This window comes from Malus sylvestris, chromosome 7, assembly GCF_916048215.2.
Source record: "Malus sylvestris chromosome 7, drMalSylv7.2, whole genome shotgun sequence".
Lineage (NCBI taxonomy): Eukaryota > Viridiplantae > Streptophyta > Magnoliopsida > Rosales > Rosaceae > Malus > Malus sylvestris.
The window spans coordinates 25,724,893-25,794,255 of NC_062266.1; the positions used below are offsets into that span (position 1 = coordinate 25,724,893).

Here is a 69,363-nt window from a genome sequence, read left to right on the forward strand (position 1 = left end):
TGTAAATAGTAGGTATGTATGCCCACATGCATTCAGTAAAATTTTCATATGCTTAATAGTGTAATTTGTTTGTTTTCAAGGTAGTTGCTCTATAAATAGAGCATTATGAGTGTTCAAAAGACACAGCAAGAAAAGAAAGAGAAAAACAACTAATAGCAATAATATCCATCACTTCTTCTACAATATTTTGTTAGTGTAATAATTTGCAACAACCTCGCTCCTGTCCCTAGTAAATGTTAACTCTCTAAACTTTTGCCTATTTATAACAGAGACTACATTTTGATAGATTATACCGTACATCTCTCTTAATAATAGTGGTACAATGTAGATTATACTGTACACCTCTATTTGAAAGGTGGTACAATGTAGTTTATCAAAATACGGTAAATATTCTTACTAGATAGCATGAAATGTATAAAAATAATTATTGAGTCAGACCAACCAAGTTGTCTAAACTACTTATTATTATAATTTTTTTTATCAATTAAAAGAGGATGAAAAAATTATTTAATCTTCTATCATTAAAAAAATTATGGACAATAATGTAACTTTACAAAACCAAATTTTGTTTTTTTATAGAAGCCTCACGTACATGTGGTTTTAGCATATATCCAATATTAAAAAATAAAAAATAAAAAACGAAAACCTTTCTTCCTACTCCCACCTTCTCTCTGTAGCTCTCCCATTTTCACTTAAAAAACAAATAAAAAAATATTCGCACACATAAAGTATGTAGGCATATACTAGTTTAATTATATGTTTTCACTCAATAACGTGAATTAATAATAATACGTATATATCTTACTTTTATGTATAAGTGACTATCAAATGAGCGGACAAAAATTACGTTATTATTGATTTGTATAGTTGATAAATAGCGAGAAATTAAGTGTCATTTTTTTTTAATTTATTTATATTTTCAAATTTGTTAAAAAATTTGTCAAGCTTTTTTTTTTTTTTTTGGTCGAAACAAAAAATTTGTCAAGCTATCAATCGACCTTCATCTCCCCCATAAACTACCACAAACTACGAGATTCAAATCCAAAATTTTAACCACTTTTTTTGGTTGTTTATTAAAATTTAGACATATAAATGGATAAAAAATTCGGTGGGTTTTTGAGGATTAAAAAAATTGTGAATTACCTTTCTCAAAAAAGAGAAAAAGAAAAAAGATACCCGAACCAATAAGTGGCAAAACCAGAAGAACCCACGAGCTCAATGCAGTCCTGACGTCACCTTTTATCCACTCAGCATTCGTTATCCGATAAATAAGATGACTACAAAAAAACAAATAAATAATTAAATAAACAAAAAAACAAATTAAAAATAAAGAATAAAAAATTGCAAAAATAGATAGGCCTGGTCTTTAGCTCCCTCTTGTTCTTCACTTCTGGTTTGTGTTTGTTCATCTTCTTCTTCCTCCTCCTCTATCCGCATCCAATTCCTCTCGCTCCCAAATGAAACACAGATTCTGTCCAAGCCCATCAAAATCTGCAGTCTTTATATGAATCTGGGCACCCCTTTTTCTGTTTTGGGCACCTGCTTACCGTTTCATATGGCTTTCAATCCGTTTCTGCCATGCAAAAGTTGGCTCTCTGCACTCTGAAGGGTCAACGAGAAGCGAAAAGTGGAGGCATTTGAAGCTGATTGGAGAAAAATGGAGCAACCCATAATGCGCGCGTAGGGTTCCGGCGATTCGGATTCAACTGCCGGTGCACCGCTTCGTATTCGGATCTCACCCGGTTGGTCCACAGTTCTGTATGGTGTAGTTCTTTTACTCTATGCTGTTTTATTGAAGAATTTAATCGGTGTTTGCTAAATTTGGAAGAAAATTTGTGTTTTTTTTTTGTATGCTTGTGTATGTAACGGTGGTTTGGTGGTTATATATATCGGACTGAGAATTTTGAAGTGGTGTTAGTAATGGTGTCTGCGAATGACCCGATCGAATCGTTTTTCAATTCGATTCAGCTGGTTAAGGAAGCGTTTTCGCCGCTCGAATTGGGCGTTCGAAAAGCGGCCAAGGACTTTGAGTGTTGCTGGGCAGGCCATAAGAATAAAGTAAATGCTGCTGAATTTGTTACCCAATTCAGTGGTGGTGATAACAATGGTAAAGTTAAGATCTTTGGGGGAACGAAGAAAGCTGGTGACTGTGTGATGGTTGGCGAGGAGAGAAAGAAAGGAATGTTGGTTAAGGTTCCGATAAAGGCGTTATTTGGGAAGTTTTCGCCAAATTCGGGGAATGGAAATCGACCTGAGTTGTCGAATAGTGAATTGAGAGAGAAGGATTGTGATAAGGAGGATGGGTCTTGTGTGAATTGCATGCAGTTTGCTGTCACTTGGTCTGTGTTAGTTAATAGCTTTGTTCAGGCATTTCCTGGTCCATTCAAATTGGGTAAGAAGCGGGTCCAGAAAATGAGCGATGACGACAAAGCGTGTTCTTGTAAAAAGCCAAAGGTTTTAGGTAACTTGAAACGGAGGGAGTCTAAGGGACAGAATGTTAAAATGATTCAGAATGAAGCCGTGTCACATGAAGAAGGAAAACATGTATCACTAGAATGCCTTATTGGTTTTGTTTTTGATCAACTTACTCAGAATCTTCAGAGGTTTGATCAGGGTGTTCAAGAGAGTGATTGTAAACCTTGTGATACTTCCAGTGAGCCGCCTTCTTCCTCTCAGAATGATCATTTCAGGTTGATCGCGGGTTTGTTTGAAGGTCGAAAAGCAGATGTAAATGGGTTTTTGGGAAACTTGACGTTTGCTAGAGTGGGAGGAGTGCCATCAGGCGTTGTTGGAGTATCATCCTCAGTTGATGAAGAGGGTGATGAGGATGTTACTGCAAATAACCCCGCAGAATCAGCTGGCAATTCACCACAGAAGCTTGCTAGCGATATACTTAATATTCCTCTATCAAATGTAGAGCGTTTGAGATCAACGCTATCCACCGTTTCATTCACCGAACTAATTGAACTTGTACCTCAGCTGGGGAGAACTTCTAAAGACTATCCTGACAAGAAGAAGCTAATCTCTGTCCAAGATTTCTTTAGATACACAGAGTCTGAAGGTATGTTGTCTCTGCTAACTTTGGCACTTGCTACTAATTGTGGAAATGCATGTTGTTTTGCCTAGAAATTGATACTTGTTTTCGTAAAAGAAAAAAAATTTCAAAAGGGAAATTTATTCATGCTGATTTTTACTCTTTCTATGAATTGAATTTGTAATATAAAAGCTATACGATGACGTTAACTTTTTCATTTCCATTTCTGTCCTTATTGTTGAAGGAGCCTTTATTTTGTCCACTGCATTTATGTACCTGATGCTTTTGTGATGACTGGATCAGCTTAGCTTACAATTGGATAGGATCATCAGTAAACAAAGAAAGATATTGCCCTGTTGTTTATTGTTGAATTCTCGTAATATATACTCATATTGACTTAAATACTACATACACAAATACATGCATAAATAATATCTTAGTGAGGCCGTTTCTTACTGAATCCTGTTTAAGAATTTATTTATTTTCCACTCATAGTATGTACGCATACACGTGTTTCTATATTGGTGTGTGAAAAATTTAGCTATAAGAATACTTTAACCATGGTTTCTTTAGTGAAACACGTGTTTTAAAGTTACAAGTTGATTGATTCAATATGTTCCTGGATTGCAAATACCATCCTTAATCAGCGTGCCTGTTCTGCGATTGTTTATCAGTGATGTTCCCTTTCTCTTAGCTTTAAACACACGCACACAAAAAAAAAAAAAAAAAAAAACTCTTTACTGGCTTACCATGTAATAATTAGTGGAGGATACTAGTAAGTTTAAGATAATTTGTTTAAGGATTATCTTGTCAATGCATGCTAGTCATAAAAGAAAAAAAGGTAGTAAGAGACCAACCTAATACAAATCTAAGAGAAATCATCTATTTTCAACTTTCTCGAATTCATATGAGCTTTGCATTGGACGAAATAAATTAGCACATTACATGAACTCCATAAATGAAGGCCCTCATAACTATCCTGAAAGTACGTAGAGCATTGATGGACCAAGATATAGCAGTATGATAATTAAGGATGTGTCAATATTTGTCTGAATTTCTGAGAATGCCAACAAAATGCTTACACTTTTCAAGTGATACAAAGCATTGTTTTGGCATCCATAAACTTTCCATTGATACCTTTGAGTGGGAGAGCTAAAGTAATTGTCATCCATCTTTACCTAATTGCTATATTTGATAGAGTGATGAAGCTCTTAAATAGTTTGTTTGTTTGGCCTCATCAAATTCGTCCTTTTTCTTGTAAGTTATTTCATTAACACCTTTTACATCATGAACGTGTCTAGGAAGGAGATTCTTTGAAGAACTGGATAGAGATAGTGATGGGCAAGTCACCCTCGAAGATCTCGAAATTGCAATAAGAAAGAGAAAATTGCCACGGAGATATGCTCATGAGTTTATGCGCCGTACTAGACGTCACATATTTTCAAAATCATTTGGTTGGAAACAGTTTTTATCCTTGATGGAACAGAAGGAACCAACCATTCTACGAGCATATACTTCTTTATGCCTGAGCAAGTCTGGAACACTGCAGAAAAGCGAGGTATTGGCCTCACTTAAAAATGCAGGACTTCCAGCTAATGAAGACAATGCTGTTGCTATGATGCGGTTTCTCAATGGTGATACAGAAGGTTCTATATCTTATGGACATTTCAGGAATTTTATGCTCTTACTCCCTTCTGATCGACTTCAAGATGATCCTCGGTAAGATGGATTTTTCATTCAGTTAGTTTCCCTTTTAAGTTATGCTGATGTCAGACTGGTTTTTCTGTTGAAACCTTCCATGGTTGGTTCCTGGATATAGTGTTGTTATAGCATGGGGTTGGATTCAAGTATTGATCATTTGTTTTCTTTCATTCTGGGTCTGAAACGCTAACTGTTCCATTCTTGGTAATTGATACATTTATGCGGAGAATGAATTTTCAATGAATTAGTAAAGCAGAATAAATTGAAATTCAGAAATAATATCCATGTATATTTAAGAAATTCCCAGTTGGCTAGTGTTCACAAGTTAGTAGGATAATCCTAGCTGACAGTAATTTCTTTCAAAATACATACAGGAGTATCTGGTTTGAAGCTGCAACAGTTGTTGCTGTTGCACCACCAATGGAAATACCTGCTGGAAGCGTACTAAGATCTGCATTAGCAGGGGGGCTTGCTTGTGCTCTATCTACTTCTTTAATGCACCCAGTTGATACTATTAAGGCAAATTTTTTGTCCTAGGAACTTGAACTCATGTACTCGGAGTTAAAAATTTCTGTAATCAGTGATGCTTCTCTTTGGTCTTCTATCCTAAAATGCATCATTTCCTTACGTTTGGCAGACTCGAGTACAAGCATCAACATTAACGTTCCCTGAAATTATTTCCAAGCTTCCACAGCTTGGAGTGCGGGGATTATACAGGGGCTCAATTCCTGCAATTCTTGGACAGTTTTCAAGGTTTTTTTCTGCCCCCTTCCCAACCATAATATTATAAAGATGAATTAGCTATTTTAGCTAAATTTTGTGTAATTCTCCACCTTCTGTCTGATTTGTTATCGTCACATTACAGTCATGGCTTGCGAACTGGGATTTTTGAGGCAAGTAAACTTGTGTTGATAAATGTTTCTCCAACACTCCCGGATATACAGGTACTGATTGGTATTTTACTATATGTTTTGTTTTTTTTTTCCTCTCTTGTTGGGGACTAGCATCATACTTCCATTATGCCTCTAAAAATCAAAATACATTGATATCTATTTAAGCGAATGCAGGCTCATTTTGTCTGTTCATTCTTTCCATTCGTTCTAAATATATTAAATTATAGTTTATTTCTACCTCTCCACAATTCTCAAGAAGACTTCATCTACTTAAAATTACTGCTTTTCCATCTTAAGTAAGTACTAAGAACAGCTTCTTAAAGAAGTAATTAACTATCCTACTTTGTAGTCTGAAAAAAAAGTTAAGTGTCATGTCTTTTACTTTTTTTCTTCTTCGTATGATTACAACTATATCAGATAGTATGGTGTTTGCTACCCGAAGTAAAAAAGTAATAAGTATGGCTCTGTTAGAGCAACTTCAACCGGTAGTTTCTCTATCCTTATGCAAACATTAGTACCCTTTGAAAATGGTTCTCTTGCTGTTGCTGGCTTGCTCCCCCCTCCCTCCCCTTCATTCTCTCTTTCGAGCATGTGCTATGCCCAATCAAAACAACTGAATTTAAAGTCTGTTGTAGTTCTAAGAAGGGAAATATGAATTTGACGTGGGTGGCAACGGGTCTGTCTGATGCATCTGCCACTCTTTTTTATTAATTCTGTTTTGAAACGGTATAAAATTTATGTTTTGGCATCTTAATAGGTTCAATCTATAGCATCATTCTGTAGCACATTTTTGGGAACAGCAGTGCGAATTCCTTGTGAGGTGTTAAAGCAGCGGTGTCAGGCTGGCCTTTTTGACAATGTTGGGGAGGCTCTTGTGGGCACTTGGAACCAAGATGGTCTTAAGGGTTTCTTTCGTGGGACTGGTGCCACTCTTTGCCGTGAAGTTCCGTTTTATGTCGCTGGCATGGGGCTGTATGCTGAATCCAAAAAGGTAAAGTATTTTCATATGCAACCTTCCTTTCTAGGCACAAAATTTATCTTCCTCTCTTATTTACCTTTTGAATGTGCAACTCTAAGATCAGGGTTCTTTAACCTAAACATGAAGCCTGCTGCTCAAATTGCCTAAGTTGCATCCCTAAGATACGAACTAAAAAAGTTACAATTTTCATTTTGGGAGAAGGCAAGGTTTGGCTACAATACGTTCATCTTTATTATAGAACTACCTAGCAAAACCGGAAAAAGGAAGATTTTGAAATTTAATATGACTCGACACAACTCATGCCCAAATACAAGTTACCACGGCATTTTGTGGCGATGATGATAGCTAACAGCTGTGCGTTAATGCCATGCGTTCTGGGATTTGGCTTTCGTCTTCTAAAGTGTTGTTCCACTGCTAAATCCTGTTCTTCATATCAACAATTAATTATTTATTTATAATGCGCTTATCTTGTTTTGAGTGTAATTAATATGTAAGATATATAACAGTAATTAGTGTGATAATAGCTTGATATGTTTTCATTAGTTTGACTGTTTTTCTGTTTTAGGCTGCCCAGCAATTTTTAGGGCGGGATCTAGAACCTTGGGAAACAATTGCAGTTGGGGCATTATCTGGCGGGTTAGCAGCTGTTGTCACCACACCCTTTGATGTGATGAAAACAAGAATGATGACCGCTCCACTGGGTCGACCTGTATCAATGTCAGCAGTGGCCTTCTCTATACTACGGCACGAGGGACCGCTTGGCTTATTCAAAGGAGCGCTACCCAGGTTTTTTTGGATTGCTCCGTTGGGTGCCATGAACTTTGCAGGCTACGAGCTTGCTAGGAAGGCCATGGACAAAAATGAGGAGCTAAACAGCGAGCAGCTCCAACAAAAGAAGGTGGCCGGTAGCGGATAAGTTCCTTTTTCTTTGAAGTAATGAGATTACTATCAACCGCACCATCTCCCAGTTGTTTTGAAATTAAAGCAACTATATGCTGCCGGAAATTTTCGACATTTTTTTCCCAATTTTACCGGCAGCATTTGCTTGAAATTTCCATCCGACGTTTTTGCTTTGTGGGTCAGAAATTGTACTTGCCCAATTCCATAGGTTTTGTTTTGAACTTTTTTGGTCTGCCGGCGATGACAGTGGAAATACCGTCGACGTTATTTTGTACTTGATGAATTATACACAGTTTTGTACGCTCTGTGCAGTTTGTACCGTCATTCTCTCTCCGTTTTACATTTAACCAGAATGTCTAAATGTACATGCCATTTTCCATAAATGATGGTTTTCTTTCGTCGCCCTGTTTCCTTTCGTACGGACTAGTATATACTCATGACGAGTGTGTTCGAAAATTCAAGATTACATCAATGTGTGATGTACATTGCAGATTGAATGTTTGCTAAAGAATCCACAGTAAAATAGTGGGTGGAGTATACAATACAATGTGTTGGTGCACAAAATCAGGTCGATCTTGGACCAACGTAAATCCGACCGTAAATTACACATACGCACAAGAACACGAAGATATATTATGGTTCACCCCAAGTAGGGGTCATGTCCATATTGGTGTCGATCCGGTTTCACCGTGTAAATTGAGGGTTATAATGCATATGGAGGCTATAGAAGCTAGGATTTGCTTTCCTTGCCCTCCGTCTAAAGTGAGGGTGAACTGTGAAGGAACCTTTTATAGTATCAGGATTTCTTGTCTCTTTCATGAATAATGTGCTAAGTAGCGAGGTCCAAATAATGAGGCTCAATATATGGTACAACACAATGTAAACTATGTATTTGTACGCCTGGACGCGAACTCCTGGGATAAGGTGAATGTATACTATACATTGATGTGTAGTCTATGCAACAATGCAGAGAATTAAGAACGTCAAATGTAAAGAGTAAGGATCAACTAGCTCTTAATTTAATACTTTTTTGTCAAAGTTAGAAGTTGAAGGGGTACCTTCGGGAACATGGACACAGTAGTGAACACTTGTTGTAAGCTCATTAGAGCATCTCCAATGAAAATGTCAAAAGATCAATGTTAAATATTAATTTGATAGCTGACGTCACAATGTCTGATTTTATTTTTTTCCAATCGATATGTTTTTTAGGAAAACTAATAAAAAGTAAAAAAAAAAAACTTTAGTTTTAATGAAAAAAGATAAATAAAGATGTAGTGAATAATACCAGGAAAATGTAAAAATATAGTTTTTCATTAAAAGTAAATAGTACTGAAAGTGTTTCGTTAAAACTCCTATGTTTTTTTGATATAATTGATATTTGTAGGACCAAATTTAAAAAGAAATCAATTAAAATATATTTTCAAGATCTATAATTAATGCATTAATGAGATCCACACAATAAAGTAATTAAAAATTATTTGACATCACATTTTCTCATATGAAAACTCTTGTCTATTCACATAAGATTGACATGTCGGTTGAAGCTTGCTACTACATTCAAATTTAATTACATGACATTTCACTTAGATTTGACATCTCATTTAAAGATGGTTTAAGGATTTGACATCCCATTTGAAGATTTTAAAAGGTGTCGGGATAACTCCCAGTTTAGTTACCAACGTTGAGTTTGGATCCCTCAGCAGACAGCCGGTGACCCAAATTAGAATCTCCTCTTTTTAATGCAAGAAAAGCGATCAAGTATTGCTCGGCCACAAACAACCAAATGAAAAGCAATACGGTTGAACCTACAATGCTGTCTCGTCTTCATGAGATTACAGGCATGGAAAGCGCTGGAAGGTTTCAGGCATAAAATTGAACCAGAATCAGGCCCTACAACAAGAGCCTCCCCTTCACAAATCCAATGGAATACAAAGTAATCGATACGAAAACTACATTCGACTCATTTGTAAATGGAGAAACATTGAATATATAAACAAAGCTCTGGATGTAACAGAAAGCATTCCACAAATCCGGATACTGCCATTATGCAAATGTAACGAGATGTATTCGCCTGCTGGAAAACAAGCCCTCTGGACAGGGTTCTACTGAAGCTCAAATTCTTCAAACCGAAAGTAACCAGATTACAAAGAAAATCAATTTGGTTATCCTTATTATTAAACAGAAGGGGGAAACATGACACAACCGTTCCAGAAATATTGCCAAATAGTGAAACCTGATGTCATCAATAGCCCCAGTAGTCATTTCTGATTTCATCGTCGAATTTCTTCTTCAGCTCTGGATGCTTCTCAAAGTACTCATCTGCGGTCATGGTGCTTATCTTTTTCTGTTCACATAAAAACAATTGCTGTGAGAAACTGAATATTCTACAAGTATGAAGTCAGCATAGGGACTATTTCTTTCCATTACCTTCAACTCTTGCACTTCAACTATCTCTTTCTCCAAACGCTCCGACTCCTTCAAAGATTTCTCCTCGGCTTCCTTTAGTTCCACCAACTGTACTCCACAGAAACATAACACCTCAGAAAGTTAAGACTGAAGGACAGATGAAGATAGAGATAAACAGAGAGACAAGAAAGAGATAACTAACCAATTGATCAAACTTAGGCTTGTACTGAGGTGTGACTGTGTCTACATACTTTGGGATTTCAACGCCTGCAACAATTTTGTTGTTTTACTTTTAGATAAAGAAATATGCATACGAAAATGACAATATAAATAAGCAAACTAAACAAGGCTATTGCTAATACTCGGCTATTGCTAATACTCCGGCATCTCTCTCTCTCTCTCTCTCTCTCTCTCTCTCTCTCTCTCTCTCTCTCTCTCTGGTATACACTATACACCCCTCATTCTTATCAACTCAGCTAACTACAGAAGTTTAATAAACACCAACTCATCAAGAAAGAGTGTCTGATTTTATATCGTTAACCAAGCACAGAAAGTATCGTGGTTGCTAAATATATGTGAATAGAACCACAAATTCAAATTTAAACAATAGCACTACAACGTCTTATTTATTGGGCACAAGGTATTTCTCAAAAGACTGCAAGAGAACAAATCGTTATCAAATACCACGTGCCAAGTTTTCAGCCCAAAGCAACGTGCAATTGCATGAAACAAAACAAAAACTACCACACCACTAGGGCCTCAGTATCAGTAACTAAGTTTGACAACAACTAATGTAACACAAGATAAATTAACACAGGCATTACACTTCGTTGAATGCATCCATTGGTCAAGTCAGAAAACATACTGTCATAAGCCTCTTTGTACATATCCACCAAGCGAGACCCAATTCCTTTCCTGTAGTACTCCCAGTCTATGGGTTCAGGCTCCTGCACAAAATGAGAAGTGGGAATCAGATAATATATTGAAAATCATTACAGTAATGTCAAAAAGGTGAAATAAATGCAACTATAGGCGCAATAGAAATCTTCACAAAAACACAATTGTGTAAAAGCCCATACATAATTTACCATTTCGACACGATTTCCCATATAATTAGTTGCTATATACAAAATTTCCAATCCCAATTATCCGAGGCCATCGATTCAAATCAAATTTGACAGCTTAAAAGGCTTACACCAAAAATTCAAATCAGTATTCGGCATAAAAGTAATGAAATCTGACAAATTCGAACCAGCCCATTTTACAAATCAATCAAATAATACCTAACAAACAAACAAAATCCCTAATTTAACAAAACACAATCAAATCAGAGTACACCCCAGATGAACAAACTAAGAAATGAAGCAAAAAACAGCTAGAAATCACAGAGATCTTTGAAAAAACGATGAGAGAGATTGAGAGATGGGTTCTTATGGACCTGGCTGAACTTCGTCTGGAGGGTAGTGTTGACCTCGTCGAAGGCGCGACGAAGAGAGGCGAACTCTTTGCGAGCCTCGTCGGAGACGAGTAGCTTGGCCATGCCCTCCCAGTCGATGTTCCTCGAGGCCTTGAAAGCCACATCGGCCACTTTCTTCCCGGCGCCGCTCATTTTCTCTCTCGCTTTCTCGCTGGCCAAACAAATGTGGAATCAGATGATCGGATGCCCCTTTTGCTGCTGTTGCTGTTGCTGCTGCTTCGGCCGAAGGGAAATGCGTTACACTCTCTATAGTTCTGGTGGCTTTTGGGTTTGGAGTTATAGGTCATGGGCTTTGCTTCTTGTTATTTGGGCCTAGCGGCTTAGTTATGGCTGTGGTTGGACGGCGATTAATTGGGCTTCTAAAGCCCAAATATTTTTACCAAAATGTTTGACCCAAAAAAGTAGATGGGACCTACTATCCCCCATAAACATGATCGTCTATATTCTTATATGAAGAGAATATTTTTGCTCATCACCATAACTATAGTATATACTCACTACACACTTAACAATTTGTCACGTGTCAAATTGGTTAGAGCATATATGCTTTTTGATATAAGATGAACAATCACTTGCAAAACGATATGTTTTGATATTGTGATTGTAGACAAATTGGTTAGAGCTTTGTCTTTCTACAGTCTAAAGGTAGAATACATGAAAAACAAAGAACATAAGTTGAGTTTTTACATGGAAGTCAGTCATTTTTATCTTCAAATCGTAGTTAGATACGTATACAGAAATACAAAAGCAACTTATTAATCATAGAAGTCGGTATTAATATGATTTAGTGTTATTACTCTATAGTTGTAAGCTCTTAGCTTCGAATCTCTCTTGTATAATTAGTTTGATACCGAATTATTATAAACTTACTGTGTTGCTTAGCCCAAATTCTTTTACCACCACCAAGTATTTTCCTATCAGAATTGGTGAGTCTAAGTCATGATATTGGTTTTGGTCTTGATCTTTGGTTCACCTGATGCACGAGGCAAGTAAACTAGTCAAGACTCAAAATTCAGTCCAATAAAACGGTGGCAGTCATCTGGTGACTATTTGACCAATGCATCCCAGCTCACCAAGTCATTAGTTCCTTCGACATCAAGCATGTGTGCAGTTTGTTCTAATAAGTAAACACCTGTAATAATAGTGTCTCAATCTTTCAGTCTCATCAGCCACAGCAGAGGGACGTGGGGAAGAAGGTAGGTGGAAGTTACTATGATTTCACAACAGAGGGACGTGGGGTAAAGCGTTTGTAAATGGGTTTTCTAGTCTGAACTCAAGGCTCGTAAACTTATAAACGATAAAAGAAGAAAAATTTATTACATAACTAAAGGTACTCTAACATAAGAACAAATCAAATTGTTAACTTAAATTTTTTTCATGACGGCATTGTTTAAGGATAGAGACGGTTGTACTCGATCGACCAAGGCCTTTAGTTTCTTAATTTGTTTGGCCTTTGGCCGCCATGTAACACTAGAAAAAATAAAAATAAAAAAAAATCTTACAAAAGAAATGCATGATAAAAAATTCAGAGTAATTAAGAAGCGGAAACTTTTGGAGACAAAATGTTAATTACGCGAGTCTAGCTCATTAGACTTAGTTAACTTATTTTAAATTAGGGTTTCTTGTAATCATATAACTTAGATTGTATAGCCTACCATGTAATTAACGTAAACTTATATATATGCTTCTTCATGAAGAAAGAGAAACACAATTCAATAATTCTCACAAACTTTAGCACGCAATTTCGTAAGTGATCGTTCATCCTATTCCTATGTTGAAGTCAACCCCAAAGAATTTGAGCAAAAGAACTGCAGTTGCTTAAAACCTTTTCATCATGATTCGAGGTACGAAAAATATGTGCTAGTGATAGTGAAACATGTGTCTAAATAACGATGGGCCAAAAGGATCTTCGTGAACAACGTTGGCATGGTATATAGCCGGCAATTAAGGTACAAGACTTTGAATAATGAAGGTTGGTGTTCCTTAGTTCCCGTCCTATAGCTACCTTTCTAGTCTGTTCTCCCTTGTCATCAACTGATGAATGATTAAGTTCTCATTAGTACGTAGCGACCGTCGCTTGGTGCACTTGGAGTACAATGTGTTACATTGACACAGGACACCTAGCTTAACTTTTGTTCAACTAAGACCAATCATGAGAAAGATCGTATTTTTCTACTAAACATTGATTATCCGAGGCTCCGAGAAATTCTTGTGTAATTTGTTTCAGTTCTCTCACAAGACATGAGGAGAGGATGTGTATGTGTGTTCTTTACCTAACCCTATTGCTTCCCCTTCCCTTAGTGTAAAAATATTGATGTATTAAAAAAAAAATGTTTACAATGAGTGGGACAATGACTAGAAAATAGGTTTTATTGTGTTTCCTCGTGAAATTCATTAAGTGATTAAATACGATGACCTATCCATTTGCACCTACAATATTCATCATGTCACATGACGATTATTAATGTTCCCTTTTTTATATACAAGCAATATTTTTCAGCAAATTTGTCTAAATAATGGGGAGGAATATTTGAATTTTGGTGAAAATGAGGGAACACGGAGGAGCACACTACATTATACAGAGTCCATTCTCCGAAATCCCTAGGTTCAAAGAAATTGCAGTCACTCATTGTTCGATCTTAACCAAATAATGGAAGAAAGTATAACAACAAAAATTAAACGACCACCTACCATCGGATTAAATCAAAAGGTGAGTGACCACAATTTTTTTGAACCATGAGGTTTAAGAATGCGACTCGCATTATACAATTGTTGAATTCACAATATGATGATAGCCCGAGGTACACGAGAGAAACGCTGCATGCGGCAGTGCCGGCCCTACACAAGAGTATCTCCCTAGTGACATACTTAGAATTAGTAAGCGTTAGTTAAATTCCACATTATTGCGTTCTTGTATATGTATAATGGAATTGTAACCATTATTATATTAATCATTCAGTACGTATATAGAAGAAATTTAGAGATGGTTTGCTCTTTATTGCTTGACTTTCAGCAAAAACCTCACCATCAAGGTCTTTTTGGTCTGCTCGAGTGCATTGAAATGGAGGCATGCATATCTAAGCTTCTTCTTCTTCTTTGTTGGACCTCTGGTCCTCATGTGTACTACTACCCCAAAATACAATGGTGGCCATCTTCTTTTTTCCTTGCATTAAGATACTGGGATACGTGTTGATGCATATAAATGGATCAAAGAAGATAAACAGACAAGAAGTAAATTGATTACGCAAAAGCAATTGGCGGACTGAATAACTCATACAAACACAAGATGTATGTGGTTCACTTCTAAAGACCACTTCACACGGTTAGAGTATGTTTTCATTATAATAATCAGTGTAATGTTCAGTTTTATTCAACCAAGTTTTAAATTTGGTAAGAGTAAATTGTACAAATGGTCCCTCAACTTTAATCAAATTGGAGCAATGGTCCCTCAACTAAAAATCCATTACCATTGGTCCCTCAACTTATCAAAATGTGTAGCTATAGTCATTTTCATCAATTTTGTCAAAATTTTGTCAAAATAAGCTATGTTGGAATGACCATTTATATAATTAGGGTCCCTCAACTCATCAAAGTGTATAATTATGGTTCTTTTCGTCAACTATGTCAAAAAATTTGTCAAAACGAGTTATATTGTAAGGACCATTGCTACAATTGGATTAAAGTTAAAGGACCATTTCTCCACTTGAATTAAAGTTCAGGGACCAATGGTAATGAATTTTTAGTTGAGGGACCATAGCTGCACGTTTTGATAAGTTGAGGGACCAAAGGTAATGGATTTTTAGTTGAGGGACCATTGCTCCAATTGAGTTAAAGTTAAGGGACCATAGCTACAATTTACTCATTTGGTAATGGAATGGTTAACCATAATAGTCATTGTGTCCCGGGTTCAAATTATCTCTTCTACTTTTATTGTAGCTTAGAGTAGTATTATCGCTTGTAATAAGAAATAATTATGACATTGTGAGTCCGTGACATGAGATCTGGATAGCTGAAACTTAGAAGAAGCTGAAGGTCAAGAGAAAGTTTGACAATGCAAATACATCACCACATGTATATAAAATTAGGTTACCAAATCATTGCTTTGAATTTGATACAAGAATTATTTAGCACAGACTAAGAATAATAAGACAGCCCTCCTGTCTCCTCATCCCCCTCCCTTTATCTAATTCCCAATATTACAACTAGAGGAATCTAAAGTTTAACAATAATCCTATTTAAAAAAGCACCATAACCCCTATATATATAATTTCTATATGCCTTAATTAATTAAGAGATGGACACTTAATCTTTTAGACATTTTCTTCAAAGTGTCTTTTCCGAAACTTATTCAAAGTGTCTTTTTCCAATGTGAAATGATCGACATCCAAATTACTGTTTATGTCCAGAGAGGATCCCAAGCCGTGCCCGAATTGTTTTCATCCAGAAAACAGCTTGTGTCAATGTAATTAGACTGTTGCTGCTGCGAAATGGCTTCTTCTTTAGATTGTGTCATGTCCATGCAAATTAGGGCAATCATGTTGCCTTGCTGGCATTGCAGGTTAGCGAGCTCGGCTTGTGCCTTGGCCAGTTGGGCTTGGAGCTCACCGATTTGTTTCTGGAGCTGGAAAATTGCACCCGCGCAGCCATAAATCGGGTTTCGAATTCTGGCATTGGCTTCGTAAACCATGCTGCTGACTGCATCTGCTCTGTGAGACTCTGGAAGTTCCTGCAAAATTTTCATACATACAACTGTTAAATGTGCATGACCAAATACACAAATAGAGTACTTAAATATGGTCAAGGGTAAATTTCAAGCAAGTCTGCTTTGTTGCCGAATTGTGAATCTGAACCATTGATTATGTTGGTTTTTGAGGAAAAATATGGTTTAGATTCATAGCTTCATACCGCAAGTGTGAAAACGGAATAACTCTTTTAAGCAAAACCCAATTTCAAAACAGCAATCTTACAACGCGTTTACTTTCACAATCATTGTAGAATTTAATAAAAGCCAACAAATTCTACTTTTACAAGTGAAAGTTGAAAAAGTGTTCCTCATGACTTTCTTGATATTTTGACAAAATCCCATGATTAATATGTGTATTAGTTAGTGCATTAAACAGAAATAATTACAACCTACTGAACTAATTACCTGCAAGAGCTTGATGATGTTGCTAGCTCCAAAGATTCTGTGGGCAATAGTGAACTTGAGGGGCTCATTAGGAGGGAAGTATGGAGCTAAAACGCACTTCTCTGCACACCGGCGGCGGAGAATCTTGCAGGCGGCGCATGGGCTGAGGACAACAGGTGGCGGTGGCGGTGGCGGTGGTGGTGGTGAGAGAGAGGTGGGAAGCGGATTAGTACTAATATCATTATTGGCAGCATGAGGAGAAGATAAATTAGATAAGTGATGAGAGTTAGGGGAGGGAAATGATGAAGTAATGGGAGAAGAAGGAGAGGAAGATGGAGAGTAGGAGAATGGAGGTGAACTCATAGTGGTGGTAGTTTTGGCATTGAATTCCATTTTTGTTGTTTTTGAGTGAGCTTTTGCTTTAGTTATGAGTTGCTTTGAGTTATGGAGTAAAAGAGGCAATGTCTAGTGCACATATATATAGAGGGAGGAGAGCAGTGCACCAAGCAGTCAGGACTGGAAACAACAAAGAGGAAAGGAGGGGGTGGCTTAATATGTCAAAGGTGGAGTCGGCATTTGCGACGTTGAGGTAGTGAGATGACGTCATCGGTTTGGAATCACTTGCCCCATTTTAATTAATATAATCTCTATTTTTTGTTCTGTTTTTTTTTTTATCCTCTTTTTTTTTGGTAGAGATAAGCATGTTTTAGTACAAATTAATATGTCGTAAGCCTATTATCTGCATATATGGATCCTGCATACATTAATTCATAACAAGTGAATTATTTCTTCGTATGTGACATGGTAAGTAATTTTTCAAAAGACTTTTTCATATTTGAAATATCAATATACACTCGTTTTGAAGAATATCTCGTGCTAAGTACATGCAACTTTTGAAATGTGATAAAACGACACACTGCAACAAAATTTCAACTGAGGTAGCTCCCCAACAAAACCTAAAATTCAAGTAAGATTGAAAAATCAAATTTGTAAATAAACTCTATCAAGAAGAAGAAAGCCTTGTTCATCAGCATCCAGCGTACGTACATCGTTTTTGGACTGAAATCATAATACTCGTTCGTGCATGGGGACATAGAAATACCTACTCTGGAAAAATCTGCGCATCCACACCGTCGCTGCAAATGACATCAGATGGAGCACCAGGTAGCGAAGACAACGCGACTACATAGTAGGGAACTTGTGATCGTATGTTTCATGCATGTGGTTTAAACAGCAAACACCATAAAAAAAAAGTCAAAAAAAAAAAAAGCAAACATAGATTTATATAAAACTATGATAAGGAAATTAACGCCACTGTCATATATTCTTGTATTAGCGGCTAAAACTATGATGGTTGGCTGTAGGAATTAACATGCTTATTTCTTATTAGTGACACATCATTTAATTTACAAATTTAAAACTCATGGGACATCCTACTCATTTTGTCGCTGTTTTTATGTTGAGAGTATTCATTTACATGTTATATTTGTTGTGATTAGCTACTAAACTAGCTGAGTGTGTCTATAAACGTTTAAGACATTGTAGCCTATAAGTATTTGATTGGAATTATATGATGACTTACCTAGGCTTTTAGGTGATCAAAATCCTTAAATATGGTTACCCTATAGATATATAGCTCTTACACTAATTACATAGGTCAGTTTCACCATGTGGTTCATATAAAATAATCAAAATATTAGGGATGAGTTTCCTCTTTAATATGTATTATTGACTAGCTAGCTAACTGCATGCTGCCACAACAGAGAGAAACTATTTTCCAGCAACCAACTAAATACACAACTAAGTAAAGTGATGATGTGACATATGGAATTGACAGAAGGTTGACCCCAATTAGCTAGGGACTTGATTGGTCCAAGTCAGCTATAGTTTGAGAAGGAGTTGGGTAAGAATTGCAAGTAGGCTCGTGGGAAATAAGAAAATGAGACGTGGAAATTAAGAGGTTAAAAAGCTAGAGCTAATCAGTCGATGGATCCATTTCTTCCAGAAAGTCCCAAAAAGAATGTGACATTTAAAAGAGACATTTATCATATGAGTATGTTAATATTTCTACGAGTCAAGTGCCATTTTCTTTCCCTACACTTGGAAAAAAACTGAGTCTTTTAACGTGGCCGTGGTGGAAGTAGTTGGACACCATCGTAGAATTTCTTGAATCATTGCACATTTTAATATCTAAACTTTCCACTTGATTATGTTTTAGTCTCGACCTGTTCCTCACCCTAATTTGGCTTTGCTAGCTAACCAAAGTCTTTTCCCGCTTAAGGGTTCACATCACTCTGTCCCTTTATATATGGTAATCAATTAATGCATGTTAAAAATTTCTACGCAAAATTTGACCAAAGAAGTATATGGTGATGTTCAGAAGACTTACTCGTATTAGGCAATTTGCTCTTCATTTCGATGTCTTTTGCAATTGAACAACCGTTTTTTTTTCTTTCTGTTCAAGTTGTGTTGTTTGTGAGCATTGCAATAGTTTTCGAATCAATAATAGTTTATAGCTTATTTTTCAAAAGAGAAAGGAACAGAATTATCATAGATTTGTAACTTATTACCATTTTAAATAGGACCATTAATTGGTACCATTGTCAAAACAAATTAACGTGTTGTTGGACATGCATCACCCATCTATCAGAAAGACATGCATGCATATGCATGCAGTTGATTAATAAGATGATGTAAGTCTTCTTCCATTAAGATGCTTATTAATTTTAGGATTTGTAGGATAAGACAATTGGAGAGAATTAGAAAGTGATAATAGTCTATTGCGTGTGGACTTTAACCAAACTTGAAGAAAAGAAACTAAACTTCTTGTTGTTTAATCACTCTTAATTAAACAAATCAATGAATTGGGATTCTATTATAAACTAATGATGCTTTAACAAGTGACTGTAGAATCCTAGATAAATATTACCCACTGTCTACTATTCCTTAGATCAAGAGTCAAATTCCCTTTGACTTAAAAACATGTTTTTAATAATTAAAGAAGCTACTAAATAAGCAATTAAAAAATTGTAGTTACACTGATAATTCTTATCCGTCATTTTTGTATTCATTGATTAAAACCTTTTTTTTTTTAATTTTTTCATCGAGGTCTTTTGGTTTTTATGTACATTATTATTTTAATAATAAAATATTTACATATCAGCATATTTAAATTTTATAATAAAAAATATTTAACCATTTCCAAATAGATCCATTTAGTGTTAGAAACGTTACATTTGACATATTTATATTCATGGCCAAATTTTATGTCATATATTTCTATTTTTAATTGTACCCATCCTTTAATTTGCAACCATTTTTGTAATATGTACCAATACCCACATAATTAAGTTTTTTCTGTGTCCATATTTTTAAACTTTTACTTGTACCCTTATATTTTTATAATCTTTTATTTATACTTATAATTTATTTATAAATGTACCCATTTTTCATAAAAAAAAGATGTACCACTTTGTTATATATAAATGTACTAACTTAATTATTTTTTGTAAAATGTATTTCTTTGTGCAAAATCTATTCACTTTTTTATTTATAATGTACACATATCTTATAATAAAATGCACTCATTTTAATTTAAACGTACCAATATGGAAAACTAAAAATAAATTTTTTTATTTTGAAATAATCAGATTTCACACTATTCAGATTTGAGGAAAATAAATTATAATTCCCTATTGGGAATTAATATTTGCATGATTTTAAGAAGGATTTAGTAATTTTTGTTATTGCCACCTAGTGGTATTTCTCCTCACTTGTAAGTGAAAGGTCTTAGATTCGATTCTCACCAAAGACAAATTTTAATCACATTATTGCTAGTCCATTGTGAGGCTAAACTCACCCCCTAATATCGTTTGTTTAGAAGAAAAAAAATTGTTATTGAATGTCTTAATTAATATTAAAATTTAATATTTTGTCCTTCAAGTAAAATATTAAAATTAATAAAGTTTCAATCTAACATTTTAGTTAATCAGGGACCGGAACTAAAGTTTTCCTACTCTTCAACTCACTGCATCTCACGTTCAAATCTATCACTTCCTTTAGATTTAGATTACAATAATAATATTGCTTGTAATTAAAAAAAAAAAAAACTGTAAGTTTAAAATAGTGGCTTTTATTGAGTTAGGCCATTGCGCATGCATATATTGCATGTGGCTTTTATAGAGTTAGGCCAGTGTGCATGCATCATGCATGTCTTGGAAAGAAGACTGAACTCAACAAACGTTAGCCACACCTACTCAAGAAACTGTATAGATCAAATCATTTACTGCAAGTTTTTCTGCAATTGTATATGAATTGAAAGTTCCATGTTCGTATGCATGATTCATCATCTTTCCAAATTAGATTAAAAACAAAGAGGAGAAAAAAACAAGAAAAATAATTTGAAGAACGAAATAAATACGGCCAAATTCTAGCTAGATTGTGGTTTGATGAATTATCAAACCATATATGACATACATACAATGTTTAAAATATCGGTATCTGTGGAAATATCAATATAAAACTTTATGGAAATATGGACAGGTATATCAAATATTGATATTGATTGCTTTCGATGAAAATAATGAAAATTTAAAATGAAACTTAAGAATGTCAAACATTGATTTGAACGAAATAAAAAAGTTTCCACTGATACCGATATTTTAAACACATGTCGAAAATATCAATAAACATGTCAATTTTCACATAAACTTAAGAGTTTCTTTAATATGAGGTGAAGTTTAGATTTCATCCACCTCTCTTTCATATCTTTTTTTTTATTATATATTTTTCGAATATTTCCACAAATATATTGACAAAATCAAATAAATTTCAAGGGCATATATGTACTCGTACACACTGTCAAGTCACAATACTGCAGAAATAACTTATCTGCAACATGTATATATTGCGCGTCTTATTCTCTCTCTATCGCATAATTAATCGGTATCTTATTGAAAGAATTGAATGATCAAATAATATGCTATTCAACATGGTGATGCACATTTACAATATGTTTTTCATATGCTTTACTTTTCTTTTTGTTGTTGTTAGATATGCTTTGCTTCAATAATATTCAATAATCATTATGTTCCTTAAGTTTGTACAACTTAATCAAAGGCTAATGACTGACTAATTTGGACCCCTTCCCCTAGACAAGAATATTCTCTCTTTATATAATATTAATTTATTTATTTTCCATGCAAATCAAGGAAGCATTTTTGTAGGATTTGGATCGGACAAATATGTATGGAATTTGCAAACTGTCCTCCATTTGTTCCTAGAGAAGCAATGGAACAAGGTTTACAAGGTCCACGCGTTGGTTGCTTTGCTTTGTTGAACTTTGTTGTATCATCTGTCAATTCTGTCATGCATGGGTAGGGTTTCCCCAATAATACTCCCACACGCTTTCTTGGTTTCTAATTAATTAATCTTTGTGATCTGCAGATGTAGATTCAGAGACCATCGATCAACCTTTATATACTGTCTTTTGGTAAGGAGATATATTGGATGTAATACGTGAGCGACCACTGATGAGACCTATAGGTTATGATCATTCGTTCTTTTTCACGGACTAGAATTTTTTCTCCTCCTCTTTTCATTTCCTTTCATCCTCTTCTTTAATATTCTTTATTTTGTTTTTCTTTTTTTTTATAAAAAATTAATATAAGATGTTGACGTGGCTTAACCGTAACCATTCAAATAAGAGAAGAGAAAAAAAAAATGACAGTAGAGAATCCTACTCTCTTTTTCACTACTTTTGGCTAGCTGTAACTCTAGCTACGAGTCTATGACAGATTATCGGTTTGTTCGAAGTGATGTGATTCATCCATTCACGTAGACGTTGAAAGCATGCTTTGCCTAAAGAAAATAGGAACTGTAATTCTTACATGCATTCACTAAAAACATGAATGTGAATCGTTTCAAATATGAAATAAAAAGCGTGATTTTTTTTTTTTATTAAATTCGTAATGAAATACTAAAAATTCAAGAATCAAATCAACTGGAAGGACTAAAGTATGAAATAATCGTCCACTACGTTAAAGTGAATGAATTGACATCACATTGATATATCATCATGTATAGAATAAGTGACAATCACAGTTATATGAAAATATTTTGTAGCGCAACCCATTGAATATATTAGGCCATCTCAGGCCAAGGGGCTATAGGCCACTTTTAGCCTGAATTTGTTCAAAACTCGTCTCTAGCTATGGACCAAAATGAATCTACTAAAAAGAATTAAGACTAAATTTAGCCAAGAGCTGGCTGCATATAACAAAGCCCTCAAGCTCCTCAATATGGGTCCCGACATGTGCACCCAAGCTAAAATAGAACAGTTTAACTCGGCGTTGTAGAAGATTAAAAAATTTAAGCCTACAAATATTCCTTAAAATATTAATTTTGAAGGGCTAACACATGGCCAAATGCAACCATGGAGAGTCTAAACCATAGTATCATTCTTGGTTCTATAATTTAAGGCCTCGTTTGTTAGAGAAGATTGACTTGGATTGAACTATTCATTGTATTGAAAGTATTTTGAAGGAAATATTGGGTGACAACTTTCATATTTGTCCAAGTTAAAGGTTACCATGAATAAAAGATATCTCTACTAATCCCCACAAAAATTAGGGTTCTTTAGAGAAAGGTCCTTGAAACTCCTATTTTCCAAACAAAAACCCACATAATATTAAACATTCAAATAAAACCCAAAATTCAAATAGACTACCATGTAGACAAATATATAACCAATTATTACAAAATATTTACAACTTATGCCACAAAACCGTAATTATGTCAATAAATATTATCACACACCCTAATTATGATTAGCAATTAACCCCATATGGAAATTTTATCCTTCTTGTATCATAAATATTAGTAACATATATATATATATATATAATATTAATTTATCCATATTCATAAACAATTATGGGTACATTTTTCGTATGAAAAAGGAAAATCCTTTGTACAATCAGTTATTTTGCATCAAATAATATTGTTCGATAAAATAACTAACAATTAATATTTTATGTTGTAGGTAAATTATTTTACATACATTATTACATACATTAGACATTTTTTATTTATTATTATATATGCGTGTTAAAAATAATTTATCTAAATTTATATGTAAAATATATGTAAGCAGTGCCCAAATTATATAGTAAAATAGTGCCCAAATTATATAGTAAAAACTAAACGAAGACAAATTATCACCATTAACATAAAACAGTAGATACATTAGTTTTTATATATATATATATAAGATTAAACAATAGGTAAATTATGTTGTAAGTACATTATGTTTGTAAAAAAAAGGAAAATTGAAAGTAGTAGATATATTATTTTAAACCAAATTTCCTTTATTTATAGGTGAATTATTTGCATGCATTATTACATATATATTGGGCACATTTTATTACTAATATATATGTGTGCAATGATTCACCTATATTATTGTATAAAATATAGATAAATTTATTTTGAATCAAATAGCATTTCTTTTATTTTATAAGTAAATTATTTTGCATGCTTTATTACTGGGCAAATTTTATAGTGCCCTTTCATATTTTCATTTGGTAAGAAAATGACAAGATTAAATTAAAATTGTCTAATTTTATGCAAATTTGAAAAACAATTACAAAATCTTAAGGAAAGTATAATATTAGTGCTTTTTTTTTTCTTCCAAAAGCATTAATATACAATTTGTTATGATATATTAATATGCAATGATTTTAAACATTAATGCATTTTTTTCATTAATCCCTCCCTTCAAATTTGCATAGAATTAAATGTATACATTTAAATCGTAATTAGGGGTGTTTTAGGCATCTAAAAATGCAAAATGTGTAAAAGCAAACATAATTAATGAATTTGCTTATGTGGAGCCTAGTCATTGGGTATTATTCAGGTAAAAAGACTATGTCGGGTTTTATGTAAAGAAACTTGAGTTTCAAGGGCTAAAGTTATATTTTCAGTATTTTTTTACAAACCGAGGTCTAAGAGTACTGTGCATGTAGTAAAAAATAGTTGGTTAAATTTATGCTAAGTTGCTTTCGTACATATTTGCTAAATCGATAAGCAATGCTGGCAGTATTTGCAGCACTCCAGAGATGCAAATTTGTCCAGAAGAAAATTTTGGAATTGTGGAACACTACGAAAACCATCAATTACTAGAAAACAAGAAAATGCATGTGAATGCTCGGTACTGTACATGTATTCGTATCAGATGTCAATCCAAATAATTAGGAAAGGTTGGATGCCACTTCTCCCACCCCAACCCGAAAACTCTCTCTCAAAGGTCGGGGTCAGAAGACTCAGAATCAGAAACCAACTTGCAATTGTAGGCAAATGATAAACCCACCTGGTCTTCAAATTTTCATGGTTTCATACTAGAGAGGGTTCTGGGTTCTGGGTTCTGGCTTTTGGGGTTCATGGGATTCAGAAAATCAAAGAAAAACACTGTTTTGGTCATTTGGTGTACTGCTTTTTGAAAATTTTGATTAAACTAGTACTGTAAGCCCTCTTAATTTCCAAATGGGACAACATGGTACATGAAACTGCAAACAGGAAATGGATACTGATGTAATGGTAGAGAAATTCTTGATTAAGCGGTCACTGTTTACACATGAAGAGGATGAGACATAACGATAATACGTAGGACAAGTTTTATCCTCATAATCCTTCATCTGTTTCCCTATATCCCAAAAAGTAGAATGATTGACCATTTTCACACAACCACAGTTTACTCGCTTCATCGACGAGGTGATGTGAAAAACAATCTGACCAAATATTTGACACACCAAAAGTGGCTTTAGATTGTCGCATTAGACTTGCAAAGATTCCAAATGTTGTGGCATATTAACCTAACAGCAGTTATTTCTGTAGATAAAGTTGCAAATCCACACAAATCTAGCAATTGAATGTTTTAGATTAACTAAAACGTACGCCAAAGGATGATGAATGATAAAACATCAAAAGCTAATGCAAGTTATTAGTGAGTACGGTTTTGCTTTATCATTAAGAGGAATTTAAATAATTGGAGACAAATTCAAACTTTTAAAAGTTTAATAAGCTTTCGCTTTATCATATTTCCAGAGTCAACTATGAAATTTTATATTTGCTAAAACAGTTGTATGTACATCTCTTTCTAACGAACCCTACTTTTTTTTTTTACCTGTATTTTAGATACAAATTAAAGCTTTTAGTTAGTGAGTTAGGAATGCAACTTTTGACAAACGTTGATGTGTTTTCCGTAAAATATTTAGGAAAAGAGTAGTGCTACACTTATGATTTATTTGTACCATTTCTCTATTAGAGAGATGGTAAAAATAACTTTTTAGATAGGGGAAATGATTTCTACACATTTTAGGACCTCTTTTTTTTTAATACAAAATATGACAAATCAAATAAATCTCCAAGACAAAAAACGTCCATTTTATGAACCGATTTTAAAGAAACAAAAACAAAAAAAAAGAAGTTAAAATGGTAGCCATACGAGACTCAAAATCTTGTGCTAAAGATTGTGGAGGTTCAAGTCATCTTTGAACTACTTCAAAAAATTTGCATGTTACTTTTTTACTCTGCACTAGTGATTCCTATTATTTATTAGTGAACTCAAACGACAAAAATAAAGATTGGGCAAGAGAGTATGGGCGTGTGAAAATCTTTTTTCTTTTTTTTTTGGTGCAGTTACAAAGAAAATTGTTTCTGCCAAGTGGTAACACGATGTACGAAGTTTGACACCTGCCTGGTGTTGGAAGGTCGAAAGGAGAAGTGTCTTTAAATATACGTTTGTCTTTCTTTGTGTAGTACATTAGAGAAATGCAAAAGTAGAGGTTAGGAGATGCTACCAAGCATCCCTCATAGTCTTCATGATCCAAACGCTTAATTTACACGGCTCCTTTTTTTTTTTTCTTTTTCAGGAAGAAATAAGACAGTTCATCTATGATACAGTGTGCAAAAGCATACAACCCTTTCAGCTTTATTCAATACAGCTATCTTCCTTTCATTATTGACAAGTAACTTTACAGAAAAGCACAAATTGCACCAGAAATTGCAGGGATCCTCGTGAAGGCGAGGAGGTGACACTTTTCTGGAGCTCAACCCTAATGAAATGAATCGGAACCGATGGAATCAGTACCGTCTAATTCATTTCTGACATGCATATGTGATGAGTAATGTACCTTTCAGCCCTTCATTGACCATGGCTTTCCCTTCTTTCGTAAGACGAATGGTTTTGGAAGTCTGGAAGTCGGGGAGAATTAGTCTTTGATGATGGTATTATACTTGAAACATGCTTTAAACCCCGGAAATCGCCATTTTCAGTAACGATAAAAGGTCGTACCCAGTGCACAAGGCTCCCGCTTTACGCAGGGTCTGGGAGAGGTGAATGTCGGCTAGCCTTACCCCCATTTATGAAGAGGCTGCTCCCAAGTCTCGAACCCGAGACCTACCGATCATGGGCGAAGGCACTTGCCATCGCCATTTTCAGTAACGATGCAAAAAAAAAACCTTCAAATCTTGTCCAAAAGGCTAAGAAAGATGCAAGAGGACACACATCACTTTTTAAACATCACGGTCTGTTCTAAGGGAAAACTTCCTTTTGTACGAAACGGTAGGCTGATACGGAACCTCACCAACTTCATTCTTCCCTCTAGCATTCTCAAATAAAGAACATTGGAAAGAGAACTGAACTAGATTCTTACATCGTGCAGATTATTGCTAACCTCATGAACCAGTTTTTCCTCGCATCAGCCATAAGAAACGCCTTTCTCGAAAACTAGGCGCCTTTCTCGAAAACTAGGCCCACTTTCAGCTGCCATTTATTCTCAGTTGCGGTCTCAGATGGAGAACAAGATTCCATGCCCCGCCTTTAATTGAACCCGACCACACCTCATATTTAATGGCATGGACAAAGAAACATCATTCATTTCATGTGAACCTGTGACATTCAAGATTCAACAAATGTCAAACTTATTTTTATCTTTGATCAGCACTCCCTAATAAAAACATCAACAAAACGTAAAATAAATCTTCCTTTACCAATTTGCATTTGCTCCAGTTGCATACCGAAAAAGAATAAAAATATTAGCAAAATAATATTGTTGCGATCTCCCTTGGCTTTGTCATTACTGCAAAATGTTGAACAGGACTCAGTTCCAAGACAAAAAGTGATGCTCTTTTGTATTTTCACAAATGACAGAAAGTGCAAACTTGTAAATAACATAAGTTTGCATGGTACCACGAAATTTCATTCTTGTGCGTCTACAAAGTGAATCATACTGTCAATATATCTATGTTCTTCCTGCGAACTCTTTTGAACTAAGGAAGATTGTATGGGAATTAAACCCGAAACTGGATTCTATGAGAAGATTAGAGAAAGATGAAAAGATAAGAAAACAAAAGGTAGTACCTGGTCCAGCTGTTGTCAAATTCAAATAGAACACGCAGGCAAGGCTCGCGCACTCTGACATTGTCAAAAATAGCCTAAGGTCTCATTACAGCTTAACAGCCTTTGATGTGCCTTTTCGCCTCTTAATCAGCCCATTCATCAAATTAATATAAACATCTCGACTTAAGGTCATGCCCTTCTGCATTGATTCTTCCAAAATGTGCATTGCATCCTTGTATTTACCTTGAAAGCAACACTCAATGATTTTCTCTGAATAAGCACCTGTGCTTGAATCAGATTCAACTGATGTTTCGGTCACTCCATTTTTCACCTCCTCCAATTTTGAGGGCAAACCAGGTAACTTTCCCATATCAATCATTTTTAAAATAAACTCTTCTGCTTCCTTGATCCTACCAGCATCAGTAAGTGCACCCAAAATGGTAGTGTATGTATACTGGTCCGGTTCAAATTTCTTTTCTTCCATTTCCGAAAAAAGATCAAAAACATCATCAAACCTTCCCTCTTTGCAAAGGCTTGATATCAATGTGTTGTAAGTAACTGCATCAATGTCCTTCCCTTTCGAAATCCATGTGTTAAAAAGCTTCAGAGCTTTTTCTAACATGCCCTCTTTACATAGCCCACAAAGAAGAGTATTACATGTATAGACATCTGGCTTGAATGATTTTTCAACCATTTTGTTGTGGAACTGAAATGCTTTCTCAACATTCCCCTCACGGCAGTAACCATGAATTATCGTGTTGTATGTAGTTCCATCAGGGACTAGACCCCTCTCTAGAAGCTCATTCAACTTGTCGAATGCTTGATCAGTTTTTCCAGACTGGCAGAGCCCTCCAATTATAGTGTTATAGGTGGCAATGCTGGGAACAACCTGCTTCTCCTTCATCTCATCCCAAAGCTCAAAACCCTTGTTGGCCATTTCGTTCTTAAAACATCCCGTGATCAAGGTTCCATAACTTACCTCATCAAGAATATAACCCCGCTTAGTTGAAGTATGAAACAACTCAAATGCCTCATCAAGCTTCTTGTCACTGCAAAGAGTGTGAAGAAGAGTATTGAGAGTAAAGATGTCCATCTTCAAACCTTTCATACCCATCTCATTCATCATTTTAAATGCTTCTGCCATTTTCCCTGCCTTGCAATACTCGTTAATTAAAGTATTATAAGTGACACAATCAGGAGCAAACCCATCTTCCTCCATCTTCCTTAAAGTATCACTGGCTTCATCCAGCTTCCCTTCTTTACAGAACCACTTTACTATTATATTGTGAGTAACTGCATTTGCTTTCACTCCCTTTGCACACATCTCCTCAATCAACTTAAAGGCCTCTGAATCGCTCCTCCACTCAAAATACCCATCAATCAATGTGTTATACGTGACAACATCAGGCATCAACTTCAAATTTTCCATCTCAACCCGAAGCCTCAGAGCCTCCTCAATCCTACCCTCCCTACACAACCCCTTAATCAAGACATTGTACGTCCAAATATCCGGCAACAAACTGTTCTGTGTCATCAATTCGATCACCTGCATTGCCTCCTTCAACCACCCCATCTTACAATACCCAGAAACCAAAATGTTATAGGTGTTCCTATTCGGAAACAAACCTCGATTCTTCATGTCCAACAACAAGTCCCGGGCCTCATTCAACTGCCCCTTCTTACACAGCCAGTCCAATATCGTATTATAGCTCACATTATCGGGCACGCATCTGAATTCACTCATCCTACTCAACAACTCTACAGCATCCCTAAACTTATGTTCCAAGCAATACCCATATATCAAAATGTTAAAAGTATTCGTATTCACTTTAACCCCTAACTCAACAGCATGCTTAAACACACCTCTAGACAATGAAATCGAATGCGAGGACCGGTACCTTACCAGACCATTAATCAGAGTATTGCAGGTGAGTAAATTGGGCTGAAGCCGAAGCCGCTTCATTTTATCAAACACTTGGGCTGCAAGGTGGGGTTTCCCGGATTGCACATATGCCCCAATGGAAGTGTCCAGAAGGGCCTTCGAGGGCTTCGGCACGGTGGGGTCCGGGTGCAGAATAAGGCGGTGGAGATCGTTCCGGCGATCGGCGGCGATGAATTGGACGAGGAGGGCTTTGGCATCGGAGAACTTGTGGTGGGTGAAGAGGGAGGGGAGGAGGGCGAGGAGGGTTTGTGGGCATTGGGTTAGGGAGGGTGTGTGGGCCTGGGCCCACCGGAAGAAGAAGAGGAGGGTGGTGGGTTGGGAGGCTAGGGTTTTGGAGGAGATGATGGAGAGGAGGAGGGGTTGGGTCAGATGCGGAATGTGGGGTTTTAGAGTTTCTGGGTTTAGGGTTTTTGTGGAGGTCAAGAGGTTGGTTAGGGTTTTGAGGAGTTGGGGTTGGGTTAAGGTTTGAGGTGGAGCTGCCATGGAGGCAACTGTGACTTGCGAGTGTGAGTTGCAGTAGGTTGAAGAAGACGAAGAATAAAGTCTACGGTGTTTAGAGTTTGGGGAACGCCGAAACGGTGCGTTTCATTTAGACCTCAATGAAACGGCATCGTTTCGATCCTTATCCGTATAAAAGGACGAGTGGGGAACAGAAAATATTTATATTTGGATTTTTATTTAGAGAAAAGAAATAACAAAGAGAGATGGAAATCTCCGGCGAGTCTAAGTGGGTGAAGCTGAAGGCCGTCGAAGCCACTCCGGAGAGCTTTGGAGAGTACGGCCAGGTGGTGGAGGCTTCGCCGGACGGCGACGTGTTTGGTCCTAGCGATGCTCAGTTGGACCTCAGCCATGGAGTTCCAAGGTAATCCATTTACAACCAATAAAAAAATACAATTAGCAAAGCAATTTGGGCGCCTGGTTTTTATAATTTTTTTTTTAATGAAAGATAGTATCTGCGATGGCTAGTTCGGTATGGGAAGGGATCCCGAATCCCGAATCAACTATTTTTGGGATGAGAATTTAAACCATCTTCAATCGAATGGTCCAAAAGACCAGATGTCAAAAAAACATTCAAAAATAATTTCCAACCGAAAGCTAGGTCTGAGGGCTTGTGAGTCCCATAAAATCTGAAAAGACCAAAGGGCTGGCCCAAATGAGCCAGCAAGCCAGCCCCGGGCTGGGCTAGAAAACTCATCAATCCTATCGAATATAACTGATAGGAATTTTAGGCCAAAATTCAAATGCAACTGCTAGCTGACGTCAGCTAGCTGTTATTTTTGAATTTTTTTTTTTACAGTTTTAATTTTTATGTTTTTTTTTTACAAATTTTTTTTGCTATAACTTCATTTTTTAAATTCTATTTTTTTTCTATAACTTCTATTTCACAACATTTGTTTCATATTTTTTTTCCTATAACTTCTATTTTACAAAAAAAAAATTATTTTTTTTTAAATTCTATTTTTTTTCTTATAACTTCCTAAGTCATTATACAATATTAAATTAAATTAAGTAACATGAAACAACATTAAACAATATAAAACATAGGTTGTTGTAGTTTTTAAATTTAATTTGTAGTTTTAAATTTAGGTTGTAGTTTTTAAATATAAGTTTGTAGTGTTTAAATTTAAGTTGTTTTAGTTTTTAAATTTAAGCTGTTGTTGTTTTTATATTTAAATAATAAATTATGTTTGACCTTCGGTTGGAGACGGTTTTTTGTGGCAGGGCTAAAACGAGCCCTATGGCCCTTTGGCTCACGATTGGAGATAGAGGCAAATATGACCATGTACTGTTCATTAAAATATTAATATCTTAGAGGACCAGAGGGTTAAAACAAGCCATCTGACCCTCGTTCGGTTGGAGATGGTCTTACCACCTCAAACCGAAATTTTGGAAATCACAAAATGTTTTCAATATTTCAGAATGGATCGGGACCAACAATCTACAATTCTAAAGAGTAACCAATCAATTTGTAAACCTTCATTTTCCCCAATCATGTTTCATTGATATGCTGTACTGTTAGGATCAATGCTCCAACTCCTTAGCTCAACCTGCAAGTAGCTAGTAACAATGGCAGAGGGTATGGAGGAAGAAGATAGAGAGAGAACTGAATATTTTTGTTTTATTGTTTTCTAATCAAAATACCGTTACAAGGACTGTCAGACTATTGGTGCTTATATTCCCTTTCACAAACAACCATTGCCAGCTGGCCATTCACTAAATAAACTAATTAACTAAGTAAAACAACTTAAGTTCACTAATAATGCTTAACGACTATATAATTGTGATCAAGTAAATCACAATCCTAACATTACTCCCCCCTTCGAAAAGAAACCTTGTCCTCAAGTTTGGGACTGGAACTTGAAGTCTGAGAACCTTGTAGTGAAATCATCAAAGTCTTCCCAAGTTGAATATGCATTTGAGCTAAATTTCCATTTTACCAGTAGTTGAACTCTTGCTGCATTGCCTTTCTTATAGACTCTCATTTTCAGCACAGTCTTAGGTTCCTTGACACACACTTCTTCATCTGGCAACACTGGTAGTAGTGGAATGAGAGTGACACGTGGGCCTAAATGCTTCTTAAGGCAACTTATCTGAAAGACAGGGTGAATTTTAGACTCCAAATGTAGCTTTAACTTATAAGCTACCAAGCCAACCCTATCCAATATCTCAAATGGTCCATAGCACCGGGGGTGAAGTTTGTGGTGAGTATGGATAACAAGGGATTAGAGTTGATAAGGGAGTAGCTTCAAGTAGACGAGGTCACCAACTACATATTTGTTTCCCTTCGATGTTTGTCAGCTTGAACCTTCATGCGATTTTGAGCAACCAACAGATTAGTCTTGAACATGGAGAGCAATCTGTCTCGTTCCAAAAGCCCTTGTTCCACCACTTCCAATTTTGCAGTGCCTCTCTCATATGCAGCAACATGGGGATAAGGGTAGCCATACACAATCTCAAAGGGACTGAATTGAGTAAAGGTGTGAAATGAAGTGTTATAACTTCACTTGGCCCAAAAGAGCTAATGAAGCCATTTCTTAGGCTAGCAACTTGTGAAACATCGTAAATAAGTCTCAAGGCACCTGTTAACAACCTAAGTTTGTCCATCACTCTGAGGGTGGTAACTTGAATCATGCACAATTTGGATCCTTAAAGCTTGAAAAACTCTTTCCATAAAGCACTCAGGAAAATGGTATCCTTGTCACTCACAATAGTTGCAGGCATGCCATGCAACTTGAATACATTGTCTACAAAAGCCCGAGCAACAATTTATGCAATATATGGGTGTCCTAGTGCAATTAAATGAGCAAATTTAGATAGCCTATCCACCACTACCATAATAACATATTTACCTTTGCAATTTGGGAGTCCAGTGATAAAATCCAAGCTGATATCAAGCCACACTTTGTCAGGAATGGGAAGAGGGTGCAATAATCTAGGGGATGCCAAGGTTTCATATTTGTTCTATTGGCAAGCTCTACATTTCGAGACCCATAGCTTGATGTCTTTTTCATCCTGGCAAATAGAAATTTCTTTTCAATATTTGGTAAGTCTTTAATACCTCATCATGACCAACTATAGGTGTACTACGATGCTCCTCAAAGAGTTTCCTTCGCCAACTAGAAGTAGGACTAACCACCATTCGTGACTTGTGCTTTAAGAAACCATTATCAATGGTAAAGTTGGATAACTGTGCATTGGTGGGGGAGGCTTAAGAGGGGTTCATTACCTCCTTCATTTTCTGGAAGATCCAAGCATCCTGTTCCGAATGCCTTCTTAATTCATCTAACCATTCCATAGTAAGGGTAGGTTATGGTTGTGCACTCTACAAGAATATCATGTGGTGGCTCAGATAAAATGGTAGATCTAGGAACTCGAGACAAAGCATATGCAACTACATTGTCTACCCCTTGCTTATACTTAATCTCGTAGTCAAAACCTAAGAGTTTGGAAACCCACTTCTGTTAGAATGGAGTGGAGGTTCTTTGATTCAAGAAGTATTTAAAATTGTTGTGATCCGTTTTGATGATGAAATGGTTCCTTTGCAAGTAATTCTGCCATTTCTGAGTGGCATGCACTATAGCAATCAATTCTCTCTCATATGTAAATAGAGCTTGGTTTCTGGGACCAAGAGACTTGATAAATCGGCCTACCCTTTTGTTGCAGGATTGCACCTATCTCAGAACCTGATGCATCACATTCTATTACAAATGGTGTTGAAAAGTATGGTAAAGCTAATAACTGAGGAGAAGTCATAGCTATTTTGAGTTGCTGGAAGGCCAATTCAGCCTTTGGTGACCACTAAAACCCATCTTTCTTAGTCAAGTTATATAGTGGCTGACATATTTTTCCATAACCAAGTATGAGCTTGCGATAATAACTTGATAATCCCAAGAACCCTCTGAAAGCCTTGACATTTGCTGGAGAGGCCAATCTAGAATTGCTCGAATCTTTGCAGGATCAGCTGTGACTCATTCTCTGGAAACAATGTGTCCCAAATACTCGATTTGGCTCTGACCGAAAGAACACTTTTGTTTTTTAACAAAAAGTTTGTGCTACTACAAGACTTCAAATGTTGTGGACAAATGTGAGAGATGGTCTGCCCAATTCTTATCGCAAACCAAAATGTCATAAAAAAACTAGAATAAATCTTCTTAGATAAGGTTTGAAGATGGCATTCATCAAGCTCTGAAAGGTTGCTGGAGCATTAGTCAAGCTAAATGGCATAACTAAGAATTCGTAGTGTCCTTCATGAATTTGAAATGTTGTCTTCTCTATGTCATCAGTGTGCATACGTATCTGATGATACTCGAACCTTAAGTTAAGTTTTGAAAAGAACATGGCTCTAAAAAGCTCATCAATAAGTGGTATATGATATTTATCCTTAATAGTGATGCAATTCAACTCTCTGTAGTGCATGCAAAGGCACCAAGTACCCTCTTTCTTCTTCACCAATAAAACAGGGAAAGAAAATGGGCTATGGCTAGACCTAATGAAGCCACAATCCAGTAGCTCTTGAACAGCCTGCTCAATTTCACTCTTTTGGACTAGACCATAATGATATGGTCGAATACTAAGAGGTTTAACTCATGGCAACAAGGGAATTTTGCGATCATGTGCTCTAATTGGGGGTGTGTAGTAAGAACCATAAACACACTATCAAACACATTCAACAAATCCTGCAGTTCACATAATTGCTGAGGAGACAAATCTGAGGCCTCAATTTTTCCCCCTTTAAGGAATAAAACAAGATTCCCATATTAGAATGATGGAATTGCTTCTCGATTTGGTGGCAAGAAGTTTCATGTAACTAGGAAATGGTGAGGGTGCTAGATTAGGTGAGTGGTTTTTGCCTACTGAGAAGTCCAGAGTATACTGTTGCAAATCCCACAACATAAGGCTTATAGAATAGAGCCACTGCACACCCAACACTACTGTTGGAAATCCCACAGCACATGGCTTATAGAAGAGAGCCACTGCACACCTAACACGACATCACAGCCCCCCAAAACGTAAGGCAAACATGTCAGTATGGCATTTATAATCTCAAAGCTGCATAGATAATTGCTTACAACACCCTTGGTTCCAACCTAACCTCTTGAGCAACCTTGAATCTATGAAATTATGAGTGCTGCCCAAATCGATGAGTATTTTGATAGGTTGCTGCTCAAGTACACCATCTATCTTCATGGTTTTCATAGCAGGATGTGCACTAGTTCCATAGAAATCACAAGCACTTAATTCCATTCCCAATAGTGCACGATCAACATTCTTTAACAATTTGCACTCTTCTGGCTCCAAATCATCACAGACATCATGCATAAGAAGTTGTTTGTGTAAACATTTATGCCCTCGAACCCACTTGTCGTCACATAACCAACACTCTTCTTTTTCCTTTGAACCTCATCAGGGGGTAAGTTTCTTATATGGCGGGTTTTGGGGTCGAGGCCGACCAAGTGGTGGTGGAGGTAAGGCTAGAGTAGGTTTTGCCATTGGATGGGGTTTTGGAGGGTAGGGTTTCAAATTGTTAATCTTAGCATCTAATTGAGCAGCAAATGAAATGGCTTCATGAACTGAATTAGGGTGGAGTAACTTAACATCATAACGCAATTCCTTTTTGAGACCTCCAGAAAATAACTCTTTAACAATATAGGGCCTACATCTGAAGTACAATTGGCAAGGCGCCGGAATTCAACAATATAATCATGAAGAGTACTTGTTTGTCTGAGTTTGAACAATGACTCAATGCAGTCCTCAAAATTAGTGGAGCTAAACTTCTAGCATAAAGCAATAGTGAATTCCCCCCAAGTTGGAGTGGAGTGGAGTGGATGCAATCATGCCATCGAAACCATTACAACGGCTCATTCTCGAAGTGGAAAGAGGCAGTCACCACCTTCTAGTGATCTGGGGTGTGATAGTAAGCAAAGTACTGCTCAGCTTTACAGATCCAAGATGAGGGATCATCGTCTTTGGAGAAACGGGGAAAATCCAGACGATGTTGCCACTGAGGGCAATGAATACAACCACCACCTTCAAAAGAATCACGGCACTGGTAACGCGGAGTGTTAAGGCAATGGAAATCTGCAAAAGAACCAACACTGCCCTGAGACCCTAGGTCGCAACGAAGATGTTCCAGTAGAAGGGCAAATTTCGATTCCAGGGAGGTGAACTTGGCGTCCGAGGTTGCTGTCGAGGATTGGATCAGCTGAGGGATAGCTTCCAGAGCAGCTTCCATGGTGGACATGCGCGTTTCCATGGTGGACATGCGCGTTTCCATGGTAGACATTCGAGAATTGGTGGTGTGGCGGGGCATACAAGAGGGAGACGCAAGATGAAGAAGATGATACCAATGTTAAGATCGATGCTCAAGCTCCTTAGCTCAACCTGCAAGTAGCTAGTAACAATGGCAAAGGGTATGGACAAAGGAGACGATAGATAGAGAACTGAATATTTTTGTAATGTTGTTTTTTAATCAAAATACCGTTACAAGGACTCTCAGACTATTGGTTCTTATATTCCCTTTCACAAACAACCATTGCCAGCTGGCCAGTCACTAAATAATTAAGTAAAACAACTTAAGTTCACTAATAATCCTTAACGGCTATATAATTGTGATCAAGTAAATCACAATCCTAACATGTCCGCTCTACAAAAGCAGAACTCCAGCAGCAGCATAGGAAAAGTGGAAAACTAAAACAGTCCCTAGCAAAGTCAAAAGACTTAAGGAAAATTGACAATGTGACCTTCACATTCAGAAATGTCGTAGTTATTTTGAGCAATTGCAAGATATCTGATTGATTATATTGTTCAATACACGACATTGATTTACGTTCTAGCAAAATAACACGACGTATAATTTCAAGAAGCAAAACAAAATTACTTTTTAGTGTCACATTTCAACTTTGGTTCATGTTTACAGGTTCTACGTAATGAATCTTCAAGGTAGGCCGCTCAAGTTCTCAACGATCACACACCATGCGAGCGTGACGCAGTGCCTCGGTTCAATCGGCGGCCACGTTTGGTATCTTGGAGTGGCCAAGGCTTCCATTGTTGAAAGCAAGGACCGTGAAGGCAACAATGTGGTGCAGTCTCATTGTGCCTCCGGCCATTTCTACGTGCCACCGGCTGTGGCAGACGTTCGGGTTTTCAAGATTACGGGTCCCAAGTTCCTGAAGCTTAATGTCGGGACGTGGCATGCGGGGCCTTTGTTCATGGCGGGGACTATGGACTTCTACAATCTGGAGCTGAGCGATACCAATGTGAGCTTCGGCCTTTCCTCTACTCTTTCAATTATGCTTTTGCGGGTTTGGTTGAGAAACTTGCGTGCAACCGGGATATGTCTTCATGTTCCTCACCGGGATATGTCTTCATGTTCCTCACGCCCATGACTGGGTCACCTGATGGGCGCTATAGGAACATGGGGAGATATCTCGGTGACAGCCGAGACTTTCCTGTTGGTTTGGGCAAAACTGGAAATGGAACCTCAATCAGACGGCCATTTTTTGTTGCAGGTGGTTGATCACACGACACATGACTTTCTGAAGGAGAATGGAGTGAAGTTCTTGATCGACGAGTGACTGTAATTTTTCTGTTTGTGATTTCCACTTCTGAACTTGTTTCAGAGATGCGTATCTTAAATAAACGGATTTCAGTACTCAAATTTCAGAATCCGGAAGAATTACAATTTGGAATATTCAGAATCTGTATCTTGCTTGGTGAAGGACAATATAAATCTTACAACATTAAGAAACACTTCATGAAAATTGTTTCTAGAGAATCAAAAATATAAATACACTCCAACACTCCAACCGGCACAAGAAATTAGCATCGATGCTCCGCTGAAGGAAGCAAGAACGCTAAGTTCCTTTGCGTCACTATTCACCCCCCATCATCTGCATAACAAGGATTGAGATTGCAATAAGAATGCCGCTCGATTATTTCAAGACTCATCTAACAATTTTTCTTTGGAACAGTTTCTGTCACAGTAATATCGTTATTATATGTGAATTACTCGCCATTCTAGTTTTCGAAGTTTTCATAACAAATTATAGTTAATCATTCACAAGAGTTCAACTCCATTGCAATCTACGGTACTGTGGGCAATGCACAATTACCTTGAAAATCTCGCCAAACATTCCCATCCCTTGCAGCGGATTTCTGCGCCGTACTCCATAAAACTTCTCCGCAATTTCATCAAGCAACTAAACCATAAATTTAATGTCAGCACAAAACACACCGCACACCTAAAAGGTGGTCGCGCAGAAAAACTGCATACCTCATGAAATGCTGGTTCTCTGTCCAAGCTTGATTTGTATTTCTCTCTCAACATATTAAAAAGCGGAAGAGCATCTCTCAGCAACCTGCATTGAGAATAACATTCAGCAATGTGTAAACCTTGTACCATACACGTCAATAATTGAGGCTCCTTATTTCATAATCTAATTAAATCTTTATGATCTCTCAGGACTTTGGCTATCGATATTTGGAGGCATGAAGATCAGGGGCATACATAAATTGCATATTTCCAGTATGGTTATTAAATCAATATTTGATTGCCCAAGTCACCAAAAATCGAACAAGCAACAGTACATATCATTTTCTCTTATCATACTCCAAATTCCGTTAAGACTGATAACATTGTTACGGAGCTTTCTCTAGAGATGGGATATACGATTGTTACGGTTCATGAATGAAAAGAAAGAATTGAAAGCAACATACGTTTGCAAAAGAAAATTGATGAATTGGATCAAATTGGATTTGGGAAAGTCGAGCTGCTTAGACTCCACTTGCTTCTTTATCTCATCCACGAGAATATTGGCATCTCTCAGATTACCAACTGCCAAATACCTACACCAGAAAGACACAAAATCAGCTCTATAGGAAAACAGAATTAGCTCGATTAGCCTACTGCTCATGAAAAGTACGTAAACATGACAAAACGGTAGTTGAATGTGTATATTCGTCGAGGATCTCCCAATTTTGAGTGCACACTTTGAACCCAACAAATCAAAAGGCTTTTTAGTCAAAATGGTCCCTGAGATTTGCACAACACATAACTTTGGTCCCTGAGATTTAAAATCAATAGAAGTGGTCCCTGAGATTGTCCATCATCCATTATTTTGGTCATTCTGTTATAAAACTCCGTTAAGTTGAAGGTATAACACATAACTTTGGTCCCTGAGATTTGCATAACACATAATTTTGGTCCCTGAGATTTGCATAACACGTAACTTTGGTCCCACATAACCTTGGTCCTTGAAATTGTCCACCATCCATCATTTTGGTCCTTCCGTTAAAAAGCTCAGGGACCACTTAACGAAGTTTTTTAATGGAAGGACCAAAATAATGGATGGTGGACAATCTCAAGGACCACTTCTATTGATTTTAAATCTCAAGGACTAAAGTTATGTGTAATGAAAATCTCAGGGACCATTTTGGCTAAAAAGCCCAAATCAAAATTTTAAATTGCACTATGTTCATAAAATCCACAATGTATTTTAAACTACCCTCGAAAATTAGAAAGGAAGTTCCCACATTACATCATAACCAAGTTATTGTTTCTCAGTTTTTACGAAAACATCAATTAGGCCATGGATTTATTGCACTCGTTGTGAACTTCAGAATTGAAGCTATATTAAAATTCTGTAAGCGAATTCAGGATTCAGGTTCCATAATCCAGATTGGTTGTTCAACTATCATCAATGATATCAACCGGAACCGAAGAGTGAATTGCCTATACAAGTACATAGTGGAGAAGTGGCTTACATTAAAATCGCTCGTGCAATGGCCAAATCATCTTCCCCTGGATAACACTGCATGGTCAAGAAGTATGAACCCCATAAAAACTTTATATCAAAAAGCTAACCATAATTCTGTAACATACCTTTTTCTGCATTTGTGAAAATTAATTTCTTTTTTTTTTTTTTTGGTCGAAGATGAGTTTCTAGTGCTAAAAGAGGAGACACTAACTATAATTTTGTAGCTCACCTTGCCCATAAAATTTACTAAAGTCGAAGCAAACTCTTTGGGGTTGTTTCCTCGAACAAAATGATGCGACACTCTAACCATGTCCTGCAAAGCAATCAAACAAGATAATGGTGTTCACTCTGCACTTATAGCAAGAATAGTTTGAACAGACCAAAAAAAATAAAAAACGATTCCAACATGTCTTCCAAAACATTGTCAATAGCAAAAAGTGCTTCAGAATAAAACCTTGGAAAGATGACGCAATCACCAAAATGACCGTAAACAAGTTTGTATAAATAATGATCTGTTGGCCAAAATCAAGTTGGTCCAATATTCCATCTGACCTTACTAGCAATTAATATGCAGGCATTTTCAAAAAGTGGACTGTAGGGACAGTCTTTGAAATGTATGCACTCGAGAGCTAAATACTAAAGGATTATGGACAGCCGCAAGCACAGCAAAGAACACAATCAAGATGCTACTTACCACCTCAGGAGATTCAAAATATATGTAGTTCGCTAACATGACATGTATTTCTGGAGCTCCACCCTTGGGTGCACCAAACTCCTTAGACCACCTGAAAAGAGAGAAACAGAAATGCATTTTCAGTGCTCGATGACACTATAGGATCTGATATAAATTGTGTGCATGCTCGTCATGTACACACATGTTTAGTATAATTATGAAAGTAACCAGGAAATAAAAGATCAAAATTGATATTTTCCTTAATATGGATAAAGTTGGGAAAAAAAGAAGTTCAATATGAAGTGAAATTGTGGGTTATAATTGGTTTTTCAATAATTAATTACTGCAATTTTCTCCTAAACACCTATAAAAAATGCTAGTAAATGTTGAAAAAAGCGGGGAGGGGGCCGGTTAGCTTCTGTTAAAAGGGTATGAGTAACGACATTCTCTTCTTTCCCAACATTTATCATTTATTACCAAATTTCTTCTCTTCCTTGCACTTATCCAACATGGGAAAGTAAACGATTTCCCATTCTCAAGCCCCTTTTTCCCACCAACCAAACACATAGTTAGAGTAAATTGTAGATAAAATGCATGGATTAGACAAAAGAAAAAACCACATGAATATCAAATAGCATTGAATATTCAGATAGAGAGGAATCAAATATCTTAACTCCCACATAAAAGACCAAACCATAACCATGAAATCTCTCTCAAAATTGGGAAAAGGAAAATCTTGAACAAAACTCACTTAAGAGCAGATTTTAGAAACGATGAGCAGCCCTCAACACATGTTTTTGCTTCCCCAAGTGTTTCAGAAAGTTGTTGCATGTCATCTAAATCCCCTAACTGCTGCGGCACAGGTATCCGAGGAAATGCTTTATAAATTTTCCTGACACGACCTGACAAAATAAATAAATTTTTGTCATGATCACGAAAATATAGAAGCATCATAATATTAGAAACACCAGAACACCGAAAATGGCTAGGAAAACATCTGAATCATATCCAAAAATTCTATTTATCATAACACTGATACTCTGATACAAATAAAACCCGCTAGAAGAACCAACCACGAGAAGTTCAAAATTACTACAGAAGGTAAGAACAAGCCAACAGTGAACCAATCGAGAATTGAATTCTATACCATATGATAATAACAACTGACCTAGTGTTTCATCATCATAAGGGAATCTTCCTTTGACAAGTGTTTCCACAAAAAAAACAGCCAACTCAGCACCACAAGTAACCTGAATTTGTTTTCCGTATATACAGTGTTAGTAATACAGATTTGACTATGAAATGTCATGATATATTTTCTGCTTGTTTGTATCTTGACTATGTCCAAATTATGCAAATTTGTATCTCAAAACGCAGAGCCATGAAAGTATGACCTGCCCATGTTTCAGTTGGTTGCATGCGCCGGACTGAAGGATATCCACAGCCTCAGAAAACCTCTGAGCAGCTACATATCTGCAATAAAGCATCCATATTTGATCAACGTGCATGCCTTTAAGAAAGACAAAGGAATAAAATGGGTTCCTGGGTTCCTCAACAGCCATGCTCACTGTTAAATAAAATGAGGCTTTCTCCAATGCGGGAAAAATCTTGCAAGATGTGAACCCAGCCAATCAAGCAGGCACTCGCATCCCGCAAGATTTATCCCACATTGGAGAATTTCTGTCAGTACAATTCCCAATATTTTCCTGAATCATCATACTCTTAGGCCTCGAAACTAAATAACAGAAACTATCTAAGCATAAATTATAAAGAGCATATGATTCGTACCTTGCACTAATAGATTTGTACATTTGTTGAGCTCCATAGTAATTACCTTCCTCTACAACTTTCTCTAATTTCTCAATATTCTGCATTTAAAGTAGAAAAACAAAAATGCAATTGGAAACCATCCTTCCTGAAACCAACTGGCTGATAGAATGAAACCGAAAACTGTTCTTCATCAAAACTAAGCATCGAGTATCAAAGTAAGCAAGCATTCGAAACGAGATTTATTGCATTACCATAATCTCAACAACCAAATTCAGGCTGCATTTGTTACTTTGGAATGTAGGAAATCTAAAGCAAAAACCTTTTGTGGAAGAAATTATAAGTTTTTAGATCAAAAGTCAAAAGCCAAAAGCAATAAGCAGCTTTATGGACTAGAGTCAGCAAATACGATTAACACTGAGCATATCACATTCCAAATCAAACAAACACAAAACAGAGAGCTGATCATATTCATATATATCACAATTCTTCAAAAAGTAGAGCAAATTACGAATCAGAATCTCAAATCGGAGAAATTCCATAATTTCAGTGCAGAAAACAAAACCCGTCCTATGAATTCTCCAATCGAAACGTTTCCGAATTGAGGAAACACAAAGATTGCAGAAAACTTGAGGAAAGATTCAGACTTTTTCTTCGTTCTCACAAGAAACCAAGAGATTGGAAAGCAGGATTTGAGGTGGCGTACCTCTTGGGCGGGAGGCAGTGCGCCTCTTTTGGGTCTCTCCCGCGACATGATGATGGTCTCAGTTTCTGGGAGCGTCGAGTTCAAAGTGGACAAAGGTTGTACTCTCCAACTCAAACACACAAATAAAGAAAACTCAAACACAAAACGAATTCGGGTTTGGTAGATCCGCTTAATTACATCTCCACCAGTTAAAACTCACCCCCACTCTACCTTATAAAATAATTTAGACACCTCGTGAAACAGCATAATGGTTTGAATTCATCGTTACTTGGCGTCCCAGTCTAATCATTAAACGTTATATTAAAATTTACATATAAAGATATATTATTATTAAAATTAGCTTTTTTGCACACGCTCACACGTAAGAATGAGCAATGGTTATGGCAGGCGGGTAACTGCGATTATTTATCCATAACCGTTTATATTCATACCCGCATAACCGTTTACCCGTTGGGTAATTGCATAAATAGTTATACCCATAATCATAATCGTTTATAAACGGTTATCCATACTCATAATCGTGTACCCATTTAATCATAATCATTTACCCATTTAACCATAACCATAACCATTTATCCGTTTACCCGTTTTTGAACCCGTTTATCTTTTTTTTACCCATTTACCTATTTTTTCATCCGTCTACCTGTTTTTTTAACAACTTGAAAATTACAAAATAAAAATTTGTCATAATTTTTGTTTTCTGACACTTAAACACCGTTATAGGTGCATTTTAGCATGCATTCCCCTATTTTAATCATTTAAGTCCTTATACAATTCCAATAATTGAAATAATAGTTTACGAACGATATTTTTTTGCTACACCCAATCAAGTCTTTAATTATAATTCATATGATTACAAAGTAAAGCTTCTAAAAACAAAAAGTAATCATTATCTTGAATGATTCAAAGCTCCAAAATATTCTGAAACTAAACATTTTTGAACACGTTCAATCACAAAGTATCATCGACTCGTTGTCACAAAAAACGACCTACAAAATAAATGTATAAATTGAATTAGTATCCCAATTAGAAACACCGACACCAATTAGCATGAACAGAAGGCATTATGCAAAATCAACTAATATAAAACACCATTCAATCAACTGTTCCTTTACTAACAAAATGGCATTATGCAAAACCAACAGATATAAAACACCACTGATATAACAGTTTGCTGCTTGTATGGCAATGTCATGAATCAGTTTATAACTTTACAGACATGAATCGGTTACATTAACACAAAACCAAAATGAAAAAAGCAGCCATAAGACCATCATCCTCTCACCCGCATTATTCATGCCAGGTCAAACCTTATAGTTTATATCCCAATCGATAAAAAACTACAGTTTTATAGGCTAAAGGTAGTATATCCCCCTACAAATACCCATCTGCTCCATCAAAACTCTTTACCATATCATATTCACAAAGTGATATATCATCATATCAACTATTTAGATGGCAAGTCGCAGATGTTCTATTGATAGCACTTGCATACATGGTGACCAGATCAACTGGATAATTGTGTGTATTTTACACATGTCTTTGATTTATGCAGCAATCTTACTAGTGTTAATGTTTAATCTCACAAAATAGGCACACATTAATTACAAATACCAAGTTACTAAATTTATAATCGGTGGAATGAACCCTATTGGCCCCTCCAACTCAATTTCGGTGGAATTCAATTTTGTGAGTTCTTTGAGGGTTTTTATTTATTTATTTATTTTTAATTTTACACATATTAAATTAAATAGGTAAATGGATATCCGTTATAACCGCAGGTAATACCCATAACCGATAGATACCCGTTATAATCGCGGATAATACTCATAACCACCCATTTAAATTTCACTAAACGGTTATACCCATAACCGTTTATTTGTCTAAACGGTTACTCATAACCGTAACCGCTAACTTTAAATGGGCGGGTAACTGCGGTTACCCAAACCCATAGGTATTTTACCCATCCCTACTCACACGCATGCGAGAAGTATTTTGTAGATTGTATGTTTGCGTACATCATAACAATTTTTATTATTATTAGTTTTCAATAATTTCTTTATGAATTTTTTTTCTCTACCGTTGTGTTACAACGATTATTATAACCATGTTTTATAATTAACGTACATGGTCAAACCTTATTTTTCTCTATATGTTGCACAGTTTTAAAACATATAGTGGGGTAATTACCGTAATTTCTTTGTTGGGGTAAAGAACCACTATAGGTTTTGTTTATTATGGACATCCTAAAAATCTGTCATTTTTCTTTTTACTTTGCGTAAAATAATGATTTATATGTTATTCATGCAATCGTCAATCAATATGGGATTTTAGATGCAAGTTCCTGGCCAAAGTCCATAAACAATAGTATGTAAATATAAATAAATAAATAAAGTAGATAAAAACATTAAGTATTGGTAACAAAACACAAAACAACTTAAATGTCATTGTCACATACCGGCCTGAATCTACCACATCTCGGGCCCGTTCCACCACCGTAGCACAATATTGTCCGCTCTGGGCTTACCATTTCCTCACGGTTTTGTTTTTTGGAAACTCACGAGCAACTTCACAGTGGATCGCCCATCCTCAGAATGATATGGCCTCCTTCTCGCTTAACTTCGAAGTTCCTACGGAACCCGAAGCCAGTGAGCTCCTAAAAGGCCTTGTGCTAGGTAGGGATGAAAATATACATTTAAGGATCACTCCTCTGAACGATGTGGGATGTCACAATCATAATATAAAGCAAACATAACAATATTTACATTATTCAGAATACACATAGTATATATTAACTCTCTCATTTTAATGGTATATGGAGTTCATAAATCGTACCCACCTAATCAATTGCAACTATTCATTACCATGACTTCAGTAATAGGAAACATAAAACAATGAGAAGGTAACTATGATACTAAAGAGTCACGTGTTGTGTTAGTTGTTTTCTTTCTCATGCGACGACTTAAAAATAAAATACAACATACAGTTATAAATAAAAGAAAATGAAACATACAGTTACAAAAGTAAGTTCAAAGAGGTTAGTTCGTATTATGTAAATTGTTATTTTATCAGATTAAATTAAAATTAAAATCTAGTAAAAAATAAAAATTAAATTGTTAATTCAAAATTTTGTACGCTTATTACTACAGTCTAATGATATTTCTTTTCTTCACCTATACGTGAGAGGTCTCAAGTCCTATTGTGAGGCTTTTGGCTCACTCTCTCATCTCTTAATGTAAATATATCATTTGTTTAAAAAAAATGAAAACTTTGTTTATATATAAGAAAACTAAAATTATAATATAAATATTCTTGGAAAAAGACTTTCAAAGACCTAATTAAAAGTTATTTCCAATCGCGTCCCCATCCCAAACCAAACCGAAAAAACATATGCGTTCGTCCTACCCCTCAGAAGTGCCAAAGTAGCTAGCTTTGACCCTGTCCCGCAACCAGAGTCCTCTCCAGTCTTCAAATCGTTGCTGGGTTTTGCTCCAAAAGGTTAGTGGGTTTCTGAGTTTTCATTTCTGAGCTTTTTATTTCACACATTTTGGTTTCTTCCTGCTGAATGAGGTTTATTTTATATATGTTTTTTAATCTTCTATTTACATGTGGAGATGGTGTGATAATGGTGTTGCAGACCATCTGTTTGTGAATATTCCTGAAAGCAATTTTTCTTTAAATTGGTAAAGTTTATGATAGATAGCAATAGCAACTTGGTTTTGCACCTTTTGCTTAATTTGGATTGCCCATTAGCCTACATTAGTCGTAGGCGCGTAGGATGGAGAGAAAATCTTACTCACACCTGGGATGTCACTGCGGCTGCATCTCAAGTCAATCGTGCAATGTCATGTGTTTTCTTTTGCATATGGCATTGCCTGATTGAATCGGGAAACCGCCACTGTGGAATTCCAGGTTCGAGGCTGTTCTTTCTCCTAGGTGGGATTACGTTTAGCCCTTTGACAGTGGTGGCACTTTGTTTTGCTGCTATGTCAGCAGTTGAGCGGTAGGATTTTGCAAGTCTGCTCTGTAATTGTGGAGCCATTCGGTTAGTAGTGTCTTATACCTCTTGCCCCATTTTTCTTTATCCACTCCAAACCTTGTTATATATAACCATTTCATGAAATTACAGCTTCATGACTATGCTACTTCTGTGGGTTTTTTCTTCGTTTCCTTATGCAGATCTTCAAGCAATTCTTGTTGAATTTTACTTTCTTTTCATTAGCCTTGTTTAAATTTTTACTGTCTTAGTGTATTTTCCTTGTGAATAAGAAGTTTCGTGTGTTTTTCATGATATTTGAAAGATTTGCTTCTGGTGTGCATTAAACGTTCAACCCTTTTCGTGAAAAGAAAACATCCGGTTCCTGATGCAGGGCGGAGCGGAGATATAGAAAGATAGTATAAGCTTGAGACGAAGGTTGAAAATGAGCAGCGAGGCTTTGCAAGTTGCCAAGGTGTACCGCCACCTTCTCAAAGCCGTGAAGAAACATGTTGCCAAAGAAGAGAGTAAGAGGCATTTTATAAAGTATGCAGCCGAAGAATTTAGGAACAACTGCAAACTGTCAGACCCATCTTCTATTCAGCATAAGATTAAGCTTGCCGAGAACTACACTTTACTTCTTAACAGTGTGCACCATCACAAGGTACTTCTGTCCTTCAAGGCTCTAATCAAAGTTCTTTCCTTTCATTCCTTTTGCCAATTTTAAGGCTTTTGGATGTTTCATTATACTAGGTTGCTCTCAAGTTGCTCTATTGAATATATGCGTTGCGTATGTAGGATAAACGGATACTGAAATGGTTTTGTTTTTAGATGTATCAAGTTCTAGTTTTGCCATTAGACTCATTACTAGTTCAATGTCTGCAGTTAGAGTCATTAATCGCGCCCACACACAACTGACCCTATCATTGCGTGTGCGGCGTGACTGACCCTTGGATGATCCTATTAAATTTATCAAATAGAACCCCCTGGAAAACATTCATGTAAATTTTCATAAACTAATCTAAATAGTTTTCATTTGGAGTGTTTTTCTCGAATTGAGCTCTCGAAGTGTTTTCCTATAAAACTTAGAGTCGGGTGTAATTTCTAATTTACGGAAAATCTCTAAAAATTAAGATACGATACGCTATGGATACGGCAAATAAAAATGTATATAGCAACAAAAATATACATTTTAAAACATAATTCATTATTCTAATTCAAGTACGTTTGAGTTATTAGAGAAGGAAAGTTCGAAATTTAATCCTCTTTATATAGTAGAAGAAGTGTGAGAGTCGTATTCATGGTTTTAATTAGAGGGAAGCTCTTTGTATTTAGCAACTTTCAATTATAGATGTCTCCTATTAATTTTCTACTCCTCACTACCTTTTTTTGAAAGTGTAAATGTATCTTAAAAGCAGGATACATGTATCCTAAATGTAGGATACACATATCCATCATGTCAAATTCGTGTCCATCAACCAGGGTACGTGTCGGACTAGTATCCGAGAGTATCGAACAAGTATCGTATCCGATCAAGTATCGGATACGGGATATGGAACCAAACAGAAGTATTTGTGCATCATATCCGTAGTAAAAATGCAAGTGAATTCTTGTGCTTCTTGCAGGAAGCACTTGAAGTGCTTTTGCAACCCTAAAACATTTTCTCTAAAAGTGCTTTCAATCATTTTAAAAGCACTTTTAAGCGAGCCCTAAAATTAGTATTCTAGGAATTTCATCCAGGCTGAGTAATGAATGTGCACCTTTTTTCATCTCTATGCCTACTAGCATCGAATACTTATTATTTTCTATTGCAGTAACTTTGTTTATCTAAGAAACTATAGAGCTGCATCATAACGTTGTCGCTTTCTCTTCATCGAACTTTCTAATTTTGTATAATTTGATGTGCAGGACTTGTTGTTCTCTTACAACATTGCTGTGGATAGATCAGATGAGATGAAGAGAGTGCTCGGAAAATCGGCTGCAAGTGTGGGTCTTCAACTTCCTGAGGTCTATCAACCTTGATATTTTGGTTGGGTCCATATGCTCCATCCTATATCCTCAGGAATTTTGGTGTTCCATTGATAAATAATTAAAATGTTATTTGTTTGGTGCCAACGTATCGAACCAAACATTTGTTTGAGAGGTTATTTGTTGTAACAAAATTAAGTTCTGCTGCAGCATCTGAATCAATCCTCTGTACTTTTGGCCCAAGGAAATGGAAATATTCCAAATGTTGGGAGTTATAAGAGTATACTGCCGATTTGCCCCCTGAACTATCACCCAACTTTCGATTTCCCCCCTGAACTTTTTAATTGGAAAATTAAGGACTTAAACTAATTTTTTTAGCCGATTTGCCCCCTGCTGTCAATTTTTCATTCATTCCATCCAAATTTTTGTTAAATGGAAGCATATGCACAACATGTGTGGGTAGTTCGGTCGCTTCATTCTTTAAAATAATTGAAAACCTTAGATTTCTAAAATATAAACCTATGCAAATATGTGTGATTCTATAGCTTTTGTATCTAAAGGTCTAGTGAAATGACACTTTTGTCCACAAATGAGAGTTACGTGGTTTGCACATGATAAGAGTTAACGTTAATTTGGATGAAATCTATGAAAAACTAACTGTAGGGGGGAAATTGGCCAAAAAAAATTAGTTTAAGTCCTTAATTTTCCAATTAAAAAGTTCAGGAGGGAAATTGAAAGTTGGGTGATAGTTCAGGGGGCAAATCGACAGTTAACTCGGAGTTATAATGATTTCACCAGGGTTTGATATGGTGGGGCCCCATGCTTGATTTTTAGGGTTTGTTTGGAAATACTTTTAAATGGTTGAAAGTGTTTTTAGTGGAAATGTTTTGGGACCAATTCTTAGTAAAATTACATGTGAATCCTAGAAAAGCTCATCAAGTGCTTTTAGAACTCAAAGACATTTTTGATCATTTTAAAAGTACTTTCAAATAAGATCCTAATAGTTGATGCAGCTTCAGAATCAACGGTTAAAAGTCGAAATTAGGGTAGCACTCTAGCAAAATATGGTGATAATTAAATCATTTTGTGCTGTAAATTCTATCCCAAATCTCCCAAGCGAGCGTTATAGGCAGAAATGTTTATCCACCCAACATAGTGCGCACAAAGTTTACCCAGGCTAGGCTTCCACAGGAAGAAACATGCAAAACTCGACACGTGTCGGTCAACAAATGTCCCACGTAGCACCAAGATTTCTAGGCTGTGACACCTATGCTAACTGATCTTGGCTCCTTGTTTCTTTTTTATAAATCTATACTTTAATTTCTAGGCTGTGACACCTATGCTAACTGATCTTGGCTCCTTGTTTCTTTTTTATAAATCTATACTCTGACTGAAGTAAATCTAGAGCACAAAGTGGAGCATAAAATCCTCCCAAATTCAGAAACGTTTCTGGAAGTGATATTGGCAATCATCCTCCCACCTGTTGGAGTCTTCCTTCGTTTTGGCTGTGGAGTGAGTTATTCTTTCACCCTATATTCCCCAAATGCCATTTCATTTTCAGAAATTAATTGTCTCGAATCTCAATTGCTGAAATGATTAGTTTTTTAGTATGTCGTTGATATTACTTTGATCAGTTCAACCATTGAAATAATTCTTTTATTAGCATGCCGTGGATATGATTTTGATCAGTTTAGCAATTGAAATTGTTGTGCCTTGGCCCGTTCATTAGTGCGGAAACGAGATTCAGATTACAACCTCACCAAAATCACACTCAGTTGAACATAATAAAATACAAGAAATAAAGACACCGAGAAATTTACGAGGTTCGGCAAAAACTTGCCTACGTCCCCGGAGAGATATTGCTCTTCACTATGAGAATAACAGTACAAGTACACATGAGTTAAATCAACATAACCCAATCCCAAATCCCTTGCACACCCACTCATAGAATTTTCCCAAGAGCCTCACTCTACCCCAAGAGTTCTTTCACTATAATACTTTTCACTCTAGCTCTCTTGATTTTCTCTCACCCGTGCCCATGCTTTCCCATGGGAGAGCCGAATGCTCTCCCCCTTTGGATGCTCTCTGATGCCTTCTCAGGAGAGAGCCGAATGCTCTCTCTCTCTCTTTCTCCACTTCGGCACTTTGCAGTTAAATGGAAAGAAAATGAATCAACCTCTCCTTTTTTGCACAGACATAATGATGATGCATCATGCTCCCTTTGCCTTTTACTCAAAACCCAAAGCCACTTTCGTGGCAAGCAAATGGGAAATCAATAAAAAAGGCCAAAACAAAAGAATCCCAAGCAAACATCATCATTGTCTTCCACTATTTATCCGAAAGTGCACCACATTATTTTTCCACTAAATGCAAAGCATCCACAATTGCACAAATCATCCACTACCGAAAACACATGGGTCACTTCATTGTTGCCAGCTCAAAATATGAGCCAATCATAACAATCTCCACCTTGGCGAATATACCATGCAAAAATCCTTGCACCCATCACCAAAGTCCATTGGCCTTACGTACCAGCATGCACACTCTGAATCCACCTCGTTGGTCCTGTTTTGATTCAGTCACTGCCAATGCATGTGCAGCTGCTGCAAGCTAAAAATCACAATTTAGCTTCAGACAGGATCTCGACACATCCTCGTCTCCTCCAGCAGGTTTTCCTCCTCTTTATTGTCTGCAACCTGGAAACTCGTCAGCGCGCCCGTTTCCAGCAACAACCCATCGAGCCAGACAAAATTCCCACACTTCCTCCTACCTCAGGACCATCTCATCACCTGTGAATCCCATAGCTCCACCTGCTGCAAAACCCCTGCAACACTTGAGACTAAACATCACCAGGAGAAGTGTTGCTTAGAGTACCTAGAGGGCATACTCAAAGTCTTCCTCCACAAACTTGCTACAACCCGGCCTTGCACCGTAGCACTATGGACCCTTGCCTCCGGAACCGGATCTGAACCTGATGTCTCTCTCAGATCCTCTTTCCAATTTTCTTCCACAATTCCGACCTTTAATAATTTAAGCAGTCTTGTGCCCACCATCATTCATGGTCTCCTTTGTGTATCATTCCACACCAAAGAAACTTGCACCTGCTCTAAACTTACTGTAACTTTCCATGCAGTAAAGTTTCACAAGGTTCTCGTACGAATCTGAAAGTGAGGGAAGAAGAAAGAGGCCTTTGTCTTCATCATCAACATCAACTTTCGCAGTTGATCCAAGCATCCCTGAACACGGCTTCCATTTCTTCAGGCTTCCATTACTCTCCTTTACCAAGAGTAAAACAGCCTCTCCCATTAAACTGCTCAACTGAAAATTCCATGGTGAACAACAAATCTGGACCTCCAACGAACCAAGCGTCCAACGATGCTCTGATACCAATTGTTGTGCCTTGGCCCGTTCATTAGTGCGGAAACGAGATTCAGATTACAACCTCACCAAAATCACACTCAGTTGAACATAATAAAATACAAGAAATAAAGACACCGAGAAATTTACGAGGTTCGGCAAAAACCTGCCTACGTCCCCGGAGAGATATTGCTCTTCACTATGAGAATAACAGTACAAGTACACATGAGTTAAATCAACATAACCCAATCCCAAATCCCTTGCACACGCACTCATAGAATTTTCCCAAGAGCCTCACTCTACCCCAAGAGTTCTTTCACTAGAATACTTTTCACTCTAGCTCTCTTGATTTTCTCTCACCCGTGCCCATGCTTTCCCATGAGAGAGCCGAATGCTCTCCCCCTTTGGATGCTCTCTGATGTCTTCTCAGGAGAGAGCCGAATGCTCTCTCTCTCTCTCTTTCTCCACTTCGGCTCTTTGCAGTTAAATGGAAAGAAAATGAATCAACCTCTCCTTTTTTGCACAGACATAATGATGATGCATCATGCTCCCTTTGCCTTTTACTCAAAACCCAAAGCCACTTTCGTGGCATGCAAATGGGAAATCAATAAAAAAGGCCAAAACAAAATAATCCCAAGCAAACATCATCATTGTCTTCCACTATTTATCCGAAAGTGCACCACATTATTTTTCCACTAAATGCAAAGCATCCACAATTGCACAAATCATCCACTACCGAAAACACATGGATCACTTCATTGTTGCCAGCTCAAAATATGAGCCAATCATAACAGAAATTTGATTTATGATCGTTTAGTTTATTTACCTTTGATACGTATATAGTGGGAAAATGCAGGTGGAGTTCTGGATATGTTTGTTGCTGACAATATTGGGATATATACCCGGAGTCATATATGCATTATGTGTCCTTGTCGTATAATTAAAAGCTTTGGACGATCAAGGAGAATAATGGATAATGGTAAACGTGTATTTTGTTATGTTTTTCTTTTTCTTTTTCTGTCAAATATTTAAATGTCAAGTTCTTTAGTTTCAAGTGGATGTGTACAAATATGTAAACTTAACAATAATATCGAAGAGGAAACTCTTATAGACTCACAAGTAAATTGTTCGAAAACAAAACAAAAATGTTATGGTCTCGAAAACACAAAACATATGAACACAACGTGAAGGAAAAGATTATGCAAGTCATGTTTTTATAGCTCGATGTGAAAATCATATGTTTGCATTATTGAAACTGATGGGTGGCCATCATTTTGTGTTAAAGTGTTATTCCTTAATTTTAGGGTTTATGTCTTCTAGGAGATTTCTTGTGAGTTGTATCTAGGGCTAGCCTTTTATTCCTTAATTTTAGGGTTTATGTCTTCTAGGAGATTTCTTGTGAGTTGTATCTAGGGGTAGCATTTTTCTCTCTAGCTACTACTTTGTAGCTGTTTGCATTTGTTTATTAGGTAGGTTTTTCCTTCCTTGCTTTGTCTCCTTTTTATGAAACCTCTCCCTTGTAATTCTTTTTCATGAATACATACACACTTTGTTGAACTTAAATCTCAACATGGTATCAGAGCAGGAACCCTAGGGTCCTGCCTCTGTTGTTCAATCCATTCCATTCAAAAAACATTATTTATTTCTTGGTGTCTTCTGCTCTTCGTTCACTGTCATGGCAGAAGACCATACTTTAAGCCGAGAGGCAGCAAGCTGGTTAAACACTTTATCTTCCAGTGTTATTCATGGTGAAATCAATCCAAATCTGCGCCTATGCTCAGTGTTATTAAACGAGTTTAATTACCTACCATGGTCTCACGCCATCTCTTTCTTGCCTTAGGTGAAAGATCGAAGCTAGGGTATGCCAATGGAAGCATTAAAGCACCTGAACCATCCTCTACATTGTATGATGCATGACATGCAAACGATCAGCTTGTTATGTCCTGGATACTTAACTCTATGGAACCTAAGCTGTCTGAACTCTTCAGTTACTCAGAATCCTCTCATGTTTTGTGGGAATCTATCAAAAAGATGTATGGCAGCCAAAACAATGCTGCTCGTATATTTCAACTCAAGAAGGATCTCACTGGGCTAAGGCAAGGTGATAAATCCTTCGTGCAACACCTTGGGAGCATGAAGTCCATGTGGAATGAACTTGACATGTATCGTCCACATACAACAGATTTCACTGCACTCCTTAAAAGAGCCGATGAAGACAAAGTGTTTCAACTTCTAGCAAGTCTTGGAGCAGAATATGAAGATCTTCGAAGTCACTTGCTGATGACTGCAGATATGCCCTTGTTTAATAGTGTTTGTCAAGCTGTCCAACGGGAGGAAACTCGAAGAAAAGTCATGCACATTGAACCCAAGTCCAACTCTGAGGCAAAGGTTTTTACCAGCAATCATAAACACACTGGTGAAAAAAAAAATTTACTGGAAAGAAAGCAGATTGGAAATGTACCTACTACAACATGAAAAGGCACATAAGGGAAAAATGCTGGATCCTACATCTGGAGTTAAAGCCAAAGTTTGATCAAGAAGGAAGAATGATCAAAGAAGGCAAGGGAATTTTTCCAAAGGCTCTCCATTCAACTAGCTCGTTGACTGGTGGTTTACCAAACTTCACTGCAAATGAAGTGATATCTAAGAATCCTACTGCCATGCTTGGAAAATTTGCAGGCTTCTTGAATGAGACCACAACCCAAGACAATGTTTCAAGTATTATCTCTGCCCTCTCCACTGCTCTCAATGAAATTACGCATGATTGTTGGATCATAGACTCAGGTGCCACAGATCATATAACAAATAAGTCCTCTTGCTTAGATAAGTTTCAAAATATGCCTGAGTCTTCACTTATGTCTATAGCAAATGGGAAAGGAGAACCTATTATGGGAAAAGGTAAACTTAAACTTTTAAGTGATGAGATTGAGTCAACAGCCTTGTATGTGCATTCATTTCCTTTCCAGCTTTTGTCCATAGAAAAACGCACAAACACACTAAATTGCCTTGCTATGTCTATAGCAAATGGGAAAGGAGAACCTATTATGGGAAAAGGTAAACTTAAACTTTTAAGTGATGAGATTGAGTCAACAGCCTTGTATGTGCATTCATTTCCTTTCCAGCTTTTGTCCATAGAAAAACGCACAAACACACTAAATTGCCTTGCCATATTCTCCCCTCACAATGTTGTATTTCAGGATCGAGTCACCCAGAAGAAGATTGGTGAAGGGTTTCTATTGAATGGACTCTACTATCTTTCAAAGAAGCTTAAGCCTGTTAAGCATCCTTTTGCCAACCTAAGTCTTCCTCAAGAGTACCAACTTTGGCACCTTCGATTGGCCCATCCCTCAGAACCTGTGATGAACAAACTATTTCCAAAATTTTGTAAAGCCACCCATGAATGTGAAGTCTGTCAAATGTCAAAAGCTACTAGGCTTCCTTTTGTTTCTTCCAAGTCTAGAACCAGTAAACTGTTTGAGGTTGTTCATTCAGATATTTGGGGTCCTTCTCGTGTAGAATCATTTGATGGATATAAATATTATGCCACCTTTATTGATGACTATTCTCGTTGCACTTGGATTTACCTCTTGAAATTCAAAAGTGAATTCTTTGATGCTTTCAAAGACTTTCATCAATTAATCTTAAACCAATTATCCTCTAAGTTAAACATTTTACAGTCGGATAATGGCACTGAGTATACATCCAACAATATGTCTAATTATTTGAGCAATCATGGGATTTTACATCAAACTAGCTGTGTTGGTACACCACAACAGAATGGTGTAGCCGAGAGAAAAAACTGTGACTTATTAGAGAAATCCAAATCTCTTATGCTTCAAATGCATGTTCCTAGAAGGTTTTGGTCTCAGGCTCTCCTCACTGCAGCCTACATCATCAACAGGTTACCTACCTGTGTATTGAATTCAAAATCACCTGTTGAAGTAAGGAAGGGAAGAACTATTGACATCTCACACCTGAGAACTTTTGGATGCACATGTTATGTCCATATTCAAGCTGCACATCGAGACAAGCTTGATCCCAGAGCTGTCAATAGTGCCTTCATAGGATAGTCGAGCACTAAAAAAGGATACAAATATTACAATCCTCTTAATGGAAAGATTGGTGTCTCAAGGGATGTTCGATTTGATGAGAATGCTCATTTCTTTCACAAAAATAACAGTGAAGAACCTTAGGGGGAGAACCTACTGGAAATTTTTCCTTTGCCCACTCCAGCAAATCTACATGAATTCAATGTTTATCTCGACCACCACTTAGAACAACATGATGATGAGGAAACATCTCCTGATCAAGAAAGATGAGGCACTACTTCTCAACCTATCTTGGCACCACGAAAAAACCCTACTCGTGGCAAGCATCCTCCTCTAAGGCTGCAAGAGTATGTTACGTACATGGCAAGACATCCCATCTCCAAAGCCTTAACCTATAAAAAACTGTCACCATCCCATGCAGCTTTTCTACATCAGTTGTCCACTAATGGGAACCAAGAAATTTTCTGCTCACATTCCAGTATGGCAGAAAGCTATGAAAGAAGAGCTTCAAGCACTGAACAACAACCAAACATGGAGTGTGGTTGATCTTCCAAAAGGAAAAGGGGCAGTAGGGAGTTGGTGGATATACAAGACCAAGTTTCATTTAAATGGCAATATTGAACGATATAAGGCTCGTTTAGTAGCTCGTGGCTTTACTCAAACTTATGACATTAACTACAATGAGACATTTGCTCCCGTAGCCAAAATGAGTATTGTACGAGTGTTGTTATCTGTGGCAGTCAATCTCGATTGGTCTCTATTTCAAATGGATGTGAAGAATGCATTTCTTCATGGTGACCTCGAAAATGAGGTGTACATGAAGCTTCCTCCCGGACATCCACAAGAGCATGAAACTAACAAAGTTTGCAAGCTCCATAAGGCATATGGACTGAAGCAATCTCCCCGAGCCTGGTACTCGAAGTTAAGTTCAGTCCTTGAAGCTGTAGGATTCACAAGGAGCCATGTCGATTCCTCATTATTTGTTCGCACTGGTATAAGTGGCAAACTAGTTGTTCTTATATATGTTGATGATCTTATTATAATAGGTGATAACATAGAAGAAATCAATGCCCTCAAATCCTCTCTTCATCAACAATTTGCCATTAAAGATTTGGGAATCTTAAAGTACTTTCTTGGCATTGAAATGGCTACTTCCTCCAAGGGTTTGTTCTTAAATCAAAGGAGGTATGTTCTTGATCTATTGGATGAAGTTGGCATGTTGAATTGCAAGCCCCCTTCTATTCCTCTAGTGAGTAGACTTCAAGTAGATGCACCCAGTGAACCACTACCAAACCCTAAGGTTTATCAATGCGTGGTAGGAAAACTAATCTACCTCACTATCACCAGACCTGATATTGCTTATTCTGTAAGTTTTGTTAGTCAATTTATGCACTTTCCCTCGATGATTCACTGGGAGAGTGTCAAAAGGATACTCAGATACTTGAAGGGATCCATTGGCAGAGGTTTACTCATGCAAACATGGTTCAAATCATATCATGACATACACTGATGCTGACTGGGTGGGTAATGCCCTCGATCGGAAGTCTACCACTGGTTTTTGTACTTTTGTTGGTGGCAATCTTGTGACATGGAAGAGTAAAAAACAAACCGTGGTTGCAAGATCAAGTGTTGAGGCTGAATATAGAGCCATGGCAGCCACGACTTGTGAATTAATTTTGTTAAAAAGTCTCCTAACGGATCTTGGCTGCGTCAACAAAGAACCTATGTCCTTGTTTTGTGACAACCAAGCTGCCATGCATATAGCTTCAAATCCGGTATTCAACGAAAGAACAAAACACATTGAAGTTGATTGCCATTACATCCGAGCACAAGTCCAATCCAAAGTCATCAACACCGTGTACACTCGAAGTTATGATCAACTTGCTGACTTGTTTACAAAAGCTCTCGACTCTACTCATTTTCAAAGATTGCTGAGCAAGCTTGGATCAATCAACCCCCTTGATCCAGCTTGAGGGGGAGTATTGAAACTGATGGGTGGCCATCACTTTGTGTTAAAGTGTTATTCCTTAATTTTAGTGTTTATGTCTTCTAGGAGATTTCTTGTGAGTTGTATCTAGGGCTAGCCTTTTATTCCTTAATTTTAGGGTTTATGTCTTCTAGGAGATTTCTTGTGAGTTGTATCTAGGGCTAGCCTTTTTCTCTCTAGCTACTACTTTGTAGCTGTTTGCATTTGTTTATTGGGTAGGTTTTTCCTTCCTTGCTTCGTCTCCTTTTTATGAGACCTCTCCCTTGTAATTCTTTTTCATGAATACATACACACTTTGTTGAACTTAAATCTCAACATGCATGATATGTTTCAACCAAACAAAGATTGCAATGCTGGTTGGAGGAATTGTCTGGAAATGTTTGGTTTTTTTTTTCCCTTGTATGTAAGGTTAAAAGTAACACATCTTTTAAAAAACAATAAAAATGTTTACACTTGATTTAAACCTATTCAATGAAATTTGTAACAGCTTTCCGTTATGATAATTATTTGTTACTTCCTAATTAGTATAGAACCGTTATCTTTGTAATCCCTTTATAAATATTGTCAGACTTCTTTAGCCTAGTCGTGGTGTTCTTCGTGCTTTTTGTCATGGCATCCATCACTTTCTCCATGAAGAGGAAGAGGAAGGGATGGATGTCATGACAAAAAGCACGAACAAGACGAAAATCGAACCTAAGGTGAAGAACTCTGATACCATGTTTTCCTAGGTAAAACAATATTTATACGGGATTACAAAGGTACCAACCTATACTATTAACAATGTAAAGTACAATATCATAACGAAAAAGTTGTTACAAAACTCATTGAATTGGTGATGAATGTTGTGACTCCCTTTATCATTTTAGACATTTCAGAAGAAAAAAAACATGGCCTTTTCTCAAAACGGATTATTATATTGGAAGTTGTAACATTCTAGTGGTCATCTCCCCCTCTAATATCATATTTTGGTTTCAGTCTTTTAGACCAACTTCAATGCTTGGTATAGATTTGTAGGTCATAAAATTTAGAGCTTGTTTGGTATTTTATTAAAAAATTGTATTATTTTTCAAAACATTTCTTAAGAACATCATTTGAAAATAATTTTCTTTAAGATTCAAAAACTTGTTTAGTATGAGATTGAATTTTTTTTTATCTTCAAACTTAAATTGGGCAAAAAGATCCAAAGAGGGGTTGCATGAGAAGGAGAAAAAGGACAGAGGAGGAAAGAAGGAGAACCGGAGAGACAAAAAGAAGAGAAGGATCGGAGGAGAATCGGATGGGCACGGGCTAGGTTGGGCCCAATTTTGAAGGAATCTCTGATCCTACCCGTTTTAATCTATAACGGGACGGGTTGGGTTAGGTACAGAGATTTTTAGTTTTGGAACTGAACTTTACCCAGCCCATTTGAACGGGCGGTTCCGGACGGACCAATGATCCAACTCTTTTTTTCTTTCTTATATAAAATACATCATTTTTAAAAAAATAAGGCTGCAGCCACTGCACTACAATGCACATCAGCACTGCAGCACATATTAGGGGAGTATAAAAAGCACAGATTGTGCCTAACAGCACATATTAATATTATTATCCAAATCCAAATTAACATCTCCAAAACATCCAATGCAAAGTCCAGATCCAAAGTAACATTCAAATCCAAAATAACCCAAAAGAAAAATTAGTGAATAAACCCTTTGAAAACTTAAATAACATTGCGGTAATCTATCCATGGTTCCTAACCGAGTGCAAATTATACAGTAATTCATATATGATATACACAATTCTCATCTAACTTGTGAAGTTGTTCATTTTGTTTCAAGCATTAGGGGTCCTGACAACTCGATGAAATAAGGTTCCAATAAAAGAAAAAAGTAGATCTAATTCGTATGAATATTAAAATGCATCATTCAAAATATCATAAGATGTTTTGAACACAAGCAAAAATGTCGGACTATGGTTATCCTCGATTTAATCACAGGATGATCGTACCCATCAATAGACGGGTTCGAAAAATAAATTCATAGATGTATAATACACTCGTTAATGAGATTTTAAAGTCCATTATAGGACAAGTCATATGCCCCATCGACGAGTGCCAAGAAAAAAAAATTGATGCCACTAGAACGTAAGCCCCGTTCGGTTAGGTCCAGCAAATGACCAAGCGAATAACTATACCATCGGCCAAGGATATCCGGGCATGAAGCCTATAAAGCTCCACGCGTGTCTCAGCCCATCGAACAAGTCGATAAGACTCCAAGCACTCGGAGGCTACCTGTTTCCAGGGCTGCATCTCTGCAGATCATGGGCCCGGGGACTTTCCTGGGCCTCGTTCCATTCTCGGAATTGTGGCCCGATCGCTTCGTCCGGTGGCATCACTGGCAGCCTTTCTGCAAAGGTTTATAAAGCCAAGTAAAATTATTACCTCTCCGATGTGGGATGTAAGGACATAAAGAACAAATCCACGACTGAAAAAGTAAAAAGGGCAAACATGTCATTTACTGAGGTAGGCAAGAGTAAACGAAGAATTTTTAGGATATTCATGTATGATGATTCCTATATAAATTCTATCTGAATCTACTTCAACTTCATACAAGGGTTATCAGATTCGTATTGTTTTGGTGAAAACATTCCTGATGTATAGAGAACCATTTGTGATAAAAATCCAATATAAGAATAAACCAAAAGTTTTAGTAGTTAGATACACTGATCCGAAAAATACAAACCTTATAAACACAATGTGAGAGAAATATTTATATGATACCGAACTGGTTCTCAGACATTGAGATATGTCGATTTTGGTATTGGATCAGACCTCTTGTTTGGTTTCGTGAAACAAACGTTGCAACTAATATCAAGTTGAATATAGTTCTTCACGATCACAGCCATGCGAAGGTTCCAAACTTGAAAAGAAATCAATGTCTAGGGAATCCATCACTGGCCAATATAGAGCTTAATTGGAATAGATGTTGGAAATTGACGTTTCTTTTCGGTTTTCGGTTGCTAAACGTGGTTTAAACCGATATGCTGCTATGCTAATTTTGATATTCTGTGATCAAATCATCCTATCATGCAGACATTGTGATCACAAACCATTAAAGGGAACTTTAACGGAAAGCTCTCAGTGCTGTTCACTTTAACGAAAAACCATATTTTTACACAAAAAAATCAATCATGATACTATTTATTTTACCCTTTATTTTGTCATTATCGTTAAAACTCAAAGTTTTCAAGCTCTTTTCATAAATTTTTACTAAATTAAAACCAAATCAACTTTTGATAGTCCTACATTTCCAAAATTTTGTTTCAGTTGGACACATCCAGATTTGAATAACAGAAACTGATTCTCACCAAAAGAAACTGAAAAGTTGTTACAACTATCATCTAAATGGGAAACAACGCTACCACGACAGAGACTTGAGGCATAGACGAGCTCCCTCGATAAGCTTAAGACCTTGGCTTTTCCTTCTTCTCCTTGAAGAGGGCCAACAAAGAGACACCAGACACCTTCACAACCTTGAACCTGACTCCGGGAATATCTCCCACAGCGTGCCCCTTCCGTCCGAATCCAGCAATCAATACCTCATCCTGCGCAAACCCAATCACGTACATATCACTAAGTTAAGAAAACAGAGATGATAACAAGCATTCCAGGACCGTTATACAAGAATTAAAACTCTTTGCAGATCAAGACCACAATCACGTACATTTTCCTCGATGTAGTTTAAGCAACCATCGTTGGGTACAAAAGCAGCAATCTTCTTTCCATTTTTGATCAGCTGAACACGAGCACATTTTCTAATAGCAGAGTTAGGCTGCTTAGCCTCAATACCACTGCATTAACAATCCACGATGTGTGACAACTCGATTTAAACCTAAACGCAGCATAAAAAACAAAATACAATGTTCAGGGAAAAGAGGGAGAGAGATAGAGATCGTACATCTTTTCTAGGACAATGCCTTTGGCATGAGATGAACCAGAAAATGGCTTTTTCCATTCATTCCCAAGGTGGGACTTCTTGTACGACTTGTCAGCCCACCTCTGATTCCTGCGGTGGGTCTTGAGCTTACGAGCAGCTCCCATTCCACGTGTTTTCCTGCAAAATACACACAATCTCTTAATTTCAAAATAATCTCACTTAAAACCAGTATTCAAGAGCCAGAAAATGCAATCCAATCTTAAAACCAGTTTACAAGGGCCAGAAAATGCAATCCCATCTCAAGGATACAGAAGCATAAATCCACCACCGTTAATTTCAAAACAATCATGCAAGCATTAGTCAAGCAAAAAAAAAAAAATTAAAGGCAACCGCTCACGCTTCATTGCATTCAACAAAAGAGTTCGAGTATGATTACCAACAAACCATTAGACGCCCCATGGTACAATTTAACATCAATACCTACGTATGATTCAATTCACTCCTAGAGCATACGCTACTCATTCCCAATCATTCATACTACGAATCCTACATATCCTAATCTCACTGTCCCCAATCAAAAAACAAATTAAGCTTTGTCAACCTTGATTTACCCCATTCGACCCGAACATAATTAAAAAAAAAACCATTCACTAATTCGCTTTTGCTTCAAACGCTTTCAAGGCAAACCAACACAGAAAATTTTGCAAACAGAAAATTAACCACACATAAATACATTGCGAAAACATGAACCCTAATCGAAATGCTTTAAAGTTATGATTTTTATCACGAAAATTGTCAGTTTGGCTGCACAGAAAGCTTGGGAAAAACCAATACACCAGATCCGAGCCAGTACGCTTTATCAAAGCAAAACAACGAGATTTTAGAGCGAGAGAGAGAGAGGGGAAAGAGAATTAGGTACCCCATGGCGGCTGAGAGAAGAGGGCTCTGGACTACAACGAAGGTACCGCGAGGTGTGAGGCGGAGGGGAAAATGCCGGCTGCTGAAAAACCCTAAACTCCGCTTTCTCAATTCAGAGATGAGAGATTTTATATAGGGTTAGCTCTGTACTGGCTTCTTTAGGTGGTCGAAACGGTGTCGTACTATAATTATGGGGTTATAATTCTCTTATGACTAACTTTTCAGTAGCATAACTTTCTCATCTCATCAAAAATTTGTAATTCTCTTATGACTAACTTTTCAGTAGCATAACTTTCTCATCTCATCAAAAATTTGTAATACCTAATTTTTAGTGACGGGGTGATTTTCACATATTATTTTTTAAGCATAACTTTTTATTTTTAAGTATCAAATTGAATAAATCGTACGAAAACAAAACTGATATGATATTTTTTTACTCAAGTCATAATAGAATTGTCGTTCTCCAAATTTTATAGATCCCCAATTATTAGGCATGACAAGCACTCTTGTCTGCCTTCATCTCATTTCACTACACAACATTACGATCCAAGATCAATGGCAGCAACATTATTAGCCAAACAATCCATTTGTTCTTTCAAGTAATATGCATTATTTTCCTTGTTATTTCCTGCAGGACAGTGCATGTTGGGCTCCTCATTCTCTTTGGTTGCTTGGTTGCCCACCCTCTTGAGGGCCTTCCCCATATTCTTGCTTTCTGCGGCATCACTCTCAACTTCTGCAGCATTTTGAACTTCAATGTGCGCTGGACTCCGAGGACTGATGCTGAAAGTAGGCCAGGGAGAGCCAGTTTTCCGCAATGCAAGCTTCCCGTTCCTCGTCCTGTCTGATAATCTAGGAGATTGAAGGTTGCCATTTTGATTTTCAGATCCATTTCTGTTAGTGTTTCCGTTACCTGCTCGACTTCTAGACACTATGCTGTTTTGTATACCGGAATGAAACTGCATACTTCCACTTGATCTCACCAGTGAACTCTCCTGTCGATTGAAGAGATGTTGTACAACTTAATGAGTTTTTGCTCCACAGCATATAGCGAATTTGAGACATGAAATCATTTGTTTAGTACAAGAATAATGAAGAATCCATATGAAGTGAACTAACCTCGTCAAAAAAGCCAATCTTTGGTGATGGTGCTCGGAGACATGAGGGCTTGATATGTTTAGAAACACTGCTAGGAATAGGGGTACTTCCTGTTGACATATTTCCATCGCGTGGATTCAAGAGCATTTCTGCTTGATTTCCATGTCCAATGCTGGGTTGATCCTGTGAATGGCTCTCCAGAATTGATTCCTGAGAGATATCACTCTCAAAAGAAGCCTGTCCGCTGATGAAAGTATTCATGCCGACCTCAGACTTCTTCCATCTTTGATTCGCAGATGCTGATGATGATGCTGAGGACCAGCCATCAAAGGAACTAGCAGGTGATGTATAAGGGGAAGACTTTGGCGTGCACAATAGAGTAGAAGGCTGCCAAGAAGTTTCGAGTTCACCTTTGTTTTTCTTTGTGGATTTCGAAGGAGTTCCCATCGTAAAACCACGGGAGGCTGAATTGACAAGTGAGGAATCAATTTTGCTCCTCGAATACAATGGAGATTTACCGAATAAGGGAGAACTGTAAACCCGAGACTCATGTGTGGTAGTGGGAGAACATAATGGAGATGTCTTTGGGGGCGGTGTAAGACTATTGGTGATGCTGCATGATGCGCTTAAGCAAGGTTTTTTTGACACATTCATAGATTGTCCTGCAAGCAAATCATATCAGCTTTAGTTTGAGTTGCACTTCATAATTACAGAAAGAAAATGAAACACTATGTATAGTGTGGTTAATATTTTAGGTCATCTTCCATCTTACCAGGTGCAGCCTTTGCAGTTCCCATTTTTTCATTATTTCCACCGGAACAAGCCCTTTTCGCTGCAGGTGTATAAGATTGGTTAACCCGGCTAGATATCTTTGGCGGTTTGCGAGATGTTGATGAGTTCAATTTTCCAGCGGTAAGCTTCATTTCAGTACTCAGTTAGATAAAAATATGAGTACAGAATGCACCAAAATCAGACACATTTACGCATAAACAATATAAGTAAAAAATAGCTCATTCTACTTAATTACGACATACCTGTTTTTGTGAGAAAGCAGAATCCTCCTTTAAAATCTTCTCCGTTCCACGCGCATTTAGACTTTGCCTTTCTGATGTTGGCATACTAGCTCTCATCTGAATTCCAAAACAGACATATTCATCCTGAAACAGCCTCGGAAACATGATTACTCACCAAAAATACAACGAAAGAAACTTACCCTCATCCGAGGACAAGCATCAGGATTCTTGGAAGCTGAAATGTATAAGCAAAAGAAGGATACGTTTACACAAAGCACATGATATAAGTCAAGGGTGGAGTTGATTAATTTGTTACTAGCAAAATCAGTGTACTTACGGCGGACACTTTGCAGGCCTTTTCCTCTTTTTGATTTGAGACTTGAAGTTGTGTGACCCGATAAACTAGTCGGTTTCTGCGCAGATGATCTGTTTTCTTCGAAAAGTTCAAACTCAAGGCTTGCCATCAAAGAGGACCATCCACTATCAACTGTAGACATTGACTCAGCAGACCTCAAAACTTCTCGAATCCTGGGAAGCTGATGCTTTTCAGATTTCTTGAATCCTCTGTTAACTATACACAACTCCTCAGGATCCAAAACCCCTGATCACAAGAAACCAAACCCGAAACCTATGAGTGAGAGAATGTTTATAACAAGCACATGTAATAGTGATTTTTTCAGACAGGAAAGACATACCTGCAGAAGTGAAAAAGGCATTATCCCAAGCTAAACTTTTTCGAAAGCTACACCGGTTAATTCTTCGTGTTCTTTCGGGTTCCAAAGACTCCGAAGGCAATAGCATTGCTTCCTCATACCCCAAGAAGTTAACGGCGTTTCCTGTAGTTTGAGAATTCATAGTCTGAAGCAGCTCCTCAGGCTCCAAAACTCCTAAAAATATGCACAAAATGTAAACTTTCTGCAGAGTGAGCAAGAAATATCAAAGAAATAAAGACCTTTTTATATAGAAAATATTATATATATCTATATATATCTGAAAAAGAAACCTGGACTTGTGAAGAAGGCACTGTCCCAAGCCAAACTCTTTCGGACATTAAACTTGGGATTCTTGGTGTCCTGTGGACTCCCAGTCTTAAACAGTCCAGACCCATCAAGCTTCTCCCTGTTATCTGAATTGGGTACAAATCAGAATTGTGCTTTAGTACCAAAGTTGTCACCTTTTTACGGAATTCATGTTTCATTTCGCAGAATTGGGATGATTGGTTTCTGGGAAAATGCAGGAAAAAAAAAAGAAACAGAATTTAAAGAAAAAGAAAAAGAAATGAGTTTCTTGAAGAGAGAGAGGACCTGGGAAGCCAAGTTGTTGAAAATCGCCATTGGAGGACATCGCTGTTGTTCTGGAGCTTCTTGGAGTGAAGATTAATATTACTGGATGACGATTGACGAGGGAGAAAGAGAAGTGAAGAGAAGAGGGACAATTCAAAGTAAGAAAAATCAAATTTTTGTGTTGAGAATCAATCAACGGCGATTATTGGGGATACCGAAACTGAAAGAAACGCCTATTTTGTACATATTTTTGGGTAAAAAATCATCCGTTTGATATGCATGCAATATTGCGACTCTGAATATACAGTCAAACCATTTGTCAACGGAAAGCTGCGGTCAACGATTTATTCAATTTACCACCAAAAAAACAAAAAAGGGAATTTATTTTCTTTCATTTCCTCCATGATGATGTTTATTTTATTTGTTGTTGGATCATGAATATGTATGCCTTTGAACAATCAGAAAATGTTCTCTAGATATGCAAATTCACTTACCTATGGTCGAATCGAAACATGATTTTGATCTTCTCGAGTCTGAACTCTCACGGATGCTTCTTTGGGTAGAGGGGCGTTGAGGGAGAACGAAAGTTGCAATCGCACAAGACTCCAAAATTAAAAGGCCCCAAAAATAATGCAACATATTAAAAATTTGCTTTTATTAGCGCTTTAAAAATATCACTTAAGAGATCTCTCTCTAACCCATTCATCTTCTTCAATTTTTATCTTTTCATTCGTAGGTTTTGTGAACTAAGTTTGCTTAATTTTGCTTTTTGATTGATGGATTTATGGAGTTGAAGTGATTGGTTTGGTATTTCTTGAAGGAGACCCAAATCCTTCATTTTTTATTTTTTATTTTTTTATCATTTCTCTTATTTATATGTGGGTTTTCATTTCTTCTGTCTTCTCCCTCCTTTTGCTCCCTCTCTCGATCCAAATTTACAAGCACTAAAATAGGGTTTGGCTTTTGCTGCAATTAAATGAAAAAACATATTAAAGGCCAATTGCCTTATGGAGAAGAGATAAATTTGAAGGAAAAGAGAGAAATCAACGTGGAAAGAATGAAAAGCGAAGGATATGGATGAAATTATTTCGCGTACTCGTTCGCTCTCTTCATATTAAGCTCGTTCATACACTGTATGTACATGACATGCACGGGACATGCACATGTTATGCTTACAGATCTTGGCTCAATCCAAAAATTCATAGCTCACAACTCTCTTTTTGAAATCAGAAAAATGACCCTAAACTTGATATGAAGAATCGAAGATTCATTCATTTGAATTTGGTATCATATTTGATTGGGTTCAAATATTTCAAGGATTTGAAAAAATTGCAGTTTGAATGGGCGAAAGAACCCAACTGAATCAAAGGAAATTGTTTCACGAACTCGTTAGCTTTTTTCGTATTTACAAGGCCTATCTCTGAATCAAAGGAAAAAGTAGTAAATTATGTTAATGCAAAGAGTATCGGAGATGTGAATACGCACCATCTACACATAATACACTATATGCATGACCCTTAACGTCCTCTAAGCTTTTTTTTTATTTTGTTTTTCGCATAGGCCAACTAAGTTGTGATCATACTTGCTAAATTCTGGGGCACAACACACGTGCATCATAACCAAGGAACAAAATGCCGATAATATCGGCGATATATCACCGATATTATCGGTTTTTCACCGGACCGATATTTTAATAGGTATCCAAGGGGTTTTCGTCAAAATATCGCGATATTATCGATAATATCGTGATATTATAGATATTATCGCGAAATTTCGGAACTGTGCAAGTCGGAGACGAACGCCGGAGCTTCTAGAGCTCCGGCCGACTTTAAAACAGCCCCTAGACTCCGATCTAGGTATGAAAATGAAATAGAAGACGAGAGGAACGTTTTTATAACATCTGTTTGCCGTGAAACGGTCGAAGGTGTTCGGAGAATTCGTCGACACCCACGGCCTCGCCGGAGATGGGTGTGCCTATTCCCGAGCCGATTTCATCCCAAAAACCTTGCAAAAACACGAGATAGAACTTCAATTTCACATCTAAGCTTCGATCTAGAACAGAAAAAGAAAAACACGAAGCTTACCTAACCGGAGAAATTGAAGGAACTCGCCAAAGCAGGTGCGATGGTGTGCGTGTGGGTCTCGGTGCAGAGAGAAATGAGAGGTGTATGTGGGTCTCGGTGCAGAGAGAAATGAGAGGGAGGAGCAGAAGGCTGTGGTGTGTGTGTGTGGGTCTCGGTGTAGAGAGAAAGGAGAGGTGTATGTGGGTCTTAGTGCAGAGAGAAAAGAGATGGAGGAGCAGAAGACCGTGGTGTGTGTGTGGGAGAAGGGAGAAGAGAGATCGAGAGATCTGTGTGTGTGTGTGTGGGAGAAGGGAGAAGAGAGATCGAGAAATCTCTGTGTGTGTGTGTGGGAGTGGAGAATGGAGAGAATAGAGAAGGATCGAGAGAGAAAGACATAGGTCTCTGTGTGTCTGCGTGTGTGATGTTTGTGTACGTGCGTTGTGTGCGTGTGTGGTTGCGTGCGTTGTGTGTGTGTGT

The 69,363-nt window shown here is 37.0% G+C and overlaps 9 protein-coding genes and 1 long non-coding RNA gene across 12 annotated transcripts; 4 read left to right on the forward strand and 6 right to left on the reverse strand.

Moving 5' to 3' along the window:
- The first annotated feature begins 1,334 nt into the window (after positions 1-1,334).
- On the forward strand, positions 1,335-7,905 carry LOC126629349 (uncharacterized). The gene is made up of 7 exons (XM_050299372.1): positions 1,335-3,061; positions 4,336-4,753; positions 5,110-5,254; positions 5,373-5,488; positions 5,601-5,679; positions 6,386-6,619; positions 7,173-7,905. The coding sequence occupies exons 1-7, from the start codon at positions 1,921-1,923 to the stop codon at positions 7,521-7,523; spliced, it is 2,484 nt and encodes an 827-aa protein (XP_050155329.1). The 5' UTR covers positions 1,335-1,920; the 3' UTR covers positions 7,524-7,905.
- A 1,565-nt stretch (positions 7,906-9,470) lies between these two features.
- On the reverse strand, positions 9,471-11,639 carry LOC126629966 (ATP synthase subunit d, mitochondrial). The gene is made up of 5 exons (XM_050300136.1): positions 11,352-11,639; positions 10,779-10,860; positions 10,116-10,180; positions 9,935-10,021; positions 9,471-9,851 (listed from the first exon to the last, which is right to left on the reverse strand). The coding sequence occupies exons 1-5, from the start codon at positions 11,520-11,522 to the stop codon at positions 9,750-9,752; spliced, it is 507 nt and encodes a 168-aa protein (XP_050156093.1). The 5' UTR covers positions 11,523-11,639; the 3' UTR covers positions 9,471-9,749.
- A 3,165-nt stretch (positions 11,640-14,804) lies between these two features.
- LOC126629502 (uncharacterized) lies at positions 14,805-15,265 on the forward strand. The gene is made up of 2 exons (XR_007625772.1): positions 14,805-15,118; positions 15,179-15,265. It is a non-coding gene; the product is annotated as an uncharacterized LOC126629502 (long non-coding RNA).
- Positions 15,266-15,423: 158 nt separating this feature from the next.
- Positions 15,424-17,010, reverse strand: LOC126629496 (LOB domain-containing protein 1-like). The gene is made up of 2 exons (XM_050299556.1): positions 16,540-17,010; positions 15,424-16,116 (listed from the first exon to the last, which is right to left on the reverse strand). The coding sequence occupies exons 1-2, from the start codon at positions 16,909-16,911 to the stop codon at positions 15,787-15,789; spliced, it is 702 nt and encodes a 233-aa protein (XP_050155513.1). The 5' UTR covers positions 16,912-17,010; the 3' UTR covers positions 15,424-15,786.
- Positions 17,011-26,397: 9,387 nt separating this feature from the next.
- LOC126629488 (pentatricopeptide repeat-containing protein At2g16880-like) lies at positions 26,398-30,480 on the reverse strand. Its single transcript, XM_050299537.1, has 3 exons — positions 27,938-30,480; positions 27,568-27,656; positions 26,398-27,466 (listed from the first exon to the last, which is right to left on the reverse strand). The coding sequence occupies exon 1, from the start codon at positions 30,339-30,341 to the stop codon at positions 28,023-28,025; it is 2,319 nt and encodes a 772-aa protein (XP_050155494.1). The 5' UTR covers positions 30,342-30,480; the 3' UTR covers positions 26,398-27,466; positions 27,568-27,656; positions 27,938-28,022.
- A 34-nt stretch (positions 30,481-30,514) lies between these two features.
- On the forward strand, positions 30,515-38,108 carry LOC126629497 (uncharacterized). Its single transcript, XM_050299557.1, has 3 exons — positions 30,515-30,720; positions 37,276-37,615; positions 37,868-38,108. Exons 1-3 carry the CDS (start codon positions 30,563-30,565, stop codon positions 37,931-37,933), a joined length of 564 nt encoding a protein of 187 aa, XP_050155514.1. The 5' UTR covers positions 30,515-30,562; the 3' UTR covers positions 37,934-38,108.
- Positions 37,990-43,425, reverse strand: LOC126629493 (protein GET4-like). The gene is made up of 12 exons (XM_050299554.1): positions 43,261-43,425; positions 42,576-42,655; positions 42,182-42,260; positions 41,956-42,037; positions 41,539-41,689; positions 40,809-40,899; positions 40,344-40,427; positions 40,122-40,168; positions 39,075-39,203; positions 38,632-38,716; positions 38,471-38,557; positions 37,990-38,248 (listed from the first exon to the last, which is right to left on the reverse strand). Exons 1-12 carry the CDS (start codon positions 43,306-43,308, stop codon positions 38,231-38,233), a joined length of 981 nt encoding a protein of 326 aa, XP_050155511.1. The 5' UTR covers positions 43,309-43,425; the 3' UTR covers positions 37,990-38,230.
- Positions 43,426-46,595: 3,170 nt separating this feature from the next.
- Positions 46,596-49,487, forward strand: LOC126629499 (uncharacterized). 3 transcript variants are annotated; one of them, XM_050299560.1, is made up of 3 exons: positions 46,596-46,758; positions 47,631-47,900; positions 49,145-49,487. In XM_050299560.1, the coding sequence occupies exons 2-3, from the start codon at positions 47,682-47,684 to the stop codon at positions 49,256-49,258; spliced, it is 333 nt and encodes a 110-aa protein (XP_050155517.1). In that variant the 5' UTR covers positions 46,596-46,758; positions 47,631-47,681; the 3' UTR covers positions 49,259-49,487. The 3 variants fall into 3 exon arrangements, with proteins under 3 accessions (XP_050155517.1, XP_050155519.1, XP_050155518.1); XM_050299562.1 differs by having other exon boundaries at positions 46,625-46,758; positions 47,608-47,900; XM_050299561.1 differs by having other exon boundaries at positions 46,628-46,758; positions 47,562-47,900.
- Positions 49,488-61,817: 12,330 nt separating this feature from the next.
- Positions 61,818-63,597, reverse strand: LOC126629498 (40S ribosomal protein S23). The gene is made up of 4 exons (XM_050299559.1): positions 63,431-63,597; positions 62,533-62,688; positions 62,299-62,425; positions 61,818-62,179 (listed from the first exon to the last, which is right to left on the reverse strand). The coding sequence occupies exons 1-4, from the start codon at positions 63,433-63,435 to the stop codon at positions 62,039-62,041; spliced, it is 429 nt and encodes a 142-aa protein (XP_050155516.1). The 5' UTR covers positions 63,436-63,597; the 3' UTR covers positions 61,818-62,038.
- Positions 63,598-63,837: 240 nt separating this feature from the next.
- LOC126629489 (flocculation protein FLO11-like) lies at positions 63,838-67,077 on the reverse strand. The gene is made up of 9 exons (XM_050299538.1): positions 66,845-67,077; positions 66,544-66,666; positions 66,236-66,427; positions 65,878-66,141; positions 65,741-65,775; positions 65,562-65,657; positions 65,300-65,444; positions 64,549-65,189; positions 63,838-64,424 (listed from the first exon to the last, which is right to left on the reverse strand). Exons 1-9 carry the CDS (start codon positions 66,882-66,884, stop codon positions 63,969-63,971), a joined length of 1,992 nt encoding a protein of 663 aa, XP_050155495.1. The 5' UTR covers positions 66,885-67,077; the 3' UTR covers positions 63,838-63,968.
- Positions 67,078-69,363: the final 2,286 nt, after the last annotated feature.

Bases quoted from the DNA above. Each gene is read 5' to 3' on its own strand.
- LOC126629499 (XM_050299560.1), top strand. From the start codon at position 47,682: ATGAGCAGCGAGGCTTTGCAAGTTGCCAAGGTGTACCGCCACCTTCTC. The intron at 47,901-49,144 runs GTACTTCTGTCC...TTTGATGTGCAG, and splicing joins ACAGTGTGCACCATCACAAG to GACTTGTTGTTCTCTTACAA.
- LOC126629488 (XM_050299537.1), bottom strand. From the start codon at position 30,341: ATGGCAGCTCCACCTCAAACCTTAACCCAACCCCAACTCCTCAAAACC.
- LOC126629498 (XM_050299559.1), bottom strand. The intron at 62,426-62,532 runs GTACGATCTCTA...TTGTTAATGCAG, and splicing joins GGCATTGTCCTAGAAAAGAT to TGGTATTGAGGCTAAGCAGC. The intron at 62,180-62,298 runs GTACGTGATTGT...GGGTTTGCGCAG, and splicing joins TAAACTACATCGAGGAAAAT to GATGAGGTATTGATTGCTGG.
- LOC126629966 (XM_050300136.1), bottom strand. From the start codon at position 11,522: ATGAGCGGCGCCGGGAAGAAAGTGGCCGATGTGGCTTTCAAGGCCTCG. The intron at 10,861-11,351 runs GTCCATAAGAAC...CATTTTGTGCAG, and splicing joins TCCAGACGAAGTTCAGCCAG to GAGCCTGAACCCATAGACTG. The intron at 10,022-10,115 runs GTTAGTTATCTC...TGTGGAGTACAG, and splicing joins AGCCTAAGTTTGATCAATTG to TTGGTGGAACTAAAGGAAGC.
- LOC126629497 (XM_050299557.1), top strand. From the start codon at position 30,563: ATGGAAATCTCCGGCGAGTCTAAGTGGGTGAAGCTGAAGGCCGTCGAA. The intron at 30,721-37,275 runs GTAATCCATTTA...TCATGTTTACAG, and splicing joins CTCAGCCATGGAGTTCCAAG to GTTCTACGTAATGAATCTTC. The intron at 37,616-37,867 runs GTGAGCTTCGGC...TTTTTGTTGCAG, and splicing joins TGGAGCTGAGCGATACCAAT to GTGGTTGATCACACGACACA.
- LOC126629493 (XM_050299554.1), bottom strand. From the start codon at position 43,308: ATGTCGCGGGAGAGACCCAAAAGAGGCGCACTGCCTCCCGCCCAAGAG. The intron at 42,038-42,181 runs GTCATACTTTCA...AAACAAATTCAG, and splicing joins ACCAACTGAAACATGGGCAG to GTTACTTGTGGTGCTGAGTT. The intron at 41,690-41,955 runs GTCAGTTGTTAT...TTATTTTGTCAG, and splicing joins TTATGATGATGAAACACTAG to GTCGTGTCAGGAAAATTTAT.
- LOC126629489 (XM_050299538.1), bottom strand. From the start codon at position 66,884: ATGTCCTCCAATGGCGATTTTCAACAACTTGGCTTCCCAG. The intron at 65,776-65,877 runs GTAAGTACACTG...TATACATTTCAG, and splicing joins AGGCCTGCAAAGTGTCCGCC to CTTCCAAGAATCCTGATGCT. The intron at 65,190-65,299 runs GTAAGATGGAAG...ATTTGCTTGCAG, and splicing joins AACTGCAAAGGCTGCACCTG to GACAATCTATGAATGTGTCA.
- LOC126629349 (XM_050299372.1), top strand. From the start codon at position 1,921: ATGGTGTCTGCGAATGACCCGATCGAATCGTTTTTCAATTCGATTCAG. The intron at 4,754-5,109 runs GTAAGATGGATT...AAATACATACAG, and splicing joins CGACTTCAAGATGATCCTCG to GAGTATCTGGTTTGAAGCTG. The intron at 5,255-5,372 runs GCAAATTTTTTG...TACGTTTGGCAG, and splicing joins ACCCAGTTGATACTATTAAG to ACTCGAGTACAAGCATCAAC.
- LOC126629496 (XM_050299556.1), bottom strand. From the start codon at position 16,911: ATGGAATTCAATGCCAAAACTACCACCACTATGAGTTCACCTCCATTC. The intron at 16,117-16,539 runs GTAATTAGTTCA...AAAATTTTGCAG, and splicing joins ACATCATCAAGCTCTTGCAG to GAACTTCCAGAGTCTCACAG.